General features: G+C 38.3%; 8 protein-coding genes across 13 annotated transcripts in view; 6 read left to right on the top strand and 2 right to left on the bottom strand.

The window, feature by feature from the left end:
* The window catches only part of LOC141637903 (uncharacterized), an 8,540-nt gene extending 4,844 nt beyond the window's left edge, over positions 1-3,696 (top strand). For all 3 annotated transcript variants that reach the window (XM_074447305.1, XM_074447306.1, XM_074447307.1), the window contains 6 exons: positions 1-30; positions 1,035-1,114; positions 1,196-1,288; positions 1,372-1,445; positions 2,360-2,489; positions 3,136-3,696. The exon at positions 1-30 is cut by the window's left edge and continues 1,220 nt beyond it. In XM_074447305.1, the coding sequence (XP_074303406.1) occupies positions 1-30; positions 1,035-1,114; positions 1,196-1,288; positions 1,372-1,445; positions 2,360-2,489; positions 3,136-3,219 (491 nt within the window). In that variant the 3' untranslated portion in view covers positions 3,220-3,696. The remainder of the gene's footprint in view (positions 31-1,034; positions 1,115-1,195; positions 1,289-1,371; positions 1,446-2,359; positions 2,490-3,135) is intronic.
* Positions 3,697-5,689: 1,993 nt separating this feature from the next.
* Positions 5,690-10,502, bottom strand: LOC141637902 (nucleotide-sugar uncharacterized transporter 2). The gene is made up of 7 exons (XM_074447304.1): positions 9,696-10,502; positions 8,404-8,555; positions 7,810-8,018; positions 7,629-7,722; positions 7,367-7,533; positions 7,089-7,259; positions 5,690-6,228 (listed from the first exon to the last, which is right to left on the bottom strand). Exons 1-7 carry the CDS (start codon positions 9,757-9,759, stop codon positions 5,955-5,957), a joined length of 1,131 nt encoding a protein of 376 aa, XP_074303405.1. The 5' UTR covers positions 9,760-10,502; the 3' UTR covers positions 5,690-5,954.
* A 4,641-nt stretch (positions 10,503-15,143) lies between these two features.
* LOC141637901 (serine/threonine-protein kinase D6PK-like) lies at positions 15,144-19,925 on the top strand. The gene is made up of 4 exons (XM_074447303.1): positions 15,144-15,430; positions 15,813-15,876; positions 16,309-17,320; positions 18,874-19,925. The coding sequence occupies exons 3-4, from the start codon at positions 16,446-16,448 to the stop codon at positions 19,763-19,765; spliced, it is 1,767 nt and encodes a 588-aa protein (XP_074303404.1). The 5' UTR covers positions 15,144-15,430; positions 15,813-15,876; positions 16,309-16,445; the 3' UTR covers positions 19,766-19,925.
* A 3,635-nt stretch (positions 19,926-23,560) lies between these two features.
* LOC141637900 (SEC14 cytosolic factor-like) lies at positions 23,561-29,700 on the top strand. Its single transcript, XM_074447302.1, has 11 exons — positions 23,561-24,133; positions 24,257-24,285; positions 25,538-25,621; positions 25,721-25,774; positions 26,498-26,575; positions 26,683-26,736; positions 27,040-27,099; positions 27,181-27,276; positions 28,052-28,153; positions 28,242-28,322; positions 29,058-29,700. The coding sequence occupies exons 1-11, from the start codon at positions 24,079-24,081 to the stop codon at positions 29,400-29,402; spliced, it is 1,038 nt and encodes a 345-aa protein (XP_074303403.1). The 5' UTR covers positions 23,561-24,078; the 3' UTR covers positions 29,403-29,700.
* Positions 29,701-30,879: 1,179 nt separating this feature from the next.
* Positions 30,880-35,656, top strand: LOC141637916 (WEB family protein At5g55860-like). Of its 4 annotated transcripts, XM_074447324.1 has the most exons (4): positions 30,931-30,981; positions 31,170-31,225; positions 32,775-32,981; positions 33,568-35,656. In XM_074447324.1, the coding sequence occupies exons 3-4, from the start codon at positions 32,808-32,810 to the stop codon at positions 35,383-35,385; spliced, it is 1,992 nt and encodes a 663-aa protein (XP_074303425.1). In that variant the 5' UTR covers positions 30,931-30,981; positions 31,170-31,225; positions 32,775-32,807; the 3' UTR covers positions 35,386-35,656. The 4 variants fall into 4 exon arrangements, with proteins under 4 accessions (XP_074303427.1, XP_074303426.1, XP_074303425.1 ...); XM_074447326.1 differs by lacking the exon at positions 31,170-31,225 and having other exon boundaries at positions 30,880-30,981; XM_074447325.1 differs by lacking the exon at positions 31,170-31,225 and having other exon boundaries at positions 30,898-30,991.
* Positions 35,657-36,584: 928 nt separating this feature from the next.
* On the bottom strand, positions 36,585-38,951 carry LOC141637920 (small ribosomal subunit protein uS12). Its single transcript, XM_074447338.1, has 4 exons — positions 38,783-38,951; positions 37,604-37,759; positions 37,384-37,510; positions 36,585-36,886 (listed from the first exon to the last, which is right to left on the bottom strand). The coding sequence occupies exons 1-4, from the start codon at positions 38,785-38,787 to the stop codon at positions 36,746-36,748; spliced, it is 429 nt and encodes a 142-aa protein (XP_074303439.1). The 5' UTR covers positions 38,788-38,951; the 3' UTR covers positions 36,585-36,745.
* Positions 38,952-57,868: 18,917 nt separating this feature from the next.
* On the top strand, positions 57,869-59,064 carry LOC141637946 (protein FAR1-RELATED SEQUENCE 5-like). The gene is made up of 2 exons (XM_074447365.1): positions 57,869-58,321; positions 58,417-59,064. The coding sequence occupies exons 1-2, from the start codon at positions 57,869-57,871 to the stop codon at positions 59,062-59,064; spliced, it is 1,101 nt and encodes a 366-aa protein (XP_074303466.1).
* A 6,459-nt stretch (positions 59,065-65,523) lies between these two features.
* Positions 65,524-69,325, top strand: LOC141637914 (uncharacterized). The gene is made up of 4 exons (XM_074447322.1): positions 65,524-65,634; positions 66,610-67,620; positions 67,760-67,803; positions 68,303-69,325. The coding sequence occupies exons 2-4, from the start codon at positions 66,610-66,612 to the stop codon at positions 69,105-69,107; spliced, it is 1,860 nt and encodes a 619-aa protein (XP_074303423.1). The 5' UTR covers positions 65,524-65,634; the 3' UTR covers positions 69,108-69,325.
* Positions 69,326-70,390: the final 1,065 nt, after the last annotated feature.

Genomic DNA, 70,390 nt, shown 5'->3' with positions numbered 1-70,390 from the left:
AGGCATCTGCTGCCATTTCAAAGACTAAAGGTAATGAGTTCTTTTGTTTATGATGTTTATAACTTTGCTTCAGACAAGAAACAGGTACTTTTCTGTTTCTTCATGATTTGAGAAAATTATCTGAGGATATGCAGTCATGCTTATGCTTGATTTTCAAGGTTACGTGACGTAGCCAAAATTATGCGTATACCTTTATGACGGTGTTGTTGATTAAAAATATCCTATTTATATTATGTGTGGCTCATGTATGTTGGCATGACCTAAAGTGGTTACTTTGCATGATGACTTTGCTTTAACATGTTAAAGAAGTTAAGAAAAAAACCAAAAATATAGAATTGCCACAACAATAATGATTTTGATCTTCTTCGTGACGGATAATAAGTCTTGTGTTTTCAATTGCTCTACCATGTAGATATTTTTTCCCTACTAGCATGTAAAGTGTGGCTAGCTAATTTTGTGTAACATTGAAAGTCAATACTTATCTTGAAAAGTGGTAACATCATTAAGAACAACAGAGGTAGTACTTGGCGTACTGTCCTTGTTATTGATGTCTCTTGTTGCTTGCTTATCGTGTGAATTTTTACCGAAATGCACAAAAACTAGATTGGAGTTGTCAAGAGTCATTATTCATCTTCACAAGCAAAGGATTCTATTTAAGGATAGATTTTCCATCATAACTTGTCTAGGCCTGCTTTCTAATTTTACCAATCTTATACTTCTGTTTTGGTTTCCATGTTGAACTTATTTGCATTCCGGCCAGGAAGTGTTTTCTGTTTGAAAAATCGTTTTAGCTTCCAAGTTTCATTATTCGAATGTTCTTAAACAGTAAAACTCGACTTGCATATTTCAGACCTTTTTTTTTATTTCCATTGTCAGCGCTTCATAGTAGTAACACTTAATAAATAATACAATGCTGGCAGAATTTCTGATTTTGCGATATCTGCTGTCTGTTGTTACTTACGATATGACCATGTACTTTTCCAATATATTCTGAAGAACACACTAAATATATTTTTGTTCTTTTTGGTTCTCAGCTTCACGGATGAAAAAGCCCAAGGTTTCTGTTGGTTCCTCTCTAAGGTCCAACAAGAAGGTTTCTAGCTTGGTGGACAAGGTAAACTCTGATATACTATGTTTGTTGACTAACATGTGCCTTTTAGTTTGGTAAATTTACATATATTTATTTCCTCATCAGTGGAAGGCTGCTAAAGAGGAATTGGAAGAAGAGGAAGAACGGTATGAGTCTCCTTTGGAGATTCTTGAAAAAAAGCGGCAACGAGAAATAGAGGTAAGTTTGCTGATAGTTGCCTGGCGGATTTTGTTCCATTGGGGTCACACTGTCTGAGACTCTGAGCTGTGTATTAATTGCAGGATTGGCGGGCGCAACAAATTGCAAGTGGGGAAGCTAAAGAGAATGCTAATTTTCAACCACTCGGTGGTAACTGGTAGGGAAGCTTTTCATTATCTGAGAGACGGAAGGGTGTGGGGGAGAAATTAATATGCTATTACAAATTGTTCCATTACTATAGTGTCATCCCCTATTTACTAAATGAATAGGCGATCTCAAAAGTTTTCCGGCCAAAATGCATATTTCTCAAATAAGGAAACTAATGATTACAATTTATTTTATTTAATTATTATCATTTCACTAAAATTAATCTTTTCATCAAATTATATTAATTAAAATAAAATAAAAATAATATAAAATTACTAAATTACTAAATTTATATTGATGGTATTATTAGATAATTGACCCATATCCTGTATAAAAACAAAACTGTAAATCGTTATTAGTTCCATGACAAAGATTTGAGAAAAAATTATAAATTGAATTCATAAGCTTTGTTGTATAAAAATATTTTCATTAAAATACATTTTGACTCATTACTCAATTTTTTTTGATTAATTTTCAGTTCCAATTTTTTTTTGTCATAACAGAAAAATGTGAACACTTATGAGCTACCTATTTTACACAAGATTTTATAAATATAAAAAACTCTATATACCGTGCATGTATTGCACGGGGTCTAAACTAGTTATATATTTATATGATTTGTCGTAAATTTAAGATAAAAGCACCTTTGTTGTTTTTTGGGTGAAAAAGATCATTATTACTATGCCTGGGTGAATGATAACTAATAATTAGGCAGTTGTAGAACTTTTAATAATTAATAATCAGCCCATTAAACATGTAATCAAATGAGTAATGCATAAGGAATTGGTTGATCTTACATTCTCACATGTAAGACGGTCACATACAAGACTCATTGGTAGAGTGGTAGCCATTATCCTCCTCCTTCCATCACCCCCAAAAGATTAATGCCTTGTTTATTTGTTAACTTATGATTTTGGCGTGCAGGCGTGAACGTGTTAAGCGTAGGAGAGCTAAAAAAGAAGCTGCTACAGAGACTCCTTCAGTTCCCATTATAAAAGAGATCAAGCAACCTGATTTAAAGGCTCTTGCGAAAGATCTTCCTCCCAGTTGGCAGGTAAATCCCATTTACACTCGTCTTCATTTGCTCATAAAAAGCTTAGTGGGTCATTTTGTTTATGTACGAAGACAACGAAGTGGAAATTTCACTGAAGTTCCACCTCATTAAATCGATACCTATATAAAGTTATAAACTATCCATAGGAATTTTCCAAATTTGTATGGTTGATAATGTAGAAAACAAATTCCATGGAAATTTCTGCCTAGCAAGAGTAGGCAAGCACCTTCCTCCATTCTATAGGGTTTTGAGATTGAATTTCCTCCATTATACAATACGGAGTACAAAATTTTGCCAACTGGAAAAACTCAACCATTATAGAGTAGTTGTCACAGGAATTTTCGATTCCCATGTTTTTAATGTTAAACCAACCAATCAGTCGGTTTAATATCTAATGTAAAAGGGAATGTTTTTTTTTTTTTTTTTTTTTTCTTATTATCGATTCCTCATCCAAATAATTTCTCGTCATCCCGATTCCTGACTCAGGCGGGGTTTGAAATCTGAATACTTCTGATGATCTTGATTTTTAAGTACTTCATATTCTGCACAAAAGCCGTATTATTTTCCTGTTACTAATAAGCAATTTTACCAATGAAATATTCCTGTTGTTATAACTTACTTCACCTTGGTATTTTAATGTCACCAGGTTTACTGGGATGATTCGTCGAAGCAGATTTACTACTCAAATTCCAGCACTTCAGAAACGACCTGGACGAGACCAACACAATAAAGACTTTTAACCAAAGTACTGTTCATCCCCGCTCAACTTTTACGGTGTTGGTATGATCCATCGTTGCTCCATTTAGTTGGTGCTAATCTGTGTATATAAAATTATGTTCTCTGTTTGAATTAGCCCTAGTTTAGATATACTTGCCCCACTCGGGGATGATTAGATCCAAGAGCCAGTAGGTAGTAGCTGTAACGGAAAGAGAGAATGGAGGAAGAAAGGGTAGTAGTCCCCAATGCAAAGATGTTTCGCATTTTTGCTTTGACGACTTCACTACGATTTTGTACTTGCACTAATTCCTTTTTATGGTTAGAATAATGACCATATTTCTCTAAATGCCCAGGACATTTGTAATGTTCTAAGAAATGTCACTAAATTCAATACGGATATCATATTATCGAGTCAAGGCCTTCTCCATTGCCTATTTATTTCCTACTAATGGTCAGGATTATATCTGGGGATATAATTGGGAGTTCGAATTCATTTCAAGCACTTCAATCTTCACCTCAAATTTTGCGTAATCCTCTTAAATTCAGTCATAATTTTTTTTCTTCAAATTAGATCATATCCGTTAATAAGATGATGGAAAGGGAGAGGAAATTGAGACGATCCTTGAAATCGTTATTATATGTCATCCAACCAGTCCACAAATAACAAATCACAAACAATACATAAAGTTTCGAAATTCATGTATTGTTTTAACAATAAACATTAATGGTATGGAAAATATTAATTGAATTTCGTTCACATATGCAACGTTCTTAGAAACCAAGACTTAATGAGAAAGAAAAGACATTGAATCGAACAAGAAACAACTCGGAGAAAAACGCACACACCATTACACCAAGTTTTAAAAAGTATTCCGTAAACAAATGATTGAGACGTAAAGAGTACTGTATAAACACCTTGATAATTATTTTCCAATTCCGTTCATTAGGTCCAACGATGATTCATCGACATCCGAGTAAGGAGTGAAAGGAGTATCTGGAGTTTCTGGGACAGAAGTATCATGAGATTCCAATGCTGCTCTTACAAGTATCTCAAAATAGGGATGATATTGCATAGCAGGGCAAAACATGTTAAATGCAGTTAGCATTTCCGATGCAGAACGATGATCAACAATTTTAGCACAACCACAGTCGATTAACATCGCGTGCATTAGTGGGTCGTACGTGCCAGCAATAATGTTCTCCAGATTTTCATTCATGAAGTTTGACAGGTTTACGAGAACTGCGTGGTCTGCCACTAGGGTTGCTGCTGGTATGCCTTCACCACCGCATACTGGAGCTGGTAACGGTGACAAGGCTGTGGGGGAGGCAGCCGGGGTGGTGGCGATGGAAGCGGTAGTGGTTGTTATGGAAGTTATGGTTAGAACTACCATGGTTATTACTACCAAGAGATGTTGGTTTGCCATGCAGGGAATGTTGTTTTAAGGTTATGGGTGTTGATTAAGTGTATGGTATGTATAGTGCTTTTTTAGCCAAGTATTTATAGGAAAATTTTAGGTGTAAGGTGTAGGTCGTGTTTCTGTTGTACAATATGTTATCGGACACCTTAATTAATGAAAAAACTATAATTTTATGAATAAGTCATTGCATATCATTTTGGATCAATTCGACCGATTTGTGAATTGTGGTTGCGTCATTTCGGGCCAATTGATTTCAAATTGGGTCATTTCGGGTTACGAATTAAATCAACCCAATTCAGGTTTCAAGTCACGCTCGAGTTCTGCAATTTAGGTTAATTTTCAGTCATGGATCAATCTTTTCAGATCGGCCAATCGGATCGGAGTTGGTTTGTCTCACATCAAAAGATGATATTACATTACACAATAATTATTGAGTTAATTACACAATAATTATGACCACTATAAGCATCTAGTTTATGGAAGATTTTTATCCCAACTTCTATTAATGTACAACATCCAAGTTGAATTATCTAAATCAATCATAAAGTTATAACATGGTTCCAAGCTCATTTTTCCATAAAAGAATAGGTCATAACTCCCAAGGCTAAAGTCTTTTGGTCCCCCATATTTGTAAAATAAAAGTTGGGATTTAGGAATTGAATTTAGCCAAGGAAAATTTCAAGGTAATAATCTAGAATGCTAGTTGCTAATTAAGCTAATAATGATTTGAATTTTGTGGGTTTCCACTAATAGGAGACAACTTGGGAATATCCCTATTACCTATCCCGACTCATCTCATGTCTCACCGCCTCTTTATTTGGCATATGAGCATCAATCGAGAATAAACATTAGGTAAGATGGGATATGAACATGGGGCAGAGGATCCGCTCTTGAATTGCTGTTAGCGTGCATTAGCTTTGCAAAATGATGTGAAAAGAGCAAACACCAACATTTGAAGTTTCTCATGCAGATGTCAACTAGCTTAGTTGGTAAAGTCATAAGATATGATACTCATAACCTGGGTTCAAACCCCGTCAGCATCAAAATCGGGCCCTTGTCGCTCCCTTTATACCAAGGAAAAAACATTTCAAGTTTCTCATTCAATCTGTATGTAATACATAGATAAATGAATGTCCAAATCATGCAAAATTCAGTCATGTAACTAGAGTAGCAAAACAAGAAGCATGAACTCAAAATCTCATAATTTCTTCTGTACAAAAGTCACTGACAAAATACAGTGATCAGTCATGTCGATATCGTATTCAATCCGCTCTAGTATGCTTCATAGAAGCACAAGGCATGTCTCATTGAGTCCTCAGATTCCGGCATTTCACTCAGCACTTGAAATGCTTTTGTCACTCAAATTTTCCTCGTCTTCCTCGATATCTGACTTGGGTTTCGAGGCCTGGTTCTGAGTCCCAGTCGCACTTTCAGTAGATTCTGAGAGACTAAGCGATGTGTAAACCGACATGCCTCCCAATGCTGCGACTGCTCCACACAGACTCATTGGTCCTGGATCGGAATTAAACAGTAAATAGCCGCCCAGCATGATCACGCACGTCTTGAATTGCCCTAGTACTACATGGGATGTCGCCGAGGTTGCCCTGTATTGTCAGAATGCGAGACCAACTCATTAACCTATATACGTAACAGTTAACTAGTTTAGATCCCGTGCAATACATGCACGATATATAAAGTTCACATTTTTTTTTTGGAACTGAAAATTAAACAAAAGAATTGAGTAATGAACCGAAATGTGTGTGAATGAAAATATTTTTATACAACAAAGCTATTGATTTCAATTTATAAATTTTTCTCAATTATTTTTGTCATGAAACTAATAACAATGATTTACACTTTTGTTTTTTGTACGGAATATGGGTCAATTCATTATCTAATAATACTATCAATAAAAGATTTAGTAATTTATAGTTTTATATCAATTTTATTTTATTTTAATTAAACACAAATTCTTATTTCAGACGGACTGTTTTCCCCTCTGAAATAAGGGGCCGACAAAATGTTGTCATTTTTTAAGAGAATGTAACCATTTAATTCACAAAATGTTATCATTAGAGTTGTCACTTTTTAGCCTGAAAATGATGTGAAAAATAAAGGTAACATGTTATCAGAAAATAACAACATTTTATTGTAAAACGACAACATGTTGTCTGTCTTATTTCAGACGGGAATTAATTAAAATATTTTAGTTTAGATGTTAGTGAAAGAATATAATAAATTGATGAAAAAATTAATTTTAATGACATGATAATAATTATATGAAATAAATTGTAATCTTTAGTTTCCTTATTTTATAAATGCACTTAATTATCATTAGTTTCCTTATTTGAGAAATGTGCATTTTGGCGAAAAAACTTTTGAGATCACCTATTCTTTTAGTAGATAAGGGGAAGCGTGAAATCGAGCAAAAATTGTATGGGAAATGAATTGGGATTTTTCTTACCCGAGTGCTAAAGCACCAGACCACTGCAGGAGAAAACCAAGGATTGCAGAAACCAGAATCGCTGAAGCATTACTGACATTCCATTTAAAAGCGAGAACTCCAGGAGGATCCAACCACGGCATTAGAGCTACCAAGAAGAATATCGTCACAGGAGTCGTCTTCCACATCAATCTGCATTTACAACCAGGGCATTTGACAGTTTGGTGACTTAAAAAGACGAGTAGACGACATTTAATTTCACAGTGTGTCGAATGCATGCACATAAAAGATTTTCTTACGCGAGAGCAGTCCAGTTACTTTGCTGTTGTAAATTAGACCAGAGGATTTTGTTCACAGCACTCGGAACTATCCATGCAATTGCGACACACGCACCAAATACATTGAACTCGAGATCTGTCACTGTTGCGACTGCCACTCCTACTGAAACTATGCCTAACGCCACGACCTGAACAAATCATCGGAAAATCAGTAAATCATACATTTTGTTCAAGATGAAATGCGATCCACATTTTTTTTACCTCAGTTTAAACGGAATTTTACCTTTTTGCAAGCAACAGTCTTCTGAAACAAGATAAATTCTGTGAGAACAATTGTTGGAGTTACTGCAATTTTCGCCATTTGGTAAAAGCCGACACTAAAAAGAGAATGGAGATAAAATTAGTGACAAAGATGCAGGGAGCCAAGATAATGCCTTGAACAAAGCGGGTTTTTGAGGGATTACCTGTTATATTGGAGACTTGTATTGGCAAGACCATTAGAAAGAGCCATAACAATACCGAGAGAAAAGAGAGACGAGAAAGGAGTCGATTTTGAAGGCGGAGATGCAGGGAGCCATGATAATGCCTTGAACAATGCCATCAATGTCCATGATACACTATAATGTATCAATGTCAAAAATATTGGATAATTAAATCCTACCTTCCCCATCACCTGATATCAACAAACACAAATTCTCATTATAGACGGAATATATTCGTCTATAGTTATAGACAGGCCAAATATTCATCCACCTTAAATATAAGACAAGCAACAAGTTGCATGGTGGGGGCCAAAAATGACAAACAACAGGCCAAATATATAGTCTCACTATATATTCGTCTATACCGAAGATGTCTTAGTCTAGTAGTTAAAACGGGGATCCTAGACAATAGGTCTCAGGTTCGATTCCCCCCTCCCTCTATTGTAATGCGAGTACGACTAAGTGCGCATTAAACCAAAAAAAAAAAAAAAAAAAACTATATATCCGTCTATAGTGAGACTAATTGATCAACAAATACAACAACAATCGTGAAATTGAATGAAAGAAGGAACAAACCATTTTGTTGGTGAGGATAATCCCAACAGCGACACAGAAATTGAAGGACATGGCGACAAGCGGCCCACAGAATCGCTGTTGAAGCCGCTTGGCCGATTCTGAAGTTCGAACATCATTGTACAGATATCCTCTTAACTCCTCCAGTGCTCTTCCTGCATGAAATTCAAAACACTAAGGGCAACAGGGCCGAAAATTTTTAGCGGGGGCGAAAGGAAAATATTATAAGGGGGACTCGAAAAAATTTGAAAATTTTAACTAAAAATTTCGCGATTTTCAAACTCCAGCAGAGTTGACCGCCCCTGCTAACCCCCCTCGCTCCACCAATACTAAATACTAACATCTTTCATACGCTTAAACCAACTTCATTACAGAGACGTAACCTAGAGGTGATTAAATACGTGTTTTGGCCAAATACGCGTTGATTACAATATCGATTTTACTCATTTTAGTTTACTCGATGAATAAGTACACTAGCTGGTTTAGGCAATTTAACAAATCAGGAATTTTGTAGCTTCTTGGAAATCCTTTTTCGGTATGCAAACCGTTTAGGGTAGACCTAGTGGACGAAATGACCCATGAACACGTGACACGTCTATTATCAACATCATCATCATAATTATGACAATAAAATTTAACATCGTAAATAATAAGAAACAATATTGATATATTGATTGATCGATATTGATCAGCATGGGCCATGCCACATGGCGACCTATAAAGAAAGTTCATAGAAATACACCGGATTTATCAGGTCATCCTACACCTTAGCCAATGAAAATTTTGTTTTTTTTTATTCTTCGTTTATTCAGATTAGTTATTTACAAAAAATGTTCTTAAATCAAATTTTCTCATTAGCTTTCTCTCAAATACAATATTCTCGTTAGCTCTGTTACGATGACGTGGTACACCAGGTACCATACGAAGTTTTTTGAAAGCAACCAATATCTCATACTTTGTACTCTGGTATACACCATCCGGTTTAGTCCGGATTCAAGTCATCATCTCGTGATAGCTCAGATTATATAGTTCATAACTCCCTCCCGATCATTTGTTTACCTTTCATTAAAATATCTTTACAATGAATATATAAGGTAAACTTATGATTGAGACTCATCATCTAGGGATAGTTTAGATTATATAGTCCATAATAACTCCATAAGACCTTAATATAGTAAAATTATTAGTGATCATTTGTTTACCTTTGATTAAATAACTTTACAATGAATATATAAGGTAAATAAATGACTGAGACGGAAATATTAGAAAGGTAAAAAATATGAATGAAAATAAACCTGTTTCACCAGCATCACTGTCTTTTCGTTTGAGTAACTTTCTGGCATGCACCCAAAATCCCATGTAGGGTTTCTGATTTATAATAACATCTACTATTAGACATTGATATTCTTCTACATATATTTATAATAACTCTTTTTGAATACAAATCAAAAACAAAAAATAAAAGTATAATTCTACTAAAAATGGGTGTCACTCAAATAATCAAGAAAATTATGGATTAATGGAAAATATAGGATTAAGTGGAAATCCCCATGCAATTAATTAAATAATTAAATAAGTTTGTTAGATCCAATTTATAGAGTTTGATGTGATTTAGAAATCTCCAACTTTAATAATAATAACAATTAGTCTAGGAGATATAGTTTGTTGATATTAAGGATACAAGAGTTACGAGCCTTAGAACATATCCTGTTCAAGTAAGGTCGACGTATAATTTGTTATAGTAATTAAAAAAACAGAAATAAAAGAGATTTAGAGAAATTAATTAAATTCTTAATTATTGGTTTGGTGAAATTTGCTTGAAAAAGTGAGTTATTTAATGTGATGAGTTGTTTAGAGTTGTTAATTATGTGAACTTCTTAATACAAAAATAGATTGAAAAAGACATGAGTTATTGTTGTTGTTATTGCATGTGCTTGTTGAACAATTTTGTTTAGTTATTGAATGTATGTGTGCTTAAAATGAGCACGATTTTTTTTCTGAGAGACGGTTTTTTAATAATGTCTAACAGAAAGGTGAAATATGAAGGCAATTGAGTTGCATGCGCATGTGTTTTTTCTTGAGGTATAAGATTTGTCAAATGGAGAGAAATATGAGGAGGATGACATAGTATTATAGTAATATGTCTACGGTTTTACTCCTTAAAATTTGGGAGAAAAAGTCCATTTCTTTTGTATAGCTTGTTGTTAGAGTGTATCTCGGATCGCTCTCTTTTTTTTTAATTTTTTTTTTAATAACTAAACTAATATTCACTCTATCTCGGATTATTTATTTACGTTTGATTTTGGCACAAAGACCAAGGTAAGAGGAGATGGTCAATTATTAAATGAAAAGGGGATCAAAGTGCACATCAAAAGCCATTCCTAAAATAAAAAGTAAACAATTGGCTGGGACTCTCCAAAATTGAATAGTTAAACAAATAACCGGAACGAGGGGAGTAAAATCATATATGGAGTAAGAGTTGCATTAGGGTTTTAAGAACAAAGAAGTCTAAACTAGAATTTTATTTTGTTTGCCTTAACCTTAGTATAAAGAGCATGTAAAAAAGTTCGAATAATATATCAAGATATAGTTGTAGTAGGGATAACGAAGTTTAGATTAGTGCAATTGATTATAACGGGACTCAAAGTTTGGGAACATTGTACTGAGTTGAGTAAAATCGTATTGCGAAAATAAATCTTGTTTTAAGTTAGTTTGCCATTTTGTTAGGATTTAAACTCACGTCATAAGTACAAACTCCTCAGGCCTCGACCTTCATAACTTATAGAAATGAAGAAGATACTTACACCGTTTTCTTGGTTTTAAGATGAGGTTTCTTAAGGGGTGGTCTCAACATGACAACATGACCTTTGTAACACACACACACCATCTAGTTAATTCATGGCCCCCAATAGTTTACGTAACTCTCATCTACTTAATTTATGGCCCAACTTATACAGTAGAGGATAAGTTAGTAAAATGAGACATCCTTTGAATTTCTTAGTTAAAATTTTCGATTTTTTTCAAGGTTTATTTTACAGCATTATTAATTTGCCCCTGTAGAGATTTTTCGCCCCTCTCCCCTTAATAAGAACCCTTGCTCCGCCACTGAACTCATAGAGCACGGCCGCACGGGTTTTCCTAGAACATTCTCACTCTTTTGCAACATTAGAGCATCCGCAAAGGTGTATTTTAACCTCCCCATATCCTTTCTCTTTCATCAAATGAGGAGCCTCATTGTTGCGGGTGGTTTCCCATAATTTGGGATGCCTCTAGTTTTAGGGAAGGTTCCCAACTAAAAGCACACACAAACTTTTGGAGCATATGGGGAGGTTCCCAAATTATTTATGTGTATATTAGTATTGTTGGGGAATAGGGATGTCAATGGATCGGGTTCGGGTCGGGTGAAACTTCACCCGCATCCATCCATCACATTAAAAACCTCATCCAACCCATCCATCATCCGCGAAACTTATCATCCATCACCCGTCCATCCATCCTCCGCGGATGAAACGGGTGGATCGGGTAATAAATGGGTGATGATTTAATTATGTTTATAAGCCTAAAAAAGTATTGAATTTTATTTCACCCAAAAATATGTAAGGTAAATTAGTATTATACTAAGTGCTTTAAAAATTTTGTAACTTAATGCTTGCTTGAACATAAAAAAAAGAAGTAGATTAGTATTGGCTAGCTTAAGTTTTATATGAATATGCATTTTTTTTTTTACAAAAAACGAAGAATATCGGGTGGCGGATGGATGACGGGTTGGATTTAGCTTCATCCATCATCCATTTATTTCATCCATCATCCACTCATCATCCATTTATTTCGGGTTTTCGCCCGTCCATTTAAATCGGGTGGATGGATATTTAGCGAGTGCGGGTGAGATTGACATCCCTATTGGGGAACCCCATTGTTGCAGAGATGTAATTATAAAATGGGGAAGGTAAATGATAAATTTAGTGGAAAATGAGGTGGGCGAATGAGAAAAAGAGAGATAAAATATGGGGAACCCCATTGTTGCGGATGCTCTTAGCCCCAAGCCCCCCAATGCACTAATGCTTGCCCACAAAACCTTGCTTTAGAGCATCCGCAAAGGTGGGGAGGTGTCTCCCCATATGTCCTCTCTCTCCTCATATGGGGCTCCTCATTGTTGCACAAAGCTCCCCAACATTTGGAGTTCCACTGTTTTTAGAGGAGCTTCCCAAAAAAAAAGTAAGGCAATTTGTGTTACTTTTGGGGAGGTTCCCAAATTTTTGTGTGTGAATTGGGGAACCCCATTGTTGCATAGATGTAATTATGAAATGGGAAGAGTAAATGAAAAAGTTAGTGGAAAATGAGGTGGACGAATAAGAAAAGGAAAGAGAAAATATGGGGAGCCTCACCTTTGCGGATGCTCTTAATCAAGCATGGGTTTCCTAGAGCATTCTTAGAAAGTCAACATTATACTTACCGGTTAGTTTTCCTTTAGGTTAAGTACTGCACTATTTAATAACACAAATTATGTTATTTCCTTGATAGTCCCTCCAATTCACCATATTCTTCTCTATTTCCTAAAACGGTTATTCGGATTTTCTTCCCCTTTCTATTTTTGGTAACTTTTTACTCTTATTTTATTCATACCCCTCTCCTATTACCCCACCCACCCAACTCTTTTAATTATATTTTATTCCTTACTTTAATATTTGTGGCCCACAATTCATTATTTAACTCTTAATTATTCATCCATCTCTTCTATCACCAAACCTCACCCAACTTTTTATCAATATAATACTCTATTTCTTAATTCTTGTGCCCAAAATAAAGAGGAAGAAAATAGAGGATTGGAGGGAGTATTATTTTTTTGTACTGCACTATTTAATAATTTATGTATCCTATTAACCTATAGGTACCAGTGGAGCTTAAATTCAAACTTTCTCATAAAAACATAATAATAGTCTCATTAAAGTAAAAAAACTTCCTCTTCTTTATTTTTTCTAATTTTTTCATTGGGTACAATATTTTCTTTTATTTTTTGCCACATTTTCCAATTTCTCATCCTCTCTCTCTCTTTTTCTCCACATCAAAGAGGATGTTGTGTTCCTCTCCTTTTTACCTTTAAAGTAGGACCCATTACACTTTTTCTCTCTTATATGGCACAAGGGCCAAAACAAGGACATACTCCATAAATAGAGGATGTCTTCCTTTTCCTCTTCAAAGAGGATACTAAGACCATCCCCAAGCAGTGGTCACGCTAACTAGGTCACAACCCGATTTTACTCTTAATTCCACCTTATTAACCTTGACCTATTTTCACCCTCCCAAGCAGAAGGTCGCGACCTAGGTCATCAACCCAATCATTTTCCACTTCACAACATTCCCAATCATACCCTACTATCATATTATATACTTTTTTTTATTATTTTTTTATTGTTCCACCAATCAAATTTGGACACATAGGAGGTCACATAAGTGGTCAATTTGTGACCAAAGTGACCAAGTTTGGTCACAAATTGACCTTTGGTCACAAATTAACATCTTTGGTCACCAATTAAGTACCTTAATTACCCCATTAACCATGACCAAGCAAGGTCATGACCAAGCAATTGACCTTGCTTGGGGATGGTCTAAGAGGATGTATCCACATTGAAGAGGACATCCTCTTAGATGAGAGAGAGTCCTAAGAGGATGGTGTATCCTCTTTAATGTGGGTGCTCTCACCCACTGAACTTATAAAAACTAAATTAAACTTAAAAAAGTAACTTTAAATCCAAAAAAATAGGACCTAAATAATACTAAAACTCGATATCACCCTCTCATATACCTTTACATGAAATTCACCATATCAAAGAACCATACATACTAAATAACTAAATTCAATATTTCCTCCATTTCAATCATTTTTATACATTTGTTAAATTTATATAAGTTATATTTTAATCAAATATATAAAATTGGTTAAAATAGAGGTAGTATTACCTAATAACACCAACCCGATCACACCATTTCATTCTCTTGTCAAAACCCCAAACCAAAACAAACCATGTTAAGTGAGCATAGAAAAAGGGATGGAAAGTGGAAACCAAACTCAATCTCAAAAGCATGACAGACAGGTTGTAGCCTAAAAAGCCCCACATGTTGATTCACACATCCTTTCAGACAACACACAAATGATTAAAAAAACAATTCATCAATTACATCTCTTTAAAGAATAAAACGAGTCAAATAATACTCCACCTATTTAAATAGGATAACTAGGGCATTAGCAATAGACAAACCTCAAACGAGGTTTATTTAATACCACATCATTCAACATACAAACTTCTCTAACAACAAACCTCAATACAACAATAGACAAACCTCTTAAATATAGACAAATTTCATAAAAGTATACTAAATGGGGTGCACTATCATTCTCAACCAAAAACACAAACCTGTATACAAAATTGTAACCATTCTCGTTTATGAACCTCAACCCTCATTCCCAACATTAGAGAGGTTTGTCAACAAAGGTTTGGGTACAAACCTCTATTGTTAATGCCCTTATTTTACTACTAAAGAATAAAACGGATCAAGTACTACTCCACCTGTTTAAATAGGACAATTATTTTGTACTCTCTATAAACTTTCTTTTTATCTTATTAATACTATTTAACCCGTTTAAAATTAAGACAATTATATCCGTATTAAACGAAAACTTGTCTTAAAAAAATAAACAAAATATTCCAAACCAATAAAAAGATGCTCTCAAGTTTCACAGTTTTACTTGAACCTTTGACCAATCTTCTTGTTTTCTCCATTGTTTCTCTTCTCCCACTCTCTTTCTTTCTTCTCCTTGTTGTTGTACCCCACAAACACATACAATAACACCAAACTCTTTCCTACACATTTCATTTCCATCACCTTTCCCTTTCATTTCTTCATTTTTTTGGTTATTTTTACTTCAAAGAACTCAACTTTCCACTTTTTTACCATAAATTACACCATAAATTGCATAAAGTTTTGATATTTATTACCTTTACACCTTAAAGTTTTGATCTTTATACTAAAGGTAAGGTTTTTTCATGTGGGTTCTATTTGTTTTACATTTTTATGTATTACTTCATCTGTTTACCATTTTATTAAAATACCCGTCACAATGAATATAAAAAGTAAACAAATGATCGAAACGGAAAAAAAATAACTTTTAACTGATACTGCTTCTGGGTTTTGTTGGGTTTTTGTTTTTAGCATCTGGGTATTTTTATTTTTTATTTTTTATTGTCAAGTGTTTGAATTTTTTTATTGGTTGTCTTTAATGATTGATGGGATCTAGACATGTGTTTTGGATTGACCTTTGTTTTGTTGTATTAATGTTAATTATACTTTAAATTTCTCTAATTTTTATACTATATTGTGCTAATCTCTTGCTAATTGTCCTTTTATGATCACAGGGATACATTATATTTGATTGGTAAAACAAATGCATGATGCATCTGTAGCAGGTTTTTTGCTGAGGTAAATCTTTGCATTCATCTTTTATTATTCTTTTGATTTGTATTTTTGATGTTGAAATTTTGATCTAGCTTTAAATTTGTACCAAAAAATGCTTTGTTTAGGTATGTATGAATGTATGATTGCTTTTCTTTTAGTAAAGTTTTCAGTACCTTTGATTTTAGTTGCTGCTTTTAGGAGTAGGACATTGATCTTTGTGGGTCTAACATAATAGATTAATAGGGGTAAGGCTGCGTACATCTGACCCGTCTTATCTCGCAATTTGCTGGAGCCTTTGAGGCACTTGGGGTAATGTTGTTGTCGTCGTTGTTGTATAAACCCTTATTGGTTCTTGACAGAAGGTGTAGTTTTACAATAGTTTCCTTATGATGTACCTGAAAATATTTCAGAGTTTCATGTTTGTTTCTTGATAGTTTTCGGTTGACTTGATTACAGTGATTGTCGGGTGGTCGTATGAAATTGAAGGTTCTAGATCTTGGAGCTTCACTTGGTTGGATTGATGGATCGAATTTGTTTGGTTGAGTGATGTGTATACATAATTTTGTTTATTCCATTTCTCTCTATTTATCTCAATGGCCTCCAAATCGGGTGTGAGAACGTCTCCTGATAGGCTTAGGAATAGCTCAGGTGCTCAGACGTCTGAAGGGAATAGTCGGAGACCCTTACCATTTCAGCCAACTAAGCCTGGTAGAACGGAGGGAGTTGTACCGAACAGGTTACCTCCATCTCCACGTCCAGTTCCACCAAAGCAGCTTGTGAGTGATATTATAGACGAGAAAAAGTTGGTTAATGACGTTGATAATAGTGCTAATTTGCCATTAGCGGATAAGCTAGAATCTAGTTTATCATTAGAATGTGGGTCCGAGGAGGATAGTAAAAAATCAGATCAAGGAATCGGGTCTTCGTCTGGTAAAGTTAGTGATGGAGTGGGAAGTCTTGCAAAGACTAGTGGTCGTGAATTTGTTGAGAGCGGAAAGAGTAGCATGGGCAAAGGTAGCACAAGCAGTGACGTGAGTGATGAAAGTAGTTGTAGTAGCTTAAGTAGCAGTGTCAACAAACCGCATAAATCTCAGGACATGCGGTGGGAAGCCATCCAGGCTGTGCGTACCCGAGATGGTTTATTGGGGTTAAACCATTTTAGGCTTTTGAAGAGGTTGGGATGTGGGGATATTGGGAGTGTCTACCTTTCAGAATTAACCGGTACGAAATGTTATTTTGCAATGAAGGTTATGGACAAAGCATCTCTAGCTAGCCGCAAGAAGCTACTAAGGGCACAGACAGAACGAGAGATTTTACAATCTTTGGATCATCCCTTTCTTCCAACTCTCTACACCCATTTTGAGACGGAGAAATTTTCGTGCTTGGTGATGGAGTTCTGCCCAGGAGGTGACTTGCATACACTCAGGCAGCGACAGCCTGGGAAGTATTTTACTGAACAAGCTGTAAAGTAAGAACTTCTGTTCTGTTATCTCTTTGCCGTTAAATTTTGCTGCAGGCATATAGAAATCGTGTTATGTCCTCCCTTCATCCCATTTATATTGTCCCGATTTCCTTTTTGGTCCATCCCAAAATAATCGCCCCGTTTCTCTACTCCATAAAAAAAAAGACATTATATGATCACTTGTTACGTAGCCTCGACATGTAACTCCGAAAAAAAGTACACTGTGAATTTCGAATACTAGCCTTGTAAATCGGACTATTTCTGGTTGCCTTCACCAATTATAGAGCTATGTATGATTTCTTGTTAGCTACATTTATGTCTTCTTGATTGCTCCTTTCCACCTCTATAGGTCCCATTTCGCTTTTGTGTTCAAAATTATTTGTGTACATATTTATCACATACTCCCTCCTAGTATGATTGTTGGTTCCTCTTTCCTTTTTCATACTAGTCGGGTGTTGGTTCCTCTTTCCTTTTTTGGTATGTTTTGTGTGGTCCAAAATCAATTTCATGTGGGGTAGAGTGTTTTGTGTGGTCCAAATTCATTTGCTTAATTTTGGTGCCCAAAAGAAAGGGAACCAACAATCAGACTAGGAGGGAGTAACAATTATTTTCGTACTGTCATCCGAAAACAGTAGCGGTATATTTGTGATAAAAATTGGTCAAATTCAAATTGGCTTAAATGAAATGGAATCAAAGGAGTATCTAAATTGCGATTTCATGTTGATTTTAACTTCTGATGCTTTTTAGTAGTTTGGCTGTCCGATACTTCTATGAACGCAGTGACATTGTGCCTATGTGTCAAAGGCTTTATTAAGCAAAACGACTCACTTTATTGATTACTCAGTTACGCTTCTTTTCATTGTCAAGTCACAAGTGATTAGTCATTTGATGCAAATTCGTATAACAGTCTCTTTGTGTTTATCGACATAAGCATAAGGCTAGAGACATCGGACCTCTCCTAACCCCGCAATTGTCAGTAGCCTGGGATAAGTTGTTGCTGTATTATTGATATTGTCATAATTTGCTGCTGTATTATTGGCACACATGATTTTGCAGTCCTCTCTGTGTAATGTTCAGGAGAGTCTAGCTGTTACCAGTTTGCCACTTGCTACTACAAAATTGACATTTCCTAATAAAATGCGACTTCGTTAAATCACACGTGATCAAGGATGAAGTATAGATTAGTTGTCGTCAAGGTACATAAACATTTTTATGTACTTTAAGTCGACGAAGGATTAGAGACAAGAATATACGAAAGATTGTATATTTGTTATATTTTTTACTCTCGACTTTTTGCTTCTTATTAATTTGGAATTTGAATTCATTATGGACACTTTATTTTAGTTGTCGCTTCCACCGAGGAAAGGGAGTTTATGATGTAGTCAGGTATGGGTATTATAGAGCACAAGCCCGTTAGTCGTTTACGCTAGATAAACAATGTCTAGCTGAGATTGATTGCATTTTCTGAAATTCTGATATTCTGATAATTTTTTTTTTTTTTTTTTGTAAAAGTGTAATTGGTTTTTATTTGTTAGTCACCCCTTGATATGGCTATGCAGGTTTTACGTAGCGGAAGTACTCCTAGCGATGGAATACCTTCACATGCTCGGAATTATTTATCGTGATCTAAAGCCGGAAAACGTCTTAGTGAGGGAAGATGGTCATATTATGCTTTCCGACTTCGACCTATCACTCCGATGTACGGTGAGCCCGACACTTGTTAAATCTGCATCTGTTGATGGTCAAGGGTCAAAGAAGAGTTCCGGGTATTGTGCTCAACCTGCATGCATAGAACCCTCCTGTATTCAACCCTCTTGCATTGCTCCCACTTCTTGTTTTACTCCCCGTCTCTTTTCGAGCAAATCCAAGAAAGATAAGCCTAAGCCGAAATCCAAGCCCAAAAATGAAGTTGGTAACCAAGTTAATCCGCTACCTGAGCTTGTTGCCGAGCCTACAAGTGCGCGCTCCATGTCATTTGTCGGAACCCACGAGTACTTAGCCCCTGAAATCATCAAAGGGGAGGGACACGGTAGTGCCGTAGATTGGTGGACTTTTGGCATATTTTTGTACGAACTCTTGTTCGGGAAGACACCATTCAAGGGTGCGGGAAATAGGGCAACCCTCTTCAATGTTGTCGGGCAGCCATTGCGATTTCCCGAGTCCCCAGCCGTAAGTTTTCAAGCTAGGGATCTTATTAGAGGCTTGCTTGTGAAGGAGCCTCAACAAAGATTGGCATTCAAGAGAGGAGCAACCGAGATCAAGCAGCATCCGTTCTTTGAAGGCGTAAATTGGGCCTTGATTCGATGTGCAAGTCCACCAGAGGTCCCGAGACCTGTAGAATTCGAGCGTATTCCTGTTCCGCCTGCGTCAGCAAGTGAGAAGGCTGCCGTTATGCCCGGTATGCCGGACCAAAAAGGATCCGATAATTATTTGGAATTCGATTTCTTCTAGTTAATTTTTATTTTTTATTTTATTTTATTTTATTTTATTTTATTTTTTTGCTCTATGTTGTTTGTCCTTGAATTGGGCTATGTAGAGTTGGCATGACCTTCATAGGGATTGTTTTTGGTATTTGATTATGAACTTTTTAGGGCTTCCTTCCCTTGGTTTATATTCTCTGTTTTTTTTTTTTTTTTTTGGTTGGAAGTTGGCATCGGATAATTCATGATTAATAGTCGCATAAGTTAGATATTCTTCGTGAATATCAATATTATACGTTTCATTTAATAGAAATCAATTAATAGTCGCAAAAGTTAGATGTTCCATACAATAATAATTTAATAGAAGATGGAGCATCGAAAGGTAACCCAGGTCTGGCAGGTAGCGGTGGGATATTTCGAGATGAGACGGGTAACTTCCTCAATGCTTATTACTTTTCTTGTGGTATCTGCTCTTCCATGAAGACTGAACTACTTGCATTACTAGCAGGTCTTGAATGGGCTAAGCAACTGCATATTGATAAACTTATTATTTGTATGGATAATAAGCCGTGTATTCTACTTATCAAGGAAGACCAATTAGTCAGCAATAGTCTCAAATTCATCGTCCAAAGATGTAAGGATGTAATCGCCGAGGGAAGTTGGATGGTGAAACTTGAACACTCTTATAGAGAAGCAAATAGAGCAAGTGATTGGCTAGCTAATCCTGGGATTGGTACTAGTACTAATGTAACTTATTAGATTCTCCGCCTTCTGAGCTTTGTCCTATCCTTCGGGAAGACATATTTGGGATTGCTATTCCCCGTGTAATAGCTAATAATTAATTTATCGGGGCTTGCCCCTCTTTTGCACCCAAAAAAAAAAAAAATGTTCTTTGTGAGTATCGATATTACACGTTTCATTTAACGATAACAAGTTAACAACAAGGGACATCAAACTAACTTTTCATTCGAGGGCCGTGTAAGTATACATCGGTCCATTCCATATTACACTATGGCTTTACAGAAAAACGTAGGGAGTATATGCATACAACGGTTTTAAGTAAGACTATACGATAATTCTGATGAAAACAATGCATGTTTATTGCTAGATTTTTACGTGAAAGTTGAGAAACCTAACAATACAAGCATCTTTTTCAAGTGAAAAATGACAACCACCAACGGTTACCAATCTTATCAAACATACACTAAGTCGTTTTCATTTTTTGTTAGGGTTGTGGTTGACAACGAATGTGAAACACCAGAGATGATGTTTACAAAAAGAGACGTTGATACTTGATAGTCTTGTTTGCTTTGACAAAAGTAGCCACTATCTTTGGCACGTATTGTGCAAATTTCCGAGTATACAGGATAATCTGTAAATCATATATACTAACTCGGAAAATACTTGCGTCCTTCTGAAGGATGTCCTCACTACACCCAAAGAAGGATGACCAAAATGAAAATTAAATATTGTAAAATCTTCATTTGGGTGTAGGGAGGACGCAAGTATTTTTCTACTAACTCAATCATTGTTTTTAGGGGTGGTGACATGCGCTAAGTCTAAAAGACATAGCTCAACTGCTCAAGCCATGAATATTCCTTACAAGATTGCTTTGGGCAAGACTTGAAATGAGAGTTGATACCATTGAGAATTTCGCATAAGTTTTAACCACTCTGATATGTGAATTATATAAGTCATTCTAGCATCTTTATTATCTATATGTAACTGTATCTCGTTATTTCAAGGACCCCCGTAAGGCTATCTAGAAAGGTTATACATAATGCACCCTTATCGTTTTATTAAAAAGATGTAAAAATTGGCTCATGATGTAAGAATTGCAATAAAAATTAGGCAACAAGAATTTGCATCTAATGTTTGTTATATTAATCATAATGATACTAATAATACTAATAGTAATAGTGATAATAAATTAATTTAGAGAATTGTTTGTTTCAATTAATTACGGTGGAATTATAGAGCAATTAATCTTTAAAATGGTGGAAAATAGATGCATGTATTTCTAATTTACTATATATCAAAATATTATAATCAATAGTCCAAAAAATTATTAAAAAATATTTTTTTTCCACAAAGCAAATAATTTGAGTTAAATATAATTTCACCGTAACTAAAAGGTGAACTGTTTCCTCAAAAAAAAAAAAGGTGAACTTTAAATCCCTAAAAAAGTATATGGAAGACATCAATATTTGATATTTGAGAGAAGGAATTGATTCAAGATGTTGGCCATTGTTAACATGATGGGAAGTTGTAAATGCCCACCAATAAATGCCAGCAAAAAGATTTTTAGCTATTTTTTAAAGAAAAGATCAATTTATTAATAAATCGGCAACGATATTTACAAAAGATTTCCAACCATTTTGATTTAGTAATTAAGGCGAGTGTCTCGTGAATAAACCGTATTAATTTGTAATCTTTTTTCTTAATCAATTTCAAATCCTCGCGGAACATGATTAAATATAATTTTAAAAAAAGAATAAACTTTTTGAAAAGTTTTTTCAAACGTGTATCACTCAAACTTCTAAACAAAATTTACTCAAACTTCTAATCTCTTGTCTAAAATATGGATATAAAAAGTTATTCTAAATATCACACTAATAAAAAGTATTATTATTAATATCTTTTTTACTTATTCTCAAAATTAAGTAATTCGGAGTATTAATTTTGCAAACAGCAAAAAATTAGAAGTTTATAATTACACATATTCATCTTTCTACTACTTCTAATCATGACTAGACCTAATCACATTTCAATTGACCCTTAAACATGACCCGTTTTATTTAGGAAAAGACCGTAAATCTTGATCCGCAATCTGATTGATCCTAACCCGTTAATTTAAGGTCGAAACCCGACCCTACTAAGATCGTTGTGTCAAAAATAAATCAATTATTTTATTAAAATATGTGTTACGAAGAATATTTTATATTTGAACTAGTAATTACAAAAATTATTACTTTTAATATTTTAAATTACAAAATAATTAAGAAATTAATTATATCTAACTTTTTTATCATTTACTCCCTCCATTCAACTCCACTTTGCAAGTTTCTCTTTTGCGCACTATTCACAAGCGGACATTCAACTTCAATTTTCTTTCGATACACAAGTGAAAATATATTCATGTGGGATCTTGTTTGATTCGTCTTTAAGAGTACATTAAAAATATCTAACTTTTATAATTTTTGCAAATACGCAGCTAATGATATTTATCGCGTAAAAGCTGCGTTGACAAACGTGATAAAGCAAACTTGCAAAGTGGAGTTGAATGGAGGGAGTAATAATGAAATTATCAATGTAATTTATTATTTATAAATGCTTTATAAGTATGGTGAGTAGTACGTTTAATTATTAAGATTAATACTCCGTATTGTATATGATTAATTTTTAAAAATATTAGCACCAAAAAATTTTAAAAAAATATAATTTTTTGCCTTAAAAATCAGAAAAAATAAATTAACGTCGACCGTCGTAGACAATATTCGACTCGTATTCTGACCCTAACCTCATCCGTTTCTTCGTATAAACCATACCCATATTTTGATCCAACTTGAATCCAAACCGTTTGACAGGTCCAAGCCCCTGTTCTTTTGGACTTAATTTCATCTCATTTCAATTCAGTTCAGCTTTTCTCTTCACAAATTAACTCTCAGTTCAGTTCAGTTCAGTTACATTCAGTTCAGTTCAGACGATTTTAGTCTATAACAACAAACCTACAAGGCCTCGACACTTGGCGGACCCTAACTAAAACAATGTTTTCATAAAATCTGATCATGATATTTATTACCGGATACTAAAAATGTAACCGACTGAATAGACCCAAACCTACCATATAACACACAGTATGCTAATAATAAAATCTGCATTAAATTCTTATTTTTATTACAAATACAAATCTAAAACAATTTCCAAATCTCACAGTAATAAAGATAAAGATCCATATTATTACCACAATTATTCAATAATCATCATTATAAATTACTATTATTACAGTGCAGGCCATGTTAAAAGTGTGAAATCAAAGACTATAATTTCGAATTAGATTAGATTAGATTAGATTAGATTAGACTGAATATTGAAAATATGGAATTTATTTAGAATTAAAGTTCCAATCTTTACAATTAGAGAAGTCATAAAAAATCACTACTTCTCTCTCTTTCCCTCCTTCTCTCTTAATTTCCATCTCAATTTGCTCAATATTTAACTTTACTAATAATTAGGGTTCATCAAGATCCCAATTTCAGAGGGCCCCACCTCAAAAATTCCCCTTTTTATGCTTAATTTTTGGTGGGTTTTTCTAATTTTGGGGATTTTAGTGGATTATTGAAAATGGGTATTGCTAAAGATGATGCTATCAAACAGTTTGAGTCACTTATGGATGGAGGTAATTATAATTGTTTTTTTTATTATTATTTTATTCTTAAATTTTTTCAGTTTTTAAGTTATTAAAGTTGTGATCTTTGATGTGTTCTTGTAATTTTTTAATTATTTTTGTTTTTTTTTGCAGTTGCTGAACCACTCCAACAAACTTTTGAGGTCAGTTTACTGTTTATACTGTAATTGTTTATTGTTTATTACTCCCTATGTCCCGATCAATAGTTATCTATATTTGAAATCCCCGTAAAAAAAAAACTATCGACTAAGACGGAGGGAGTGATCTGTGTTTTAGATTTGATGAGCTAGAGAATTTTTAGAATATTTTAATTATAGTTATTTGCAATTTCATGTTTAATTTACTATTTTAATTAATTTTATTTGATTAGTAGGTGATTGAATGGTCAGCATTTTGGTATCCTTGACTTTTACTGGTCATAACATTGCTAATTGAGTCTTGTATAGATGGATGTGTTGGTGACAGATTTTGATAGTGATCTCTGCAATCTATAGGTCATTTTGATCAAAAACCGACACTGCGTAATAGTAGTGATCTTGACAATTACTATTATTATTTAGGGGTCGTTTGGTTCAACAATTTGGAATGGAATGGAATGAAGTTTGATAGTAGAGTAGTATGGGGTTCTAAATCCATACTTGCCTAATCTTGTTTGGTTTACCATAAATTATAGAAGGGGGGAATGGAGTTTGAATCCAAGGTGGGAGGATGGGTATGAGATTCCAAGGGGTTGAGGTGGAGTTAGAATCCATTGGGTATCTAACTCCATTCCAAATCACCCCAACCAAACACTAGAATGGATTGAATCCATTCCAATCCATTCCAAAAGCTTCAACCAAACACCCCCTTAGAGAATTGTGGAGCTTTACGTAGTTATTTTACGAGTTGTTAGATCTGTTTGGGGACCCTTTGATTTGTGTCTATCATTGGAGGCATTTGCCAAGGAAAGATCTTGACCGCGGGCTTGAAGTTTGCGAATTTTAGATTTATAGGTGGAACTATTTATGTATTGATGTAATGGAACCGATGTGGTGTTTTTTCATTTTTAATTTATTTAACTGAACTACGATGATTAGTTACCTAAAGAAGGCGTTAGCCACGTCACATATTTGAAATTGTGAAGTCAATCGCATTGTTTGTTCAGAGGATTTCTACTCTATTTCTCGTAACTTTGTACAACGTATGGTCAACAAGAGAAGGGTTCTCATGTGAAGTTATGTCTGATCGCTGTACTTGATTTATGTTTTACAACGTAGGGGTGTTAGATTAGGAAATTATCATGTATGCTAATCTGCTAAGACAGTTCGTTTCATTATGTGAGGGATTACGATGTTATTATGGTGATTATTTATTCGCTACGGAGTGTTTATTTTCTGCTTTTGTGGCATATTACAGAATATGCATCATGGATACCCAACTGAAACCTATGTTAGATTTCTGAAAGCAAGGGATTGGAATGTTGATAAGGCGTACAAGATGGTAAGTGGAGCTGATCTCTTTTGAAAGTGCTTAATGTGATTTGAGGTTTTGGAAGCAACTCTTTTTTTAGCTCCCCTGATTCTGTTGCGTTTTCCGCAGTTGGTTGACTGTTTGAACTGGAGGGTGCAAAATGAAATTGACAACATATTGGCGGTAAGTTCAAGGATCTGATCGTTTCTATGCTGCAAGATACATGTTGTATGCATTTGTGATGTCAATTTTGTGCAATACAGAATAAGTATTCTCTTATGACTTACGGGTTATTATCTTTGTTTGTTCTTTGTTGTTGCAACTTGATTTTATGTGGCGTCGAAAGAATGTCTACTCTATGTTTAGCATTGCTAAATTTTGCAATATAAGTTGACTACATGCTAATTTGGAATGTGATGGAATTAAGCAAATTGGCTCACTAAAGCTTTTTGCGTGAAGGAATTGTCAGATAATGTTAATTTGGACATAGTAATACTCTCTTCTATTCTTTAAAGTTTAAAATTGTCCCTTTTTCGTTTATTGAAGAATTCAATAGAAGTGCTCCATTTTAAATTTGGCAAAACTTCTGTATCTAAAAAAATGTCTCGTTTACCTGCAGAATTTAATTGAAGTATCATACTATATCTAATTTCCCGCCTAATTAATGCTCATCATTCCTATTTTACCCTTTTTCTTATCGTCTATCTATTTGCTCTTACGAATATTTGTGTCTAAAGCGAAAGAGTGAATTCCAAGAATAAGAGGGAGTAATTGCTAACTGCCTTTGGAATATTATAACCCTCCTTTATATTTTCTTCGGAGAGCTCTTCCCACTTCTGGAATTTTTTATTTACTTGGAAGCTTGTAGCCAAGAGGTGTATAATTATTGTGTTTTCATGTGCACAGAAGCCAATTCTTCCATCCGAGCTGTATAGAAAAGTGCGTGATTCTCAGCTTGTGGGATTATCAGGCTACTCAAACGAGGTATTAACACCTTTTCTATTAGTTGGCATTGTCAGCCATATGCCCTGTTACATGGGCAACTAGTTTGTTCAGTTCTTCACAAGATGGCGTTTCTCTTTTTCACTCAGGGATTGCCCGTTGTTGCTGTTGGTGTGGGGCATAGCACATTTGACAAAGCATCTGTAAGTCATGAGCTTCTTGCGCTTTTGTGTTTTTGTTCATGCTCTGGTATCCCTGGAGCTTTTCACTGGAAATGAAATGACATAATGGTTCACCTGTATTTTTCTGTATTTTTTTTATCCTTTCATGCCCACCAATTTAGTTTGTGTGTATGACTGAAAAGCGTTTCGTGTAACTTTTATTAGTGTAATATTGTTAGTGCAATATTGATTTTCATCGACTGAAAAAGGGGCCATGCACTTTTCAATGCTATATACTAACAATGATGTAGTTAGTTACTTATTTGTTTCATGTCTCTATAATAGGTCCACTACTATGTGCAGTCGCACATCCAAATGAATGAGTACAGAGACCGTGTTGTTTTGGTGAGTGAGGCGCTAGAATGATTTTGAACTGTTATCCATATATTTTTCTTGCTAAACGCATTTCTTTCTCGTGTCTTTTAGCCCCTTGCATCACAGAAGTATGGGCGACCCATTACTACTTGTCTTAAGGTGCTTGATATGACGGGGCTAAAGCTATCTGCACTTAACCAAGTAAAGGTACCTACCTGTAAATTTTTTTCGTCTCATTTCTCTTGTTCTATAATGTGTATAGTCCCTTGAATTATTTAAATCTCAGTTTCATTCTAGTCTTGGAACCAGTCGCCGCAGCCAATCTCGGTCTTTGCACCATAAATGTAGCCAATACTGCGTAAAAAAGCTGCTGCCGTAACTTTCAAAACTATTATAAGTCTATGTAACTCAGTCTCAGTGTGATGTCGCAACCACATTTACTAAATTACTACCATAAGCAAAGGTAGAATTATTAAGCTACGGATGGCTATCTCATACATTTTCTAAACCTCAAGTTTGAGGGACATTATCCTTGTTGGTGCTGGTCATACCAAGATCTCGGTTTCATTCATACTCCGTCGGCATAAAAGAGCAACATATGTTGTATAGTCACTAAATGAATTTATCTGTTGTCCATTTATAACTCAGGTGAACTTGACTAACATTCTTGACAGTCTTATCTTTTACACTGCCACGAAGTTCGTAAGATCTAAGATGGCAGTTTAGAGATTTTTTGAATCAAGATATAGTTACACTCTCTATGTCCACAATCTCAAACCCCTCCCTGCTCCGTTTCTCCGTTTTTTTTGTTTCGAAAGATATTGATGGTGTTCTCTGACAGTTTGTTTGACCATTTTCTTCTTTGAGCTAGTGTAACAGATTCTTTGACCATTATTTTCTTTGAGCTCGTTCAAGAGATACTTCTGTCTCGTGCTTACACAAATGATATTGTTATGATTCATTGCTTATCATTTGTTTGCAGCTGCTGACTGTTATTTCTACAATCGATGACCTAAATTATCCTGAGAAGACGGACACCTATTACATAGTCAATGCACCTTATATATTTTCAGCATGCTGGAAGGTTTGCCTCTCTCTTTTTGCATGTAGAATAGCTTTTTATCAGTTGTTACCCCTTTTTAATTCACGGAGGTCCATGTTTACCATGGCAGGTTGTGAAGCCCCTTTTGCAGGAGCGAACTAGGAAGAAAATTCAGGTTCTCTCCGGTTGTGGGAAGGATGAATTGTTGAAGGTATACATTCTGTTCAGAAAACTATTGATAAATACTAGTATTTCAAGCACTCTACTTGTCTGGTATTCGTGATTTGTGCTCTTGATTTGTTTTCAAAAATCGCGCTGTTCTCAGTGTTAAGTGTGTGTTAAGTGTGCCAGTAGGGCAGAGCACGGATCGGATATCCGATCCAAAGTGCTAGTTTGAATCGGATATCCAGATTGGAAATCCTCAAGGCAGATATCCATATAGATCCAAATCTTTCGGATATCCAATGTTTAGCGTTGTTTTAAGTACACTTCTTTAATAGCACACTTTTATTAGTTTTATTTGATACAACTCCTCATTTAATTAAAAAATTGGTCATAAATGGCAAGAAAAAACAGTAAATACTAGGAAAATACATTTTCGGATCGGATCGGATATCCAAACGTTTTCATTCTAATATTCATATCCGATCCATATACCAAAAGTTTCAAATCGGATATCCGATCCAAACTTAACTTTCAGATCGGATATCCAAAAAATCGGATCGGATTCGGACCGAATATCGGATTTTTTGCTCAGCCCTACTAAATATGTGGTACTCAAGAATCAACTACTTCATAAATCAGCTATTTTGTGTTGCGGATCAGTTTGATGTCTTCACTGGTTTTAATCTTCTAGATATTATCGAGAATTATTTTTCTAAACATCTTTTGTGTTTATTTAATCTGGCGAAGTGTTACTAATATTTGGACTGCAACCCGATCTCAGGTTATGGATTATGCATCACTCCCACATTTTTGCAATAGAGAAGGTTCGGGATCCTCTCGACATTCTAGGAACGGAACAATCGATAACTGTTTCTCCTTGGACCATGCCTTCCACCAAGAGCTATACAATTATGTCAAAGAGCAAGCTGCTCGAACCCAATCTATCAAACCTTTGAAGCAAGGTTCGTTCCATGTGGCTTTTCCCGAGCCTGACCCTGATGATGCTAAAATAGCCAAAACAATAGAATCCGAGTTCCATCGTTTGGAGGATCAGAAGGGCGAGAGCAACGGGCTTGGAAGATCACTCTCCAAACAGCTAAGTGGACTTGGTATCACAATCAAATAATTAACCAAAGAGCCGCAACGTTATCTCCTCTCCTCGAGTCAACTACTCGAGCACGAGACTTGAGACTCGACTATTATCTTGTACTATCGGAAAAATCTTACTCTTGATAATGTATCACCAATGCTCGGCATTATCTCGATGCTGACACGGTGAGTTATATCAAGGATGAATGTACTTGCTAGTTACCAGAGACTGTATCTTTATTATAAATGTGAAGGAGAGGAGAACAAAGATGATATGCAGAAGCTCTAATGTAATTTGTTTCGGTCATCGGAAAATATATCTATTCCTTACTGTTGTATGTAGATTGGGGTAAAAAGTAATGGAGAGGATCCTTACTCGGTACATATGGCCTCCCTCTACCCTTTAACTACAATAAAGCCTTTGTAGTCTTGTACCAGTACCAACTTTGAGTGTGTGTTTTCTCACATAAGGACCTAAATTAGTTTAATTTTCAGTTGCGGCACGGTCACCGAGGGCAAACTCCCTTTCACAATGATCAATAGGTCGTCAATAAAAGAGTACATGAGTTGGTATAAGTTGCGAGTATTTAGGAACAAAGGTAGCAAAACATCAATAAGCATTTTGTTGATTTATATGACATTTGTTCGTCTAGGTTAGTTGGTAAAGTTGTACGGAGTACTCCGTAATTGTGTAGCTCTTGGTGGATGGCATGGTCATACGGGGTTTGGAAAAGTACAGGAGCTATACAATTTACCATGGTTACTTCGAAAGCCATATGCAGATGTCAAATAGGTTAGTAAAGATGTGGGGTGATAGTTATGACCTAGGTTTAAACTCCGTCAGCTTTAAATTGCTCTTTTAGGCTCCCTTTACACGAAAAGAAACTTCAAAAGCCATATAGATGGGCACTTTATTATTATCAATGGAGTAAAGTGTTATCTTAATGTCAAAACTAGCTTTTGAACAATTGAAGTAGACTTTTTTTAATACGATTAAGGAAGTATCAAGAAAGGTAATAAAATAAATACTTTTTAATAGTAACTCAACAAAATACTCTCAAATTTTCCTATTCAGCCTCATACCATTTTTGGGATTGGAAATTTTAAAAGAGGGGGCCGCGCCCCTGCGTGACGCAATGTTGCGTCATCAATCTGACGGAAATTCTTCCAATGGCGTTAATTTGTTAGATTTCGGTGACATGAAATATCATAACTAGGTTTCTTGTACTTATAGTTAAAGGACCTTATATACAGAGTAGTAGTTATATACGATCTTCTTATAATCCGACAACATCAAAAAGAGCAAGTCTAAACATAACTACTTCACTCTAAAGTCTAAATTTTATTTTGATAACATAATGCTTAGTTCCAGGATAGCCTAAGTTCAATTCTTGTACTAAATTCAATTTCCTTCAAATTATTTCCGTTCAAAAAAACAGGACCTTAAATATAAAACCGTCTCATAAAACTATCAGGTAGTTGGTCCCAATAGAGCGCGTACTAAAAATAGACAAAAATGTAGGTCCGATAATAATGCAAGAGTAAACGGGGAAATTCAAAAAAAGGGAAACAATCAGAAGACAACAACAACTACACGGAGCGCACGACGACGACGAGTAAGCAGCCGTACTCTACTCTTACAACCTTCTCTCTCTACTTTTTCAACATACCTCTGTTCTTCATTAAACCTTCCCAAATTTCCCCCAATTTTTACTAATTCAGTAATTATAATCCCTAATTTATCCTATTTTTCGTGTTTCTAACCTATCAATTCTTGTATTTTCTGCGTTTTTCATACTTGAAGTTTTGATCGCCGCTCAATTCTCTCCGAAACGTTTCTAGGGTTTAACGTCTTCTAAGGTTTATCTCCTCTCTATGTATTTACCTTTGAAGCGTTTACGATTGATTGATTGATTGATTTGATGCTTGTTTTTTTCGTTGTCGATTATTCTTATGTGTCGTGTTTGTTTAGCTGGAGATTCGAACCTGCGACCTATTATGTATCGTGTTGTTTATTTGTGATTTCATAATCTCCCTCCGTTCCTATCATTTTTTGTTAACTTTTTTTTTTTTTTGTGAGCGTATTTTAATTAAAGGTAAACAAATGATTGAGACAGTAAGTTTTAGCTCATGAGTAGGTATAGTACTCCCTCCATCTTGGTCAATTGTTGTCATTTGATTTTGACACAAAGGCCAAGAAAAGGGGAAATAGCCAATTACTAAACGACAAGTGGAATAAATTGAGTGTGAATGATCAAATTGTTCATCAAGTTCATTCTTAAAATAGAAAGGACAATAATTGACTTAGACACTTAAAAATAGAATAGGACAACAAATAACCGGGAAAGAGGAAGTAATATTTTGTGTATATTACCATAAATAGGCTGGAGAGGAGTTACCTATTGTTTACATCATTGTATGAAGAGATTTTTTTTTTCCCGTAATTTGGTTTATATTACTTTCTATGATTGAATTAAGTTGTTAATGTTTCTTTATATGATTGCTGTTAGGAACGCTATCATTTCATGATCTCCCTCTGTCTCAATCATTTGTTTACCTTTTTTTTTTTTTTTCTTTTGTGTGAGTGTATATTAATTGAAGGTAAACAAATAATTGGAACGGAGAGAGTAAGTTTTACTTCATGATTAGGTATAGTATACGAGTAATATTATGTGTATATTTGCCATAAACAGCTGGAGAGGGGTTGCCTAGAGTTTCCATCATTGAATGAAGTGATTTTGTTTTTTCGGAATTTGGTGCAAAGTCCTGCATAATGAGTGAAATGACGGGACCGAGGGGCCGCTTTAAAGCAAGAATGGAGTATAATATTTTTCATGATAAGTTAAGCTGTGGATATTTCTTTTGAAATGATTACATTTGTTTGAAAATGAAATTCGTATCGTGTTAATTCAGCTTGTGAGATACTCTGGATTAACTTGAACACCAGTCGACTCAAGTAAACCCTAACTTGAGCTCGTCTCTACTAGTTAACACCTTAACTTCAGCAGTGCTACAGACTTACAATATGGTATCTACTTCTAAGTTTTAGTTCATGATTAGAACTTAGAAATGATTTGTTAGTTTCTCTGTTTTGCAATAAAAGCTTTGAAGAAATATAGAAATGGGGAATTTTCGTGTGAAGTCGTTTTTAATGATTAAAGTGTGTGATGCAGTGGACTTTCATTTTTTTGATATAAAGTTTGTCGCTGAGAATTATGATTATACTTGTAAATGTACAGGAAATTCATCCAGCTATGAAAGTTGATTATTTGGTGAAATGGAAAAATTTTCCAAGTGTTTTGTCATCATTTTCTTTAGCTTCATGGTTGTGTGTGCTATTGTTCTAGCAGTGAAGTGTTTTTGAGAACCTTTCCATTTTCTTTAATGATCTGTTGCTTCATTGCTGCAGGACGCTCATATCTTCATAGTTTAGGTGAGCATTATGGTGCATTCAACCGGACGCCCAAAAAATTCAGATTCTCCGAAGGTTGAAGTAGGTGAAATAGACACAAGGGCACCTTTTCAGTCTGTGAAAGATGCTGTCAACCTATTTGGTGAGGTAGCTTTCTCTGGTGGAAAACCTGCAATCAAGAAGGCAAATCCAAATTCCGCTGAGGTCTGTCATTCTTATGCTCACTTTGCCGCTTTATTTTTCAGTTATCTTCAACTACGTTTTCTCTTTACCCTTGTCTGGGTCAAGGACTCAAAGGGGTATAGAACAAGAGTATTCTACTTTTTCGCTAAATTTTTTTAGGCAAATTTAACAAAAATAACCCTACGTTTGTCAAGTATTCTGAAAATAACCCAACCTTTTGATTTTAACAAGAATAATCCAACATTTGCTTTTATGTTACAGAAATCTCGATCCTTGATTGTTAACTAGTGTCTGTAAGTCTTGCACTTGTTCGTCCTGATTCTTCTGAGGTCTATAATAAAACTTGTATGGAAATATAGTGTTCTTCGTGTTGATCTTTACGTTTTTCATCTAAAAAACTGTATGTTTTCTGACTATGTAACTTTTTTAATATATGGCATGTCTCAATCAATTTGCTTGGTTTCACGTACGAATAATATATTTACATCTGAAGGACACAAAAACATTTTTACATATCAAATTTAGCATAGGGGTATAATTTGCTTAAAGATGCTTTGGCGCATCATTCAACAGGTCATTTATCTTTCCATTAATTATGTGGTTGCAGAGAGTTTTGGTAAAAGAGTCGGAATTACATTTGGCGGAAAAGGAACTGAACAAGTTAAAGGAGCAGCTCAAGAATGCTGAAAATACCAAGTCTGAAGCACTCATTGAACTTGAAAAGGCCAAGGGAACAGTTGAAAGTCTATCACAGAAGATTAAAGTTTTAAGTCAATCTAAAGAAGCTTCATTTCAGGCGACAGTGACTGCAAAGAATCGTGCAAAGCAACTAGAAGATGCTAATAGTGGCAAGCTTGACTTGACCAATGGTTTCCATAACGACGAATCCGATAATGCAAAAGTGGAGTACGCAGCAGTGCTCTCGGAACTTAATTCTGCAAAGCAGGAACTGAATAAAATACGTCGGGATTATGATACATGTGTTGAAGCGAAAGCTTCTGCTACCAAGCAAGCTTCTGAGGCTGAAATTGCTGCAAAGATGAATGCCGAGCGAGCTTCTGCAATTTCAATAGAAATTTCGACTCTAAAGGAAACAATTGAGCAAGTGAGGCAGGCTTCAGTTGAAGCGCAACATGAACAAGCAAAAATCATTGCTGACAAAAATGTCGAGAGAGAGTCCTACAAATCTAGAATGCAAGAGGCTTCTAGTATGTTGCAGCTAATGAAGAAAGAGTTTGATCCTACAGTTGCCAAAAACCTTGAGGCACAACTGGCTGAAGTTACGTCTGAAATTGAGGCTTTTAAAAGAAAAATAGAGAATGCAAAAGATTCTGATTTAGATTCTGTGAAAAAGGTTACTTTGGAGCTTGATGGTGCTAAGGATTCCCTATTGAGTGTTTTGGAGGAGAGGAATGCCCTTCAGACTCAGGTGGAATCTCTAAAACAGGAATTGGAGAGTTTGAGAAAAGATCACTTAGAACTGAAAGAAAAAGAAGCAGAGACGGAATCCATTGCTGGGACACTTCATGTTAAGCTTCGTAGATGTAAGTCCGAGCTTGAAGAATCCCACACAATAGAAGCTGAAACTAGTGGGGCCAAAGATGAAATGATTAAAACCTTAAACCAACTAGCACTAGAAACCGAAAACGCTAGAGTTGAGGCAGAAGAAATGAAATTGAAGGCTGAGGAGTTGAAAAAGGAAGCAGAAACTACCCGGGTTTGTCTCGAAGAAGCTGAACAAAATCTGAAAACAGCACTTCTAGAAGTCGAGGAAGCGAAAAAAGCCGAGTCCATTGCCCTTGAACAGATCCAAGCCTTGTCCGAGAGAACAGATGCTGCTCGTTCTTCAACCTCAGAATCCGGTCCTGATATCAGGATTTCGAAGGATGAGTTTGATGCACTGAGCAGAAAGGTCGACGAGTCGGAAAAGCTTGCTGGTATGAAAGTAGATGCTATAATGGCCCAAGTGGAAGCTGTGAAGGCAAGCGAGGATGAAGCCTTACAAAGATTGGAGGCTGCTCGGAAGGAGATTGAAGATATGAAGGCCGCCACAAAGGATGCCTTGAAGAAGGCAGAGATGGCTGAGGCGGCTAAGAGGGCTGTAGACGGGGAGCTTCAACGATGGAGAGAGAGGGACCAAAAGAAAGCAGCGGAAACTGCTTCGCGTATTCTAGCAGAAACACAGGCTCAAGCCGAACAAAAGGTACAGGGACCCACACAGAGAGTAACAACTCTAAGGCCAACCAAGTCAGGCCCTATTGATTACAAGGTTCCGGTACAAGATGGATCAGGGAAAGCAAATGGGGTCAGGAGACGGACTTCAATGTCGAAGAAAGTGCTATTGCCAAGCATCAGTGGCGTGTTTAACAAGAAGAAAAATCACGAGGAAGCAGTGTCACCGTCCTATCTACCTGGTGAGAACTAAGTTCTGACTGATACTTGGTAGTAATTTCGTTTGGTTAATGTGACGTTGGCGAAATAGCCAACTGTTTGGGGGTATTTGTGAGCATGCGAGGGATGTATGTAGTTATGTACTCTTATGTACGCGAGGAAAAATAATTCCGAGATGAAATGTATAGGTTCAAGATATGTATGATTGCTTAGATTAGAGTATGCTCATCATGTTTAAGATAGTTTTGCTTGTGTTTATTTTAAATGACTGCATTAAAATGAGCATTCTTGAAAATATTGCTGTATTTTTGTCGTTCTTAAAAATTTACTGCTTGGTTTAAAAAGAGATGTTCAAAAGTCACCGTCTCATGAAATGGATATGTAAACGGATCTGCAGATGACTATTTTTGGCGACGAGGGAACCCGCACCGCAATCTTCGTTGCACATTGGGTAAACCCTCATGTATATGTGATAGCCTGCAAACGTGCACTAAGGATCCTCTGTCCCATTAGGTGTCTCATTCTATGTCCCACTCCATAGATATTCTGACACATCAACTAATTAATATGTATATTGCATAATTTATTCTTGCAACTAGTGATGTGTCAGAATATAAATGGCGTGGTATACAGAATGGGACGCAAAAGTGGGACAGAAGATCCTTACTAGCAAACCTGTACCAGGTATGCCACCCGAGGGTGACAGGCTCGAAGTCTAGAAGGCATGGACTCAGGCAGATGACTATCGTTACATTGATCGCGTTAGCAATTGCATATAATCGGACGTGAAATTGTTGCGGTTGTTAAATTGCAATCATTCAACTTAAGATCGAAGTTCCTATATTAACAACACAATTGTACTTCTTCCAGCTTATAACATTAAAGTTCCTATTTTCCTATGCTTAACAACTCAAATTATCATTTACATTTTGGAACTGCACCTAAATAACAAGTTGTACGTGGATCTTGCAATAAGCCAACATTTTTTGTTAATTTTACAACTACACTTACATTTGTTCATTGGAGTTTTCGTATTCGTTGTCCAAAAAGTGTATATTTGAGAATGCTTTTCACATTTTGATGACTACTAATCTTTCCTGCAAAAGAAGAGAACTGTTTTCCTGAGGCAGCATTGTGGCCATGGTTTCGGAAAACAATGATCTGGAATTGAAAGGACAAAAGGGAAGAAAAACTGGATTAACAGACCAAAGTACAGCAAAACTTGAGTAATCCTGAACCTAAAAATAGTGTTTCGGCAATCACTAGAAGTAGTAAGAGTATATAGCAGAATAGCAGATGAACATTGTTCAACAAAACAGCATTGGAAACTCAGTTGCAACAAAACATACCGATAGACAAAAGACAAACTAATAGAAACCCTTGTTACGATTTAATTAAGACCTAGGCTTCTCTTTCTTTTCCTTGAAGAGAGCAAGAAGTGAGACACCAGCAACCTTGACCACCTTGAAACGAACTCCGGGAATATCTCCCACAGCATGTCCCTTTCGTCCAAATCCAGCAATGAGTACCTCGTCCTGTGACGGAAACAAGAGATATTAGCAACATTGTGAGACTAGAATAATGTAACAAAATACCAACTGAGTCCCTAAGAATCGTATATAAACTGTGAGAACATCAAAAATCAACACATTACCAACTAACACCACAAACGAAAATTATCGTAGTACATTTCTTAACAAATGATCAAGGGCTATTTATTGTGAACCGACCCATTAGGTTAGTAGACACCCATTTACCCCAATCTGAGATGGAGTAGTAAACTATGCCAGTATATGGGTGGTCTCAGGAGTCAGGGCAGTCTCATATGTAATTTGTGTTACAAAAGAAAGCAAGACAAGTTAGTTAGATTGCAAGACGCGTTCAGTTTATTGTAACTGTATGCGTGTTACTTAGATGTAAAAGTAATGCAAAAAGACTTCCTAGCCATTAAATGGGAAAAACAGAAGCAAAATTCAAAAATGTAATAATGAGACTAGGAAGGGGAATTCAGATTTCAGCAAAAAAAACATACATTCTCTTCAATGAAGTTCAAACAACCATCATTGGGAACGAAAGCTGCGATCTTCTTTCCGTTCTTAATCAACTGAACTCTAGCACACTTACGGATAGCAGAGTTAGGCTGCTTAGCTTCAATACCGCTGTAAAGTAGATTGAAGTTGAATTAGATAACATAAAACAGAAGATCAATGGTAAAAGAATGACTGAGAAATCAATATATATGGAGAATTTACATCTTCTCAAGGACAATTCCTTTAGCATGAGATGAACCAGAAAATGGCTTCTTCCATTCATTGCCTTGGTGAGACTTCTTGTACTGTTTGTCCGCCCACCTCTGATTCCTACGGTGGGACTTCAACTTACGGGCCGCTCCCATACCACGTGTCTTACTGCATTATAGAACGGTTTAATTAGGCACTTCGCCCACCCAAGTATACAACTAACATCTGCCAATTCATCCTAAAACAATATACACCACCCAAATTGAGCAAGTATTCAACTGCACTCAGTACTAAAAACCCGTCATTTCTAATACACTAATACATCCTAAAACCGTATAATACAACAGTATAATTGGTCACTCCGTCTATCCGTGTATCCAACTTACTTAAGCCAATTCATCTTTACATATAATATAACCTGCCCAATGCAATTCACAGCAGATTGAGCGAGAATACAACCGCCCATGGTAATAAAAATCCGACATTTCTATTACACTAATACTTCCTAAAACTGTATCAAAAAAAGTTTAATTAGTCACTCCGTCTATACAAGAATCCAACTAACCTCAGCTGATTCATCCTTACAAATAATACAACCCAACCACCATCGGCAATAAAAATCCGACATTTCTAACACACTAATACTTCGTAAAACCGGCCAATAGTCAAATGGGGACAATAAAATTGCCATGGAGGAGTACACCGTACCCAACAACAATGAGTAGAGAAAACAGGACATTTGTTCACTTTGTAATTCGTTGCAACACGTGTTATAATCAAAGGTAAACAAATGAACAAGACAGCGAGTACACCATACCCAACAGCAATGAGTAGAGAAAACAGGACATTTCTAACAAATTACTCCCTCCGTCCCAATCATTTGTTCACTTTTTTTATTCGCTGCAACGCGTATTATATTATAAATCAAAGGTAAACAAATGAACGAGACAGTGGGAGTACTCAATCACTACAAATCGCTACGTAAACCTAAAATACACCTTAAAATTTCTCTTCTACACTAATTTACAATCAAACCCACAAAAAAAAACATTAAAAGGGTATATAAAGTTAACAAATTTAAATCTAAATCATTCATTTCTAGAACAAAATTATCATCAACATCAACATTAAACTGAATTCATCAAAAACAGCACTAATAAATTAAACAATACAAAATGGAGAAGAAATTACCCCATGATTGGAAGAAGAAGCTAGTGCTGTAGGGGTTGGGGGAAGGGGGGAGGATCTGGGTTCAAGTGCGGCAATGGCGATGCAACAAAAGGAGGATTGTGTGGATTGATTTATTAGGGTTTTATATAGGTGGGTATAATTTTAGGGATTAGGGTTTTGTATATGGGTTGTTCACTTGTTTGGGTTTCATTTCGGGTTTTGTTTTAGTCATGGCCCATCTTTACTCTCCACCCACTATTAATGGGTCCTGCTATATGTCGTCGACAATTTATTAATTCAATTGGTCTCCCTTGTGACGGGTTACCATTTGTGGCGGATATTTTGTGAGTTAAAATGGTAACAAAATGGGTTAGTTGAGAAAGGGGATCACATGAATAGTGTTGCAGAGAGAGAAAAAATGGATACTTTGTGAGGTAAATGGTATCCGTCACTCAAGAGTGACGGATATGTGCCGTCACAAACAAGAATTTGTGTTATTAATTATCGTCGACAATTAATGTAAATTTCCAAGTTTGCCCTTCATAACATAACTCCATATCCGTCTCACTAAAATGCAATTTCCGTCTCGGTAAAACACAAGTCACCGTCTCACTAAAATATTTCAAACAAAAAAAAAGACGGCTTTTAAAAAAAAAAAGCGGTATTTGTAATTAACAACATGAACGGGAACGATTTTAACAACGATTCCAACAATGAAGCTAGTAACGAGGTGAGTTTACGATTTAGTTTTGTCAAAAATTTATGTTTTATTATCGATTGAATCCCGAATTAGGATAGATGCCTTGATTGTAGACAGAATTATGATAGAATTTGTGACGGATTTAGTTGAAATGCAATCGAAAAAAAAAAAAAAATAAGACGAATAAGGCCTGGGCGAAGAGAATTTTCGTCCAGACATGGTGTTGGGCGAAAAATTCTTTCGTCCAAGGCCCATACTGGACGAAAGAATTTTTCGTCCAGGCCTGGTTTTGGACGAAAAATTCTTTCGTTCAGGCCCAATTCGTGTTTTTTTTTTTTTGTTTCCGTCTTATATATATTTTTTTTTCCGACTCGTTTTGTATAAAACAATTAAAATAATTAATTCCCGTCTTTGTATTATATTTTTTTTATTTTTTTTTTCCGACTCGTTTTCTATAAAAAAATTCAAATAATTAATTACCGTCTTTATATTATATTTTTTTCTTTATTTTTTCCGGCTCGTTTTGTATAAAATAATTAATTACCGTCTTTGTATTATATTTTTTTTTTTTTTTTTTTTTCCGACTCGTTTCGTAGAAAATAATTAATTATTAACTAATTTATCGAAATGCGTGCGCAGGTGAATAACGATGGAGACGGTATTGATTACTCAGATCATTTTACGACTACCATGTTGTAGACACCTCGTTTCTGCACCCCTCGCAAACCACCCGGTGATGATTGGGCCGCATGTTTGATTCGCGGAACGATTTGTGACAGTTCGTAAGATTATCGTCAAGTGATTGCTCAAATATTAATGTCTACCTCACAGTTGTCATCTACGTCCTGATACGGTCGTTTTGGCAGTAATTAGAGTACATTCGGAGTCCGGGTCAAAAACCGTCTCCAATTTCTGATAACTGTTAAATCCCGAGTCGGAATGTTCTGGAATGTTCCGGATATTTCTATTCCATATTCACAAGTTTTATCTTTTGGCAAATAATATCCCGTAATATTCATGTTAAATATTAAGGAAGATCGGATTATTTCCGTTCTACCATAACTCAAACGCGGAAATCTTTCTTCAGCAGGAGGAAACCTCCTGGGAATAGACGCAGCAGGTGCTGCGCCTCTTCCAAGAGACGCAGTGGCTGCTGCGCCTCTTCCCAGACCCTTCTCTGCATGTTTCACGTATCTTTTTCATATCTTTCCGAGATTCACTTCCAAAGAGTCTCCGAAACCCTAATTCCGTCGTGTGATTAGTATAAATAGGAGCCTTCGCTCCTCATATTTCTCACGCGAGTGTCCGCCCTTCTCTTCTCCCTTTGCATTCTAGACTTTGTTCTTACTAATTGGCGCCTACGTGCTTGAACATTCGACCACGTAAGCTCGGATCCTTCCGGTACCACCTCTCTCCGTTGCATGACCGACCAATTTGACCAACTACACCAATAATCAACTTAATTAATCAATCGTTTTCCTCTTACGAGGGCACTCTCTTTGCATTCGCGTCGAGCATCACTAATCGATATTCTTAGTCATTCTCGTTTCGTCAACATGTAAGTCTGAGGGTGTAAATCTCTCTTTTATTTATTGTATTTTACTTATTGTACCAATTAATGTAAGGTTTATGTCGAAAGCATCATTAAAACCGATTTCTAAAACCGTACTTTAAAACCTCTTTTCACGGATTTCCAGAAGACCAACCGTCGAGAAAGGACGCAAAGAATCGCCGCGCCTCTTGAAGGAGCGCAGCCTCTGCCGCGCCTCTTCGTGAGGTTGCCGCAGTTCCTGCTTCCTTTCTTCTTCCTTCGTCCTCTGTAATTCGTTTCGTTGTTCTTATTTGATTGTTTGTTCTTTAATTCGTTCACATGATAGCATAATAATCACATGTATATAATTCATCATCATTAACATGTTTAGTTCATCCTTAAATCCGACTTAAATCCCTTATAATTCATATTCGCGGGTTTTCGTCATTAAACTCAATTCGGGTTTTAGAAATTCAATTCGTTCATATTGAGTTTCTGGAATTCATCGTTGACATATTTGTATCTGTCCATCATCATTAATCCGTCATTAGTTCATCATGTTTAGTCTAATTAATTAGTTTGTTTGTAATTCGTCAATCATTCGTTCATCCATGTAATTAATTCATCTTAATTCCGTCTCATCCATGTTTTACTGTTTTTATGACCCATTCATATGTTAAATAACATGCTAATCACTTTCATCCGAGTAAATATCATCAATCGATCATTAAATTTACCAATTAACATTAACGGTTTTGCAATTACGGCTTCACAAATTAATCGAATCGAGCCAAGGAACAGACGCGTCGTCTGCTGCGCTATTCAAAGGGACGCAGCTCTGCTGCTTTGTTTGGCCGAGTTCTGTCTCTGAACTCCGTTTCTGCCTTGACTTAGTTATTTAGTCTACGTTTAATTAACTATTATTCGTATTATCACCTTCTGGTTTGTTCGTTAATTCTTTCTTTTATTCTTTTTCTCAAATTATCCGTTTTAAAGGTATTTTCGACATAAATCGCCTAATCCGTTGTAATTATTGTAAATTTCATTATTGTAATTTTCTTCATTGTATTTACAATTATTGTATTTCTTCTATTGCTTGTATGTTTTCACATGTAAATGAACATTAATTCCAACTTCGACATTAATTGTGTGCCTAATTAATTGTTCACCGACTTAGTCTAATTCTCACATGTTAGGATTAATCAATGGATGTTGCATTGCATGCATACAATCGACGATATATCAAGTATATATAACTTCCCTAATCATTAGTAGAGGTCGCTATCGAGGCGGGCGGGATTAGGTGTTCGATCAAAAGAGCTTCCTAATACGTACCCTCACCCCTTACTCCAGATCTCCGTGAGCACCCGTGTTCATTGGCATCCACGAGAGTCATTCTAGACATAGAATGCTAAGGGTAACGATTGCTTAGTGTTCATGTCACTACTTTGTGTCTTGACATGGCATGAGGTATTCGAACGGTTCCAATTTCCCATAAAAATTGGTGGCGACTCCATACAAAATGCAAACGCTTGTTTCGTCTCTCACCAAGCGCCCCCGTGGGCGGCCCGCTGTCCACAGTTTGGCGACTCCGCTGGGGAATACACTTACGTGTAGCTAGGGTGAAACTTGAACAAGGTTAGGGAATAGTTTGTACAAGACAATTGTCGGTTTTCATAACTCGATCTTCCTAGACCGTTTAATTCGGCCTTCCTAGGCCCAACCCGACCCATTCGACCAATCGTCCCGTCTAAACGGTCCTAATTCTTATTTGGGCCTAAGGATGGATAGCGATTGACGTCATCCATACCATGATGCTTACTCTTGTTTGTATCAAGGGCCTTCACTACTTGAGGAAATGGATTAGGAATCGGCCTTACTCTTGTTTGGCACGAGCCTCTCCACAGACTTCGGGTTTGATGGTTCGGTATGGCAACCTACCCTTTAAACCAAAACCCTTCTAAATGCACTCAGCATCCCGTTATAATGCTTGTATAAATGTGTAAACCTTACGTGATCACCATTTCTAAACAAAACCATGACGAATTTTCAAAAATCAAAATCCTTTTTCAAACAAGAATTTCGAAATAGGGCTTTAATTAGCGCAAAATCCGGTCAAAACTCCGTCCGTTTGTCGCGTCAAAATCCGGGCCACAAGCCCATTTCAAAACCTCACTTCGAGTCCACTCCTACAACTACACTACAGTTGACTAGGACACACATTTTCAAAGACCTTGTCTTTCTTCAAAACTCACTCAACACAAGTGGCACACACCCACTTCACGAGTCAAAACTTTCCTTCTTTTAGCAAGTGTGATAGAATGGTCGATCGTGTTTTGATTCGTCGCCGATCTCTTATCCAGTTTCCAAGATGCCCGGATCAAGTGATGAAACAAATCTCCGCCAAATTCAAGATGGTAATGATCGAATCCTAGCCGCGCTAGCCCAAATCCAAGTTGCCCAAGACCAAACATACGATCGCCTTGAAACTATCGAAGGACGAATCTATTCCTTAGAAGGGAGACTTCCCCCTCACGAAGAGGAAGTACTAGGCAATTCCGATGATGAATCTAGAGACGGAAATCCTCTCATGGGGATGACTGTAGCTGAGAAAAGACTCCAACATCTGGAGGAGCAATTGATGTACCTTAAGGGGAATGACATTTACATGGAGAACAATCGCAAGTATGAGGCCGTCGATGCCAAATTGCCAACTAACTTCAATATGACGGATATCCCTAAATTCAAGGGGCACGAGAACCCTTTGAACCACATCCGTGCTTTCAAAGATTACATGTCTATCAAAGGCATTAAACCCGGGATGTTCTTAAGGATCTTTCCTTCATCTCTTGACACTATCCCGAAACAATGGTTCTACTCTTTGGATCATAAGAAGGTCGCTACTTGGGAAGACGCCGCCATCGAGTTCTCTAAACAATATGCGGATAATGCCGAGATCCAAGTCAACATGCGTACTCTAGAGGTTCTTACCCAAAATGACAAAGAAGGATTCACCGACTTCCTAAGTAGGTGGAGGAAGACTAGCACCCAACTAGTCGAACGCCCGGATGAGGCTACTCTTGTGGAAAAGTTTGTGGATAATCTCAAGCCCATATATGCCAATCATTTGAGATACCAAAACATCAAAAGCTTCAAGGACTTAACTGTACTAGGGACGCGAATTGAAGATGACATCCGTAAAGGACTCTTGTCCAAAACGGTAGGTAGAGGATATCAAGGGTCCACAAGTCGTTCATACGGCTCTACTAGCAAGACCGATGAGGTTAACCTTCTCGAGCCATCCAAGAAAACTACCCCACCAAGAAAGTTCACAAACCTTGGGGATACTTACTCCAACGCTCTAAAAAGGCTAATGAAGCAAGGTAAACTCCAACCCATCGGACCTACTCCCGAACCCGAAAAGAAGTCCAAGTTCTGGGATAAAAATTCCTACTGTGAATACCATAGGGGCAAAGGGCACGACACAGAAAAATGCTACAAGTTGAAACACGTGCTTCAAGATATGATTGAAGATGGTCGACTCCCAATACCACCAGGAGGTAAACCCAACAACACTCAGAATCCTCTTGGAATCCTGGTGATTACAAGTGATGAATCTACCTTAGATTGCTCACACCTCATTTCTCCCATCGAAAATGAAATCCATGCAATCGAGAATGAAGGGAACTACTCCACCGTCTCTCCGAATATCACCATGAGCCTATTGTTTGGAGAAGATCGATTCATTAGGGCCGCGCAGGATGAGATCATTACCATGATACTTCAAGACGATCGCTTCAACCCCACCGCGTTGATCACAGAAACCGACACAAAGCAGCAGAAAGGATGGAGAAAGTCAATCAAATGGACCAACAACCAAGGAAGACTCTTCAAGCTCACCACTGGAGAAGGAGAGATGTTCAAAGGAGAACCAGAAGACGACGAGTTCGAGTCGGAGTCGGAGTCAGAGTCGGAGTCTAGAGAAGTCATTAGAGAGTCTACTCCTGTTGTCATCCCCACTCCCTTCGTTTCTCCTAGCTTAGCCTCGAGTAGTCACGGTAGTTTGGGAGATGCCCCAACCACTGTCCCTTTGCCGCCACTGACCATGGATCAGTTGGCTTCTTTGTTTCAACTTTACTCAAATCTTAATATGAATAAATCAGGTTCTGCTTACTCTCTGTGTTCTTTCGAGTGCAATTCATTTATGATGATACGAGGATGACCAAGACCCAGACTTGACCGAAATACCTCCCTACGTAGCCAAAGAAATATTACAGGAAGGGGAAGGGGGACCAGTGATAGAAGACACCGAACCCATCAACGTAGGAACCGAACTAGAACCCCAAGAACTTAGGATAGGGACTACCTTGAGCTCTACCGAAAGGGCCGATTTCATAGACCTCCTAAATGAATTCAAAGACGTTTTCGCTTGGTCCTACAAAGATATGCCAGGGATCGACAGGGATATTGCAGAACATAGGATTCCGATTAAGCCAGGTTTCAAACCTGTGAAACAGAAGCTTCGACGAATGAGAACAGAATGGGCTCTAAAGATTAAGGAAGAAGTTGATAAGCAATTCAAAGCCGGGTTCATCAAAGTTTCCGAGTATTCTGACTGGGTAGCTAACATAGTACCCGTACCCAAAAAGGATGGGAGAATCCGTGTTTGTGTTGACTTTAGGGATTTGAACAAAGCGAGTCCAAAAGATGATTTTCCTCTACCTCACATCGACATATTAGTGGACAATACTGCAGACCACGCATTACTATCCTTCATGGATCGATGGATATGAGGGTTATAACCAAATCAAAATGGCCATGGAAGATATGCATAAGACCGCATTCGTCACCCAATGGGGAACCTATTGCTATACAGTAATGCCGTTTGGATTGATCAACGCCGGAGCTACATACCAACGCACCGCAACTACACTCTTACATGACATGATACACAAGGAAGTTGAGGTATACGTAGATGACATGATCGTCAAATCCAAAGAAAGAGAGGGACATATTGCGAACCTTCGCAAATTCTTCGCAAGGCTACGAAAGTACAACATGAGGCTCAATCCTCAGAAATGCACATTTGGGGTAACATCTGGCAAACTCCTGGGATACGTGGTTAGCCAAAGGGGTATAGAAATAGATCCTTCCAAAATCAAAGCTCTGATCGAAATGCCACAACCCCAAACAGAAAAAGAAGTCAGAGGATTCCTGGGAAAAGTACAATACATAAGTCGATTCATATCGAAACTTACGATGATTTGCGAGCCTATCTTCAAGAAACTCAAGAAAACAGACCACACCATGTGGGATGATGATTGTCAAAAGGCGTTTGATCGAATCAAGGAGATATTGGCTAAACCACCAGTGCTCATGCCGCCACAACGAGATCAACCTCTTGGTTTATATCTCACAAGAATCGAAACCGCCATGGGTGCTATCTTTGGCTCAAATGTAGGAAGTGAAGAAAGAGCTATTTACTATCTAAGTAAGAAGTTCTTGGAATATGAGTGCAAATACTCACAACTCGAAAAGACATGCCTCGCTCTTGTGTGGGCAACGAAGAAGCTACGTCACTACATGCTTAGCTACTCCATCAAGATATACTCCAAAATGGATCCAAATCAAATACCTCTTGAGAAACCCGTCCTCAACGGACGTCCCGGCAAGATGGACTCGATGCTCTCGAATTCGACCTTAAATATGTGCCACTGAAAGTCATAAAAGGTCGCGCCGTCGCCGAATTCTTCGCAGAAAATCCTATCAACGACGCACAAGCCATAGATACTTGGTCATTTCCCGACGAGGATATACTTCAAACAGATGTAGAGTCCTGGGATCTATACTTTGATGGAGCATCAAACTTAAGAGGATTCGGAATAGGAGTGTTGCTCATTTCTCCTGAAGGTGAGCATACACCGATTGCTGTCAAACTCGACTTCGAGGTGACAAACAACGCCGCAGAGTATGAAGCTTGTCTCATCGGACTACAGGCGGCAGTAAGCTTAGGAATCAAAAACCTCCGAGTACATGGGGATTCATCACTGATCATCAACCAAGTCACGGGATCTTGGAAAATCCGAAGTGAAAGCCTTGCACCCTATCAGGCTAGGATAGACCAAGTGGCTCAATTCTTTGATCACGTAACCTACTTACACCTACCTCGAGAGGAAAATCAATTTGCAGACGCTCTTGCGAAACTTGCATCTTTGATAAATATGCCAAATCACATGATGGACATGCCTTTGTTCATCGAACGACGGTCGGAGCCAGCTTATGTCCACCAAATCACCGATGAAGAGGAAATCGCGCAGGAACCCTGGTTCCAAGCAATCTTGAATTTTAAGCTCAATGGTACCTATCCACCGGATATGGACAAGAGGGGACAACGCGCTATACGCCTATTAGCTTCCCAATACATTCTGATGCAAGGAGAATTATACAAAAGAACACCTCTTGGTGTAGTCCTACGTTGCCTTGATCATTCACAGGCACGAAAGGTGATGGAAGAAGTCCATGATGGAGAATGCGGTCCCCACATGAGTGGGCCTATGATGGCAAAGAAAATCACACGTTTGGGATATTATTGGACCACAATGGAATCTGATTGCATCAAATACGTGAGACATTGCCACAACTGCCAAATCTTCGGGAATGTGCAACATGTCCCTCCTTCATTGCTCTATACGATGACATCTCCTTGGCCTTTTTCTACATGGGGAATTGACATAATCGGAAAGATAACCCCAGCCGGAACAGGAGGTCACTGTTTCATTCTAGTAGCAATTGACTACTTCACCAAATGGGTAGAAGCGGCTTCTTACACTGGTCTTACAGCTAAAAATGTGGCAAAGTTCATACAAAACAACATCATCTGTCGATATGGTTGCCCACATGAGATCATTAGCGATAATGGGTCGCACTTCCAAGCTGAAACCGAGCAATTGCTAGCCAAATACAAGATTAAGCATCACCACTCTTCGCCCTATAGACCACAGACTAACGGCGCAGTAGAGGCGGCGAACAAGAATGTTGTCACAATTCTCAAGAAAATGACCGACAACTATAGAGATTGGCCAAGCAAGATACCCTTTGCTTTATGGGGGTATCGTACGTCTGTCAGGACGCCCACTGGGGCTACTCCTTTCTATTTGACCTACGGCATGGAAGTCATGACAACCAATCGAGCTAGAAATACCATCCTTGCGTATTCTACTAGAAAGCCAAATCCCTGAGGCCGATTGGAAAAGGGATAGATATGAAGAACTCATCCTCCTGGATGAACGTCTTCTCGCGCCTTGCATAATGTCCAAACATATCAAGCACGTATCAAACGAGCTTTCAACAAAAGGGTTAGGCCAAGAAACATCAAAGAAGGAGACTTAGTACTCAAATCGGTTAGAGCTCTTTTACCTGTCGACCCAAGGGGAAAATTCAAACCTAATTGGGTCGGACCATTTCTAGTCAAAACCATACTCCCAGGGGGTGCGGTTAGAATCACAGACCTAGATGGGAATGAGTTTTCAAACCCCACAAACCTTGACCAACTGAAACGATACTATGCCTAGAATAGGACCAAACACGCGCCTCGCGTAAACCCATGTGTCGCTCTTGTGGCACTAAATAAACGGCCCCTGGCCAAGCTGAAATAAACTAGTGTCACTATGCTCTTGCATTTTGACGAATTTGTCATCCTCATATCATCAAACAAACTAAATTCGCACCTTGAGAACAAGCAAAAGCTCATGCTTATTTTCTATGTTCATTACAAGCTCTTGCTTCGAACAATTATTCTTTTACATTTACTCGAACTACGCGCAAGGGTTTGATTTCGCTTTTTAAAGTGAATACGTAGGCAATCCTTCACAGGATTCAACCCATTATACCTAAAATGTAAATAGAAGGACATTTGCATTGCATTTGAAATTCGACAAGAATAATAAAAGAAAATCACAACGGTTTCATAACCATTTAACCTTTTATTCATTCCTAAATAATAATAGTACGTTACATAATAATAATAGAATAGGCTAGGATTCTAAAAATCCCTCCTTTTTATTACAATAATAATAATAATAATCAAATAATAAATAACGACTCGGGCTATTCCTCCATCTTCCCTTTGCCCTTGTCATTCTTGTCATACTTCTTGTCACGACCTCGAGCTGGGCGCTCTTGCACCACTTCAGACCTAATCACCAACGGTCTTTCTCGAGGCCTGACTCTTCCATTCTTGCCAACCATCATCTCTACAACAGGAGTAGTCTTTGATTTCTTTGAAGGACGAATGACCTGAAGCCCGGCTTCTTCTTCTCCCTCTGTCAGATGCTTCTCTTTCTCTTTCTCTCCCTCGCGCACCTTGTAGTCAACAGGTTCGCGTTTCCTCAGTCTCTCGCGCTCTTCCGGAGTCGCAGCCTTTCTCCACCTCAGATAGGAATCCGACACCCATAAAGCATTGGCGGAGAAGTTCAAGAACCACATGTTTCTTTGGGCCCATTTAATAGCCCACTCTCTTCGGCTCTCGGTAGTAAGCGCCATAGCGATCATGGGGACGGTGTCAAGCCTCGGGATCGTCTCCGCTTCACCCAACTTGCCTCATCAATCTTTCCGGAAAGATGCATACCATGAACTCCAATCCCGAATGCGCACGGACCTAGTGGGATCCAAAGAAGACACTCCAAAGGCGGACTTGAGGTGCCACCACGGTTTACCCACCTAATCAACGGGCCATCATCACTTTTCAGCTTGTTCTTCCAATAATCGCAGACCCGGGTGAAGTCCACCATGTACAACCGCGTCCTCATCGCAATCATACGGGAATGATAGGAAAGTGCATGAACTGGGGGCTCGATCAATCGGAGCCGTTCCATAAGCCAAACCTACCAAAAGCAGGTATTAGACACCAATCAAAAAAAAAAAAAGAAAAAAAAAAAAAAAAAAAAAAAAAAAAAAAAAAAAAGAAAAGAAGAAAAGATGTCTTTTACCTGCAGAATAACGGGACTCCCCAAAAACGGCAGATCGCGGTTGGATTTCCTATTATCCAAGCCCAAAATAATCTCCCCTAAGCATAAGCAAGCTGGGCTCCTGCGCAGCTCCATTTGCTCAATAAGGCACAAAAGACGGGGATCACCTCTCAAGTCTTCATCAACATGCCCTTGGAAGACGTACACGTGCAACAAACAAAAGCCAAATGCCCTTCTCCTAGCAACATGAGAAACAGTAGGGTCGGCCATGTTGATGAATCGATCAATAAAGTCCAACATTCTCACGCCTTTCGGGGTAACTAGACGATCCACCTCAAGTCTGGTCAATCCAAGCAAGTCTCTGAATTTGCTTTTATACCCTTGTGAAGTGGAAGGAATGACAGGTAAATGTTCAGGATCCCATCCACCAATACCAGCTATTTCTTCAGGAAATGGGCAAATGTCACCCCCTGGGAACGCGAAAACATGATAATTCGGGTCCCAATAGTCAAGGCAAGCATCCAAGAATGGTTTTAATATCTTAATGAGTTTCAAACTCAACAAAGACCCAAGGTTATAAGCACCCATGTCATGCTTCTCCATATTTGAAAATTCATTGGTCCATTCCTTCAAGCGGATCTCCAAAGTATTCATGATGATAATTTTCTCTTGAAGATTTATTTTGGGAGTTTTATGTGAATAGACGGAGAAAAGACGGAAGATTTATGTGAATTAAAACTCCATCGACGCTTCTATTTATGCTAATTGTTGTTTCCAAAAATCCGCCAGAACGGACCGGCTTGGGAACAGGCGCAACACCTGCTGCGCCTCTTCAAAGGGACGCAGCTCATGCTGCGCCTCTTCCCCAGTCTCACTTCTGTGATTTCCGCGTTGGATCTTTCCTAATTCTATAAACGCATGATTTCCTATTCTTGCGGAGTTTTATTTTGGTAAATACGAGGAGATTACCATGTTTCGAGTTTCCTAAATTCGCGGGCACGCATTTCGAGGCGACGTCGAAACCTTCGCCATTTCATCACACTTAATTCCTTTTTTAGGAAATAAATTTCATTTTCATTTTTAGGAAATAAGTTTCATTTTCTTTTTGGGAAATAATTTTCATCTGTTTTCATTTTTTTAACGAATTTCAAACATTTCATTTCTACACTTACAGATTTCTCTTTTTTTCTTTTTTTAGGGGGTAACCCTCCCTACCGTCCGGTCATTTCCGGCAAAATTTTTGCATTTTCGCATTTGCGTTCTTTTGAGTCTTTTTTTGCGCTAATTAAGGCCATATGTATAAAAATGTATGTTTTGCGTGATTTCCATGTAAATTTCGGCAGCATGACGGCGTAAACCGTTATCTACCAAACCTGTTCAAGAACTAACCTGCAGATACAAGCAACACAACCCAGCAGCAAAGGCATTCAGGCCGTCGTATATACACCAAACACGGCAAATGTACAAGCAAACTGGGGCTTGCGCCCCAAACAAAGTCCAAAAATGTTCAAAAAAAGACATCCAAATGTACAAGTCTACAAAACTGCACAAAACTACTGCTGGGCGCCCTCCAACTCGGCAACTCTCGCCACCAGAACGGCGATCTCGGCGTCCCGAACCTCGAGCTCCCTCAACAAGCGAGCTGTCTCCTCCCGAGACTGGGTCAACTCTCGCTCCAGCTCGCGGCCACCCTGTAAACAGCAATAAATTGGCTCATGTCAATCAATTCAAGCAAAGTTGGAAACCAAAAATCAAGAGAAGTCTCCCAAAAATCAAGAGAAGTCTCCCTAAACATCGCTCCAGCTCGCGGCCACCCTGTAAACAGCAATAAACTGGCCAGTACGCCAACCTCCCGTAAAGGAACGCCGAGTAATCCTCGCCAGGGAGAAGAAGGTCGTCGCCACCGCACCCCAGTCCGCCTCCTCTCGGATCGTCGAAGGCTCCCAAACATCGTCCCGAGAGGATCAACAGAACCGTCAACGCATCCCATGCGAGCACCGACGAGCTAAGCGCTCGCCAGATACCACACAGACCCATCGACGTCCACAACAAAGGAAACTCTCGGACTCCTAGGTCGAAGGACCTCAACGACAAAAGGAGGCGCTCCAGCGTACTCCGCCCAAGGTCTGGGCACCCACTGCGACAAGATAAGGCAAAGATCATTCCTATGATCAAGTAAAGGCAAAGGATAAGAAGTATAAATGAATACGAGTGGGATACTCACGCTGCTCAGCTGAAGGGCGTTCACATCCCGCCGGTAGACGTTGTGAGAAGAACGCTTGCTCTTCGTCCGGCACATCACCCAATCCCTCACCACGGGATAGGCCTTCTCCAGTGGCTCCGTCCTCTTCGGCGCGAGACTCGGGAAGTAGGAGTACACCCACGCCTGTAAAACAGAATAATCAGTGACGATCTTTCGTAATTCGATAAAGAAAGGAATTTGCTTTGATCTAAAAGAAAGGTTCATACCTCCAAGAGTAGTCCAGGTCCGACAGCACCCGGAGAAGTCCCCTTCTCCATCAGCTCCGGACGAACCATGGCCCTCATGAAGCGGATGAGGACCGCAAAACCAGCAAATGACCCGGTCCCGCGCCTAGGGAACTCAGTCGAAAGAAAGGGAAGAAGCTTCGTCGACAGCCTCTCGCCCTTGTCTCCGAGGTAAATCGAAGACAGAAACCACCACAGCCACAAGCGAGCCCTCTGCTCAGCTGTGCAGGGAGGAGGAGTCGTCTCCCTTCCCTCGATCGTCACCAGCGCCGGGGTCTTACCCGCAAAGTAGTCTCGAACGTAAGTCTGGGTACCAAACCCAAGATCGCAACAGACCTTCGGCGACAAGTTCCAGCCGATCAATCTCCTCGCCTTGGCCGAGTCCGCCCTCATGGCGCCTCTCCGCCACACCATCTCCTCGGTCCCCGCACCGGCACCAAATCATGCCGTAATCCTCCAGAGTAACTCCCACCTCACCGAAAGGCAAGTGAAACGTGGAAGTCGTATCCCAGAATCGGTCCAAGAAAGCACGGACCAGGCTAAGGTTAGCCCGCAACTTCCTCTTCACGATATCCCTCCAGACCTGAACCAGAGGACCGAACGCTCCACGCTCGATCATGGCCCTCTCCTCCGCCGACAGCCGCTCGTAGTGCTCCATCGCTGTCGTGTAACCCGAGAACGACCTGATGTTCCCGGCCTCCTATAGTAATTTGAAACAAAGCTATCTTTAGTTTTGGCTGAAATTTGAAAGAAATTTAGACAAAAAGAATGAAAGAGGACAGGTAGTGAGTAGTGAATTCTTATTTACCAAGCTCTTCACCGTCCTGTAGGACAGGTGACCCTCGGCAGCCCACACGAGGTGCCTACTCTCCCAGGTCTCGGCCCACGCAGGAGCTCCCCTCAGCTGACGACCTCCTCGCCCAACGTTGGCTCGTCTCGGGATCTCCTCCTCCTCGACGGCCTCCTCCTCGTGAAACTCAGCAGCCATCACCGCAGCGGTGAAGGCCTGCTCTAAAGCCTCCTCAACGGTAGTGGCGTCAATCTCCATGGGAGTCCTCCCAGAAGTAGAAGCATCATCACCTGCAACATTAAAGTAAATTCAGTCCGCGTCACATGACGACAAGCCTTTGTTAAGGAGTTTTCGAGCCTTCAAAGCCCTGAAAACGCCCTTTCCATGCCATCTTTGGCCATATTCCCACCAACCCAATCACTCATGTGATAAATTGGGTCAAGTCAAGTCCAAGTCAAAGCCTAGTTCCGGGTTCAAGTCGAAAATTCGGCAGCATTTCGCTATAACGACGATTATGCCCTAGAAAGGTGTCCCGAAAAAGTTGATATAAACCAAAATTCCGAGATGGTAGGAAATTTACCCATCATCCAAGGATTCCAAATATCGAATTTCATCGCAAATGGGCATTCCTAAGGCTATTTTCGAAGCAATTTACGGCTTAGCTGTAAAACCGTCTCAAATTTCACTCAAGAGCTCAAAACTCGACGAAAATTCGAAACAAACACATGGTTATGTTCCTAACATTGCCTATTATCCGTTTCTAACATCAATTTGGCATGGCAAATCCATTTGGGGGAAAAGCCCCAAATTTTCGATCAAAAGGGTCGAAAACCCTAAATCTCGCGGCTCAAAATTCAACAAATGTAGATGATTAATGCAAGATTGGAATACATACCTCGATTAGTCATGTTTAATGCAAGCTTTTGGATCAAACCTCGACGGAAATGGTGAAGATTTGAGAGAGAAATTGCAAGAATTGTGTTTCGAAATAATGAACATAATCCCGTCTGATTTTCGCGTTTTTACGCAGAAAAGCCAATTTGGGGAAAAGACGCAGCAGGCGCTGCGCCTCTTCCAAGAGACGCAGCTCTTGCTGCGCCTCTTCCTTGTCTTCCCTCCATACGGATTTTCAAAAATTCGTTATAAGTTCGTTATTTGTGGGCCCATCTTTGGTGCGCCTCTTCCTCGACGCTGTTATATTCTTTTGGTCCATTTCGACGATTTTCTTTCGTTCCAGCCCGCATTTCATCAGCCAGCGGCGGACTGTTGCGTACTATTATTCACTCTTATCCAGCACAGCAGTATTTTGCAGTATTGCTCAAATTCCTTTATATCCAGCACAACAGTATTTTGCAGTATTGCTCATTTCCATTTATCCAAAGACAACAAAGATTTTTGCGATTGCTCAAATTCCTTTATACCCAGTAGCAAGCAGCAAAGATTTTTGCGATTGCTCATTTCCATTTATCCAAAGACAAAGATTTTTGCAAAGTATTGCTCAAGATCCTTTTATCCGCGCAGCAGATTTTTGCAAAGATTGCTCAATATCCTTTTATCCAAATAGTAGTAGTATTTTTTGCGCAAAGATCGCTCACTCACTCAAGATTTCTCCCATGACGATCAAGATGTTCCTAGTCGTCAATATATTCCCCAACAAGAGTTTGTTTGAGACCGACGCAAGCAGATTCAACCTCAAGTTTTGCAAGAGTTTGCTTGAGACCGACGCAAGCAGATTCAACCTCAAGTTTCGCCAGAGTTCGCTTGAGACCGACGCAAGCGGATTCCCCAGCAGTTTCTACCGACGTCCTGCTGCTTTCAATATTTCTTGTTTCCCCGCGGAGTTCGACCAGGGTTCATTCTCCAGAAGTTTCTTCAGTATCCCTGTGACCCCTAATGCCTTCAGACACCAAGTTATCTTCAGACCAAAGAGTTTTGCCGAAGCGTCTTCAGTCTCGTTTCACCCAGGGGTATCTCAGGTATGGTTTCTTCTTATGGCTGGCGAGCTTCCTTACGTAGTCTAATGGACTTTAAACGACCCTCCCCGATAGTCGACAGACTCTAAAATGTTCCCGACGAAAGGTCCTTGGTTCAGACCCCTTGAGCCGCCTCGCGTCGCCATAGTCGTCAGGTTGTAATCTTCGATTGACCTGATGGCTATACTTTGACTTTCGCCTTGTCCAAGCCTCAGTCAAAGTGGGGGCTCTGTAGACACCTCGTTTCTGCACCCCTCGAAAAACCCGGTGATGATTGGGCCGCATGTTTGATTCGCGGAACGATTTGTGACAGTTCGTAAGATTATCGTCAAGTGATTGCTCAAATATTAATGTCTACCTCACAGTTGTCATCTACGTCCTGATACGGTCGTTTTGGCAGTAATTAGAGTACATTCGGAGTCCGGTCAAAACCGTCTCCATTTTCTCGATAATCGTTAAATCCCGAGTCGGAATGTTCTGGAATGTTCCGGATATTTCTATTCCATATTTCACAAGTTTTATCTTTTGGCAAATAATATCCCGTAATATTCATGTTAAATATTAAGGAAGATCGGATTATTTCCGTCCTACCATAACTCAAACGCGGAAATCTTTCTTCAAGGAGGAAACCTCTCGGGAATAGACGCAGCAGTCCGTCTCTTTCCAAGAGACGCAGATGGTTTTCTGCGCCTCTTCCCAGGCCCTTCTCTGCATGTTTCACGTATCTTTTTCATATCTTTCCGAGATTCACTTCCAAAGAGTCTCCGAAACCCTAATTCCGTCGTGTGATTAGTATAAATAGGAGCCTTCGCTCCTCATATTTCTCACGCGAGTGTCCGCCCTTCTCTTCTCCCTTTGCATTATAGACTTTGTTCTTACTAATTGGCGCCTACGTGCTTGAACATTCGACCACGTAAGCTCGGATCCTTCCGGGTACCAGCCTCTCCGTTGCATGACCGACCAATTTGACCAACTACACCAATAATCAACTTAATTAATCAATAGTTTTCCTCTTACGAGGGCACTCTCTTTGCATTCGCGTCGAGCATCACTAATCGATATTCTTAGTCCTTCTCGTTTCGTCAACATGTAAGTCTGAGGGTGTAAATCTCTCTTTTATTTATTGTATTTTACTTATTGTACCAATTAATGTAAGGTTTATGTCGAAAGCATCATTAAAACCGATTTCTAAAACCGTACTTTAAAACCTCTTTTCACGGATTTTCAGAAGACCAACCGTCGAGAAAGGACGCAGCAACTGCTGCGCCTCTTCGAAGGAGCGCAGTTCCTGCTGCGCCTCTTCGTGAGGCTGCCGCAGTTCCTGCTTCCTTTCTTCTTCCTTCGTCCTCTGTAATTCGTTTCGTTGTTCTTATTTGATTGTTTGTTCTTTAATTCGTTCACATGATAGCATAATAATCACATGTATATAATTCATCATCATTAACATGTTTAGTTCATCCTTAAATCCGACTTAAATCCCTTATAATTCATATTCGCGGGTTTTCGTCATTAAACTCAATTCGGGTTTTAGAAATTCAATTCGTTCATATTGAGTTTCTGGAATTCATCGTTGACATATTTGTATCTGTCCATCATCATTAATCCGTCATTAGTTCATCATGTTTAGTCTAATTAATTAGTTTGTTTGTAATTCGTCAATCATTCGTTCATCCATGTAATTAATTCATCTTAATTCCGTCTCATCCATGTTTTACTGTTTTTATGACTCATTCATATGTTAAATAACATGCTAATCACTTTCATCCGAGTAAATATCATCAATCGATCATTAAATTTACCAATTAACATTAACGGTTTGCAATTACGGCTTCACAGCCAGAACTGAGCCAAGGAACAGACGCAGCGTCTGCTGCGCCTATTCAAAGGGACGCAGCTCTGCTGCGCCTGTTCCTGGCTGAGTTCTGTCTCTGAACTCCGTTTCTGCCTTGACTTAGTTATTTAGTCTACGTTTAATTAACTATTATTCGTATTATCACCTTCTGGTTTGTTCGTTAATTCTTTCTTTTATTCTTTTTCTCAAATTATCCGTTTTAAAGGTATTTTCGACATAAATCGCCTAATCCGTTGTAATTATTGTAAATTTCATTATTGTAATTTTCTTCATTGTATTTACAATTATTGTATTTCTTCTATTGCTTGTATGTTTTCACATGTAAATGAACATTAATTCCAACTTCGACATTAATTGTGTGCCTAATTAATTATTCACCGACTTAGTCTAATTCTCACATGTTAGGATTAATCAATGGATGTTGCATTGCATGCATACAATCGACGATATATCAAGTATATATAACTTACCTAATCATTAGTAGAGGCCGCTATCGAGGCGGGCGGGATTAGGTGTTCGATCAAAAGAGCTTCCTAATACGTACCCTCACCCCTTACTCCAGATCTCCGTGAGCACCCGTGTTCATTGGCATCCACGAGAGTCATTCTAGACATAGAATGCTAAGGGTAACGATTGCTTAGTGTTCATGTCACTACTTTGTGTCTTGACATTGCATGAGGTATTCGAACGGTTCCAATTTCCCATAAAAATTGGTGGCGACTCCATACAAAATGCAAACGCTTGTTTCGTCTCTCACCAAGCGCCCCCGTGGGCGGCCCGCTGTCCACACATGTTATTTGCATCAAGTATGGAAGCGTTTAATTGGGCATATGAGATCGGACTCCGACTCGGGTTTGGTATAAAAAGAGCAAGCAACAAGGTTGGTCGTAACACGAATTTGAGACAAGATTATTTTGTTTGTCGGATGGGTGGAAGAGGTCCCGTAAATAAGGATGTCGATTCTTTAATGAGGGGTAACACGGCTACCGCGTGGTGCAAATGCAAATTTTCAATGAAAGTTATTGAATTACAAGAGAATAAGTGGAAGCTTGTGATGAGATCCGGGTTTCATAATCATGCTTTAACGTTGTATTGTGACGGCGACATATACTTTGCAAAGTTTGATGAAGAGGAGTTGGCTTATATCGATGCCCAAGTTAGAGCTCACGTTAAACCGGCAATTATTAGTGCGGGTTTGCATCAGCGGAATCCGGAAAAGTCAAGACCTAATCGGCGACAAATCTACAATCGTTCTCAGAAAGTAAGGGCCGAGGAAAGAGATGGGAAAACCCGGCACAACAGATGTTAACACTTGCGGTTCAGCATAAGTACGTTCATTATTGGGTCACTGATCAGGAGACCGATGAGCTAACCCACGTGTTCATGGCTCATCCAGAAGCCTTTAAGATGTTTCGATCATACTATTATGTGGTACTGATCGATTCCACGTACAAGACAAATTTATACCGTCTTCCGCTTGTTGAGATGGTTGGAGTCACACCCGTCGGGAAGAGCTTTGTCATCGCGTATGCTCTTGTGAAGCATGAGTCCGAGGATGGATATCTGTGGGTATTACGGAAACTGAAGGCCCTTCTCAATGATGTCGTTCAACCTAATGCTATTGTTACTGATTGTGAGGCAGATTTGTTGAACGCGATTCCCACTGTTTTTCCGGATTCGTCTCACTTGCTATGTCTTTGGCATATATATTCTAACGTGGAGACGAAAGCACTTGATATCACGGGTCGGGATAGTTGGGCTAAGCACATAACTTGTAACTTGTTTGAAGTGGTTGTCGAGGCGGAGACCGAAGTTAAGTTTAATGTGGCGTGGGGCAATTTGGCAAGGCAATGGGCGGGAGTGGAGGCTTATATTGAGAGGCAATGGTTCCCGCACTTGGAAAAATGGGCCAAGTATAGAACGAACAAGATAACTCATTTTGAGAACACTTCTACATCCCGGGTTGAGTCGGCTCATGCGAATTTGAAAAAGATGGTTGAATAGCGCGAAACTGGCTGTTGATAGCATCTGGATTCGGTTTTCTTTGATGGAAACGCAACATGTTGAGATCCGACACTTGTTGGAGTTATCTAGATCGAGGCGGTTGACGGGGATTCAGCGATTATTTTCCAGACTTTCTTATAAAATATCAAAGAATGCCATCATTGAATTGCGTGAAGAATTCGAAAGAGGTGCCAAGATGACGGAAGATGCCTTGATGATCGATTGCGGTTGTGTAAAGGCTACTACACTTGGTTTGTTATGTGCTTGTTCACTTCATTGCATTGCTAGAAACGGATCTCGGGTCCCTGTTGATGTGTTACATGCATTTTGGAGGAAGTTGGAGTACGATGGTTCCGAGGCAATGCCGGCTTGTGACGATGATCGATTGGAGGAGTTATTCGATGAAATTCGGAATGCAGATCCGAGTATGAGATCATCCATGTTCGATGTCCTTTACTCTCAGATACATCCGGATGAGGAGGATGTAAACGAGCCTCGAGTGAACGAGAACCCTAGAGGACGTCCGAGTAGGGGAACTCGTAGAGAGCCGTCCGCCGTTGAGCATGCACGGGTTCGGGTTCGAGTAGGCAGAGCTACGCCCCAAAGAAACGCGTCTTCCCAACGAACTCCGTCTAGTACCCCCCGTTCCACTCTGACGGTTCCTGTTACTCCGTCTACTACTCCCCGTTCCACTCCGACGGTTCGTTTTACTCCGTCTAGTACCCCCCGATTCACTCAAACGGGCCCCGGTACACCGTCTACCACTGCTACCACGAGTACGGGGAGTTTCGGCACATCGCATTGCGCAACTCTTGAGGTAGACTACACTATTGGTCATTCGAGGTACTTTCCTTATCTTGACTTTTTGCCTTCCTGGTTTACCGAGTATCTAGAAGCGTGGTATAATCCTTCCGGAGACGGTCATTGTGGTTTCCGAGTTCTCGCACATGTTGTTCGGGGTGACCAATCTCATTTCACGATGGCTAGAATAGATTTACTTAGGGAAATCCGTCGTCCCCTTTACCGGGATCATATTTATGGCCCAGTGAGATTTGATGCGGAGGTAGCTAGAATTACATTTATGGATCAAATACCGTGTGGCTCGGGTCATTGGATGGACAGTTTCGATCTATATGGTTATGCTACGATGTACAATTGGGTGATATGTTGTATTTCTTCATGGGACGATCAAGATGGTCACCGACATTGGAATGATAGTCATACTTATTTGCCTTTACGAGCCCCCACCGGAGTACGTACCCCATATGGTGTCTTATGGGTATTACATGCGGGAAACCACTATCTGAGGCTCCGGGTACGCCCCTTGTCACCTATGCCTCCAATAGCCCCTTGTTGGGTACATGATGAAAGCGTAGCTCATTACAGTGGCATGTATCGACATCAGCTATCTTTATGGCGCAGTTTCGAGACCGGATCTTAGCTTTTTTTTTTTATTTATCCGAATATTGTACCTTATATTTTATTTATGCAATTATTGTAGTTTATAATTTATTTATTCGATTAAATGTCTTGGGTAATTTAATTTAATATGCAACGAAATTTAATTAAATGACTTAAAACGTAATTTAATTAAAACAATCCTTAAAACATAATTTCACATAATTTAATTAAAACATTCCTTAATTTGAAATACAACGACATTACATAGGGAGTGTTTGGTAAATGGCGGATTGAGAAATTTTCAGCATATTCAAGGCTTTTAGCATGTTTGACTCACCAATCTACTATTTTGAGTGTTTGGTAAATGGCATATTGAAAGAGTAGATTGGAGCTCAATCTACTGTTTTTCAATATGCTGCTCTAACCAGTATATTCACATTAGTAGAATGTGAAATATGAATCCGTCAACAATCTACACATAGGTACAACAATCTATTAACCAAAATCTGCTAATTACCAAACACTTCTACTAAATCTGCTAATTGAAATATACTAGTCAAACCTGTTAATCCAATCTGTCATTTATAATCTGCTTGACCAATCTGCTTCCGCTAATATCAATCTGCTGATTACCAAACAGGGCCATAAACCAGTTAAAACATAATTAAAATATAATTAAAACATAAACCCCAAACTCTAAACCCTAAACCCCAAACCTCAAACCCTAAACCCTCTGATAACCTCTGATTTTTTGAGTATTTGTGAGAACCATTTTAGTATTGTAGTGAGTGAATAGGATTGGATGTTGTGATTGAAATTGACATAGAATGACCTATTTATAAGCTATTAACTATAACGGCTATTTTGAATTGTAACGGCTATTTTGAATTATAACGATTATATTTGAATTATAACGGTTTTATTTGAATTATAACGGTTATTTTTGAATTATAACGGTTATATTTGAATTATAACGGTTATATTTGAATTATAACGGTTATTTTTGAATTATAACGATTATTTTTGAATTATAACGGCTATTTTTGAATTATAACGGTTATTTGTTAAATTGTAACGGTTATTTTTCCTATATAAACATCTACATATTCTTGTATTTTTTCACTCATCTTCATCTTCTTCTATTTTTCACTCATCTTCATCTTCTTATATTTTCTTCTTCATTTCTCTACTTATGTCGACATCATCCTCAATGTGGGGAAACCACCCAATTGAAGGCCTTAATTTTAGGAATCAATGTTGCAATTGTTGTCACAAAAACGCTATCATCAAGATTTCCGGGTCAGTAACTAATCCAAAGAAAGCGTATTTTAAGTGTTTACCTTGCAATCATTTTGTGTCGTGGTTGACTGAAGATCATTTGACAATAACAAAAAAGTTGAAGATAGCATGTGAAGATGAAGGTGATGATGCATCAAGTGGAAATGTCATAAAAGAACAAGTGATAGGTATAAAAAAAGAGATTTCTGAAATGTCAAGGATGATGAAGTTTTATTTCAAGTGTATCTTGTATTTGTTTGTTTTCCTTATGTTAGCCATTGTCATGAAGTAGTGAGTATTTTCAGAAAATGTATGAATTTGCATCAGTTGCTATATATTCCAGAAATTTCAGAATTTAAAACCGTCATGTTTTTTGAATTAAACAAGGTTCAAATAGTCAACTAACATAATCATCCAACATAAAGAATGTCTTCAAAAACGTACGAAACAAATGAAAACAAACACAAATTAGTCTCCCGACTATTGATCATCCTCTTCCTCGCTATCAGTATACACACCATCTGCTCTACGCTGAACACGATCACCGGGTGTTTGACGAGGTCCTCTATGCCTTTGTATCTCCCTAGCCCTCTCAACAAATGGATCGAAGTTCTTCATCATCTTGCGTAAATAGGCAAGTTGTTTCTTGTCATCGACAATCTTTCCGGCTTCGGCAAACTGAAACATTACAACACATGCAGTCTGCAAATTGACAAAAATAACTAAGACATTTTAAAAATTATCCACAGTAAGAAAATTAAACAATTATTAAAACAACGGTAAGTAAAATTATTACCTCAGCAGGAATATCAAAATCATCATGTGCAGCGGGGGCATCATGGTGGTCGGGATCAATGATCAACGGGTGAGAATTCTCATTATACCAATCCTCATAATCTGGCGCCGTCTCACCCGGGAAACTAACTGGTCTCGATCTACGAGAAAGGTGAACCAAGTGATCCGCCCAACAATCCCAAAGATGATCAGCCACCGCAACCCCGACACTAACCTCGTACCCTATCCCCGAAGCAGGACGATGCGCTACCAATCTCATAATGGGATTGGGTATTATCTGCACATACCCAAACTGTCGTAAACACCGATCAGGCTGGTACGACTCGGCTATGTCCATTAAACGAACACAACCAGCAAACAGAGTACGAAGATGATACTCCTCCTGACGCGGCCCGTACGGATCCCACCTAATAGAAGTATAAGTAAGCCCATCTAACAACCTCCGATACTCCAACAATTTCTCCGCAGTTTGAGCTAAGAGACCAACGAATCTCCAAGAACACGACCGAGGCTGAGTAGGGTCAATTACCGAAGGTGGACCGGGTCTGAACATAGGAAAATACTCATAGATCCACGATTGCAACAAAGTCAAGCAACCACCAATAGTCTTCACACCAGCACGTGAAGCCACACCCAACTGTCGGTACATGAAGGCTAGTACACCGGCTCCCCAAGCGTAGTGGTGTACACAATCAGTATCATTCACTAAAGGAAACAACTGAGGACGTAACCTATCACCTGATTTGTCGACAAAAAGTGTCGACCCCAACACCGCAGCCAAAAACCCGTGAGCAAAAACAACATCACAACTAGCTGCCGCCATGTCACAAACTGCATCTACCAATATATCCCGACTCTTGTAAATAGGGGCCTTCTTACTAGGGTTTAACGGCAACCTCAACTCGTCTGATGAAATCCCAAAGAAGCCACAAACAAACATAAGGGGATCCGCCAACGTCCCGTCCTTACTCTCCACCTTACAACAGTTACCATCAACCCGAATACCTAAGATCTGCGCAACATCGTGAAGGAGTATGGACATCTCCCCAAAAGGCATGTGAAAACTGTTGGTGTCGGGTTGCCATCTCTCAACGAAAGCAAAAATAAGGGGCATGTTAAAATGCTCGGCCATGGAATCTAATAGGTGAGAAAGACCACTACCGTCATAAATAGTCTGAACGGCCGGCAGGAGTTGCCAACAACTCAACAACCTCGTCCTACCAAACCGGTGGTAACCCGTCAAAACTGGTCGACCGACCTCATTAGGAGTCGGCCATAAGGTGTTGGCAATGTGGCCCCCAAAGCTAGGAATCACGTGGGGAAACATCGGACCACCCGGAACACGATCGGAAATCAACCAAGAGACATCCTTACCCGACTTCTTCTTCGGAGCCACGACACTACTAGAACTACCATTCGACATCCGCTGAAAACGCCCCTCCTCATTCCGTCTACGGGGCACCCTATGCACTCGCTCATCATCCGCCTCCTCCTCACCTATCATATCACCAGACCGAGCCACCTCCTCCAACTGCTCCGCAGTCCACGACTGGGTACTACCATCTCCAACCTCAGACTCAAACTGGAGCCCCTTTCGAGCTCGAACGTGACGGTCTTTTCCTCCACCGGCCATCTATTCAAAAAATAAAAAAAACGCATTGATTACTTAAATTAATAAAACAAAGAATTTATAAATATAAGTTTAAATAAATTAAAAAATTAAAATAAAACAAAATATCCCGAACGGGGTTTATTAGTAATAATTAATTAATATTTTACGAAAACAAAACGAGACGGATTTTTTCTTTTAAAAATAAAATAAATAAATTTACAACGGGTTCGCCACGGACGAGAATTATTATTAATAATTTATTAGTTTTTAACGCTAACAAAATAAGACGGAAAAATAAGTTTTTAAAAATTTTAAAAATAAAATAAATAATTTTACAACGAGTTCGCCACGGACGAGGTTTATTATTAATAATTTATTAGTTTATAACGATAACAAAACAAGATGGGAAAATAAGTTTTTTTTTTAAAAAAAAAAAAAAACAAACGAGAAATTCAAAAACAAAAAGAAAAAAAAAACGAGAAAATGGGCTTGGGCGAAGAACATTTTCGTCCAGGTCCAGGCCCAGACGAAAATGTTTTTCGTCCACCTGGACGAAAATGTTCTTCGTCCTAGCCCAGTTTGCCTCCTTTTTTTTTTTTTTTTTTTTTTTCCGTTTTTTTTAATTTTGCGATTGATTTTCGGCAAAACACGACTTAATCCGATTCAAATCAAAGCATCTATCCTAATTCCGTCTACAATAAAGGCGTCTATCCTAATTCCGTCACAAATTTACAAACTAAGAAAATACTAAAAAAAAAATTAATAACAATCACATACCTTGTTGAATGTTTGAATTCGTGACGGAAATGATGCGGTCGATACGGTTTTTTGTTGTTATTTGAGTCGGGTTTTTTTTTTCAAAATTTGGAAGTGTGAAAGGTAGTTTTTGAATAATAAGGAAACGCAAATTCTTATTTGTGACGGAGGGTATCCGTCACAAACAAGAGACGGGTACCATTTTGTCTTACAAAAAACCCACAGGGGGTGAGAGAAGGAGCACATGGGGTGGGTGCCCACCTTGTCCCCTCTACCCATTTCCACACACAAAATACCCGTCGCAAGATCCGACCCGTCGCAAGGGAGACCTACTGATAAGGAAAATATAAGGGGGAGTGTGGGGGAGGGGCAATTTTGGAAGTTCATTAAAATTGTCGACGATATTTAGTAAATTGTCGACGATCTTTAGTAGGCAGAAATGGACAAGAATGTTATAACCCGAAAACTAACAGATTTGAGTTGAGGCTTAACGATCTATCCATGTCAGATGGTTGATATAATTATAGACACAAGTCACACCGTATCAAGATTTAATTCGGTCGGATTTGAATTGAACAGAAATCCGACCCGATCCGATCTAGAGGTCTACGAGTAACAAGCCTATTCAAAAGAAGAAACACTCTCAAATTCATTCTCCCCAAATTCTTCTCGCAATCCTTGGCGTCTCCCTTTCTCTCCAGACTCCAGCAATCTGTTGATTTCACAAGGTTTCCTTCCTTCCTTCTCAATTAACCTTTTTTTTTTTTTTTTTTCATATTTTATGTTAACCTTAATTGGATTCCGAGGTTTCACAAACCCTAATTGGATTTGTCCAACTATGGGTTTATAAGCAGTAAATAAAAACTTGAATAATTATAATTATTGGTCAATTATATATTTATAAACTGATTTCAATTATAATATACTCCCTCCGTCTCAATCATTTGTTTGTTAACCTTTGAATAAAAAAGGTAGACAAATAATGGGGATGCAGGGAATTTGAATAGTGTTGCGGCTTTTGTTATTCAGGTGCTACTGCTCTGCCCTATTGTCTATAATTTGTATAGTTAATTTCATGGCCGTCTCCATTTATCTTTGAATTACCTTATTCCATTATTAATATACTTCAATTAGAGCTAAATTAATTATCAAATAGGGTTTTTTGTCAAAAACTACCTTATATTTAGGTGTATTTGTAAAAATACTACCTTATATTATTTTTTTTGTTTTCAACTACCTTTGTTTTCTTTATTTTTGGTCAATAACTACCTACGCTAAGAATATAGACATATTTGGTCTATTTTCCGGCTTTAACATATCTCACACGACTCTTTTATGTTTTAATCTTACTAAGGCCCGATTTTGGGAAGTCATAAAGTACTTACACTAAACTTTAGTAGATGTTTGTAGTTATTATTGAAATGTGAAATTCATTAATTTTGCTTATCTAAAGTTAAATTTTGGTTTGGACGCAGTTGATCATTGTTGTTTGATGTTAAGAAAGTCATGTGAGATAGGTTAATGTCACTAAATCGACCAAATCTCGCCATATTTTCAGCGTAGGTAGTTTTTGACCGAAAAATGAGAAAACAAAGGTAGTCTAAAACAAGAAAAATAATACTCGTATAAGGTAGTTTTTTTACAAATACCCCTAAATATAAGGTAGTTTTTCACAAAAAACCCTATCAAATACTCTGGCACAGATGGTAGGCTATGAACCAGAACTTACCGTAGCGAAAGTATGGGAAAGGAGACTGCAAAATCCCAATGTGAAGACACCGGGGCCGTTAACCAAACCTTATCATTTACGCAGTGGTAGTCCTTTTGATTATGAGGGTGACCCAGCGACACCTTTAGTTCAGGTTTTTTCCGTCCACATTTTCAATCACTTTGATGATGGCAAACCATGTGAAATCTACGGCTCCATTCGAGTATTGGAAAGTCACCGCCCTCACTTTCATCTCTATAACCGTGATCCTGAAGATTCCGAGACCATATTGGAAAAAGGCTGTTTATCTCTAATTGGCCCTGACCGTTATCCCATCATTCCCTCTCTTAGCACAGAATTGGAGTTATGTCTTTATGATAGGATTCGTGATGTCAAGGTAGTAGACGAGAAGCTCGATTTGGATCCCGTGAATGACGATTCATATGACAGGCTGATGAAACACGAGGTTCGAGGTCCTCATGTGTACGCTGATGTATACTACGTGATATTCCAGTTTGCAGCTTATGCCACTTTGCATGTTAAAGTTACCAAAACTGACAACGGCCATAATAATTGCGATGCTGCCGATATTTATGGAAGCATTGTAACTGGGTATGAAAATGTCAGGAGGTATTGCAGTCACGACTCAGACGTGGACCAATTGGAAACACAGGTTTTTGACAAGCCGTTTCATCAACCTTTGCGTGTCCTGCTTGGGGACCCCATCAAGTTGTCTAGAAAAGTGGTGGCTGTGCCAGCGTATTCATCCATTACTATCCAAGTAAATTTGTGGGATTCCAATGGCAAAATTGCCGATGACTGCTTACAATGTCCAGCTTACAATCGCGGCGACAGTTTTTCATTTATTCGGACACAATATGCCTGTGTTGAAGTGCGAGTCCAGTGGAAGCATGCCTTTTTGTATCTTTATAGAGATCGAAAAATGCTTCTCTTAAACGAAAAAGAGCCGAGCAATGAGCAAGAGGATATGAAAAAAAAGCACAAGGTGAGCGAGCACCATTTATTTATTTATTTATTTATAACCGCTTTCCTTTAGTTTCTTCAGAGTTCAGAGTACTATTTCGTGCGCTTCTAAATCCTCCAAACCTGCAGTCTGACCTGATTTGGCCATCATTTATGTACAGGTATTTTATGAGGAACAAGCTTCCTCATCCACTTTTGACTTTAGGTAATCCCCTCCATTCTTCCTGAGTAGAGAGTTGTACTCCCTCCGTCCCGGTCAATTGTTGTCCTTTGGTTTTGGCACAAAGACCCAGGAAAGAGGAGAGGGCCAATAACTAAATGATAAGTGGAACAAATTGAATGAGAATGATCAAATTACTCACCAAATTCATTCTTAAAATAGAAAGGACAACAAATGACTGAGACACCCCAAAACGGAAAAGGACAACAAATGACCGGGACAGAGCGAGTAATTAATTAGTCACTCCGTCCCGGTGCTTTTAATTTATGTTTTGTTTTTGTAACTGAGATTTTAAACAAACATAGACAAATGATTGAGTTAGGGGGAAACATTTTTAGTTGCCATGATAATTGTTTTGACTCCTCCTATTATTGGTTTTCTGTTTTGCATAAGAAAGTAACTTTACATAAATCGGTTTTCTGTTTTGCATATTTTCTTCATTTCCAGATAATAACATTATCTTGAATTCTATCATACCTCGCAGCCCAATGTATTTTAGAAACACGAAAGTTGAGATTTTTACGGTATTTGTTGATGGAGTAGCTCAAAAGATTTCCGCTTTATGTGGAGCTATCTTAATTGATGATGGAGGCAATAAATTCTCTATATATAATAGAGATGACAGCTGCATGGAAGAGTTATCATCAGATAGCAATTTTGCATCAATAGAGTTCAATTTTCGTGCCATTCAAAACGATGAGTGGAGTATGATTCTATATTTGAGAGACCCAATAAATAATCTTGAAGTCAGCAACGGTAGTTTTGGTTGGAATGAGTGTGGCCTCCGGTCGTCAGCATTTTATAACAAGCGCTTGTGCTCAGTTGTTGGAGGTGATGATGGATTTGCAGTTGTGCATTATCAAATTTTCAGTTTTTCATACGAAGCTTTTGTGACGGTGACATTATTTCGTCATGATGATACCGACTTTACCGTAAATTTACACGGGAATTTATTTGGTCGTTATAGCGGTCATGAATATTCAACAAGCTACGAAAAGAAATATTATAGGAGTAGGGTGTTTGATCTGCCAAGAAATAAGGCCGTGGAAGTGAAGGCTGGTTCTGAAATTCGCTTGTTAAAATCTATAGTTGCTGTTCCAGGTGACTCGGATTTGATTATTGAAGCAGACCTTGTCGTTTGTGGCATTGACGGTGTTGATGATTTTATATGCGGGATGGCAGAATTCGAGTTTGATCTTGAGGAACCATATTATGAGACGATTGAAGGACAACATTATGGCATCGAAATTTGCGCATCGTTTAAGGAGACCAACTATTTAGGACTTTAGCTGTTGTATTCCTACTTGGGACTATACAAGTTCAATTCCGCTTTAGGACAGACCTTTTCCTTTTAAGTTGGAATTTGGAATTTAGGATTATTATTAGGTAGTAATGGAAGGTATTTATTTATGTATAATGTAAGAATATTATCACTTTGTCCGCAGAAATATTTATGTAGGATATGTATTGTTATTTATTAATCACTTTGTCGTGTGAATTTTTCTCTTATACTCTGTATTAATGTAAATATTGTTTTTCATACAATTTGCATTGACGGTGTTGATGAACCTATATACTGTAAATTTAAGACCGGAGGGCGGGTCTGACATTGCCTCGGTCTCGTCCCCGTCCCCATCCAATCTGGTTGTTTTCCGGGATGGCTACTTGAATCATTTCTGTCGTCTGAGGAGTCCGATCATATCTCGTCCCCGTCCCCATTGGGAAAGTTAAAATTTTTTTTAAAGATTGTGTTTGACAAAAAAACCCTATTTTTAACTTTGGATCACCAATATCGTGTATAAAGTACAGTAAGTGGGACTTTTCTTATTTACAAGTTAAAGCTGATGGGGCATATTCTGCACCGCTGACCAAGTCAACATATTGAGCAAGGTCAAGGGTATCCACAGCAAAGTCAACGGCTTAGACAGTCTAGCCGATGCAATCCATCGGCCTGTAACCTGGGTCTCGGCCAGGCAACTGACCAGCCGGGGCACATATCCGCGTACTCATATCCAAGACCCCTCGGCCAGCCTGCCATAGGTCCATCGGCTGAGGGTAGAACGGTCTTTCCACCTGCTAGCCACTTGGCCACTTGGCCACTACGTGACAAAAGGTGAAAGTCTATAAATACTCCTCAACCTTCATTGAGGAAAGGATCCACAAATTAACCTAAAAACCACTATTCATCTGGTAATATCTCCCTTATCTCTCTACAATACACGTTTAGTCAAGTAACACATACTTAGCCCTTTAAGTTTACTGACTTGAGCGTCGGAGTGAGTACGCTCGGCAAAAGCCGAGCCCTCAGTTTGTTCATCGTTTCAGGAGAGATCAAAGGAGGATTCAAGCAAAGATGTCATTCTACAAGCTACGAGTGGTAACAAATATCTGCTCTGGAATTACACCCGGAACAATTGGCGCCGTCTGTGGGGAAAGACACTAGAAGCTAGTCACATTCATTCCCAAACAACAAAAAAAAAAAACAACAAAAAAAAACCCACCCAAAAAGCTAAGAAGATGTCGAAACAACAAGAGGTAGTCGCGACCGACGAAACCGCATTCTACCAAGATG

This window comes from Silene latifolia, unplaced genomic scaffold (genome assembly GCF_048544455.1).
Source record: "Silene latifolia isolate original U9 population unplaced genomic scaffold, ASM4854445v1 scaffold_158, whole genome shotgun sequence".
In the NCBI taxonomy this organism is placed as follows: Eukaryota; Viridiplantae; Streptophyta; class Magnoliopsida; order Caryophyllales; family Caryophyllaceae; genus Silene; species Silene latifolia.
This window is presented reverse-complemented; position numbering and strand designations above follow the sequence as displayed.

Coding starts and splice junctions, on each gene's coding strand:
- LOC141637902 (XM_074447304.1), bottom strand. CDS start 9,759: ATGGGATTTTGGGTGCATGCCAGAAAGTTACTCAAACGAAAAGACAGT. Junction 8,556..9,695: donor CAGTGATGCTGGTGAAACAG/GTTTATTTTCAT, acceptor AATTTCATGCAG/GAAGAGCACTGGAGGAGTTA. Junction 7,260..7,366: donor AGTAACTGGACTGCTCTCGC/GTAAGAAAATCT, acceptor TTGTAAATGCAG/ATTGATGTGGAAGACGACTC.
- LOC141637901 (XM_074447303.1), top strand. CDS start 16,446: ATGGCCTCCAAATCGGGTGTGAGAACGTCTCCTGATAGGCTTAGGAAT. Junction 17,321..18,873: donor TTTACTGAACAAGCTGTAAA/GTAAGAACTTCT, acceptor ATGGCTATGCAG/GTTTTACGTAGCGGAAGTAC.
- LOC141637900 (XM_074447302.1), top strand. CDS start 24,079: ATGGGTATTGCTAAAGATGATGCTATCAAACAGTTTGAGTCACTTATG. Junction 26,576..26,682: donor TATCAGGCTACTCAAACGAG/GTATTAACACCT, acceptor TTTTTCACTCAG/GGATTGCCCGTTGTTGCTGT. Junction 28,154..28,241: donor TATTTTCAGCATGCTGGAAG/GTTTGCCTCTCT, acceptor TTACCATGGCAG/GTTGTGAAGCCCCTTTTGCA.
- LOC141637916 (XM_074447326.1), top strand. CDS start 32,808: ATGGTGCATTCAACCGGACGCCCAAAAAATTCAGATTCTCCGAAGGTT. Junction 32,982..33,567: donor CAAATCCAAATTCCGCTGAG/GTCTGTCATTCT, acceptor ATGTGGTTGCAG/AGAGTTTTGGTAAAAGAGTC.
- LOC141637920 (XM_074447338.1), bottom strand. Junction 37,511..37,603: donor GGAATTGTCCTTGAGAAGAT/GTAAATTCTCCA, acceptor TCTACTTTACAG/CGGTATTGAAGCTAAGCAGC. Junction 36,887..37,383: donor TGAACTTCATTGAAGAGAAT/GTATGTTTTTTT, acceptor TTTCCGTCACAG/GACGAGGTACTCATTGCTGG.
- LOC141637946 (XM_074447365.1), top strand. CDS start 57,869: ATGGAAGCGTTTAATTGGGCATATGAGATCGGACTCCGACTCGGGTTT. Junction 58,322..58,416: donor TCTACAATCGTTCTCAGAAA/GTAAGGGCCGAG, acceptor GTCACTGATCAG/GAGACCGATGAGCTAACCCA.
- LOC141637914 (XM_074447322.1), top strand. CDS start 66,610: ATGGTAGGCTATGAACCAGAACTTACCGTAGCGAAAGTATGGGAAAGG. Junction 67,621..67,759: donor ATATGAAAAAAAAGCACAAG/GTGAGCGAGCAC, acceptor ATTTATGTACAG/GTATTTTATGAGGAACAAGC. Junction 67,804..68,302: donor TCATCCACTTTTGACTTTAG/GTAATCCCCTCC, acceptor CATACCTCGCAG/CCCAATGTATTTTAGAAACA.